This window comes from Sminthopsis crassicaudata, chromosome 1, assembly GCF_048593235.1.
Source record: "Sminthopsis crassicaudata isolate SCR6 chromosome 1, ASM4859323v1, whole genome shotgun sequence".
NCBI lineage: Eukaryota > Metazoa > Chordata > Mammalia > Dasyuromorphia > Dasyuridae > Sminthopsis > Sminthopsis crassicaudata.
In genome coordinates, this window is record NC_133617.1 from 245,830,784 (window position 1) to 245,902,872 (window position 72,089).

Consider the following 72,089-nt stretch of genomic DNA (forward strand, 5'->3'; position numbering starts at 1 on the left):
GCTCCTTGAAGGTAGAAACTGGCTTTGTTTCCCTTAGCACCAGGTAGACTGTCATGAATATTCAATAAATTTTGATTAATGAAATGATCATGATGGTGAAGAAAACTATTTCAGAAGCTGGAAAGCTGTGTGAGACTCACAGACATGGCAAAATTGGATGTAACTTGATTTGGTTTGGCAAAACTGATCAGTACTTACTAAGCAGTGCCAAACACAGACCCCTCCAACTCAGTCTCCACCCATTAAGACGCATCCATACCTGGAGAATGCTCACTAATGGAGCCCAGCAATGTAACAGTAGTGTCAGCCAGAATGGCTTCTGTTCTTAGGTTCTACTTTGTTTTGTTTGGAGAAGATAAGGAGGAATACAATGGAAAAGGGCAAAATACAGACAATTACAACAACTGACTCAGACTGCCCAAAGGTATAGCAAAAGCTAACCATATAATAAGAGGGAAAGAACACAAGCTTTGGAGTCAAGGATCTAGAGTTGACTCCTAGATCACCCATTTATTAGGCATGACATCTAAGTCTGCCTCTTCATCTGAAATAACATTGAATTAGGTAACTTCTAAGGCTCTTCTACCTATAAATATATGATTCTTTATATCAATACAGAAGTTTTAATTTTTTTAAGAAAGGAAATATCATTGAGAATTATTCATATTCATATTGAGGAAAATTCACTCTCTTCTTGGTATAGTAATTTGAGAAATTAGTGAATAGAATCAACTGAGTCTAGGAGTCTAGAGTCTCTGCTGTTAGTGGTTAATATCTATCTTTTAAAAATAATTAATTTTCCAAAGCAATCTCAATAGATTTTGGATAGAAAAAGCCATCTGCATCCAGAATAAAGAACTATGGAGTCTGAATGCAAATCAACAAATGCTATGTTTACTTTATTTTCTGTTGTTTTTTTCTCTTCCATGTTTTTTTTCCCCCTTTGTTCTGATTTGAAGCAATGTATATTAAGAACAAATATAATTTTTTTAAAAGAAATAATTTGAATTTGAAATCTTTCCTACATGATTGAAAAAAATACTAAAAAGATCTCAAAATTTCTCTTATAGCTTAAGAGTCTAGTTCTCTTCAAATTTGAAAAACAAAAATTCACCTTGAGTTACAAAGTTGCAAGATGTTTATACTGAATCTGTTTCAATTTGAAAAACTATTTTTTAAACTTTGGTTATCAAAGACACAGAAATGGGCATGATATATAACATTGTTTGGGTACCAATATTGCTTTTCCTCCAAAAAATTAATAATGCTTAATAAATATATCGAAAGCTACATAAACTTTGCAGACAGAACAAGTCATGAATAGCTTCCAATTTAAACAAGCTGATTAAAATTTGAATTCAATTAATTATTTAACTATAATATTCAGGACACTATAATGAGTTTTGACAAAATGAATGACCTTTTGTAACTACTAAAATCTTTTCACAGTCCAATGATACATCCATTAAATAATACTAAAACCAGATAAAAAAGGGTAATAGCTAATCTTCTCTATCTTATCACAGTCCCTCTAAACATTTCAATACCTTGCAGACTGTTTTTTAAAAAATCATTTTTCCCTCTTCAATTGCTTATACATTATAAATTCATAAAATCCTTAACTCCTGAATCTTTCCTGACAACACAGGTTTTCCCTTTTGAAGATCTGTTCTTTACTAGCAGGGGATTAATTATTCAATTTATTTTTAAAGTGGAAAGTCCATCAGATAGCATCAGAGTATAAGGGGTTCCATGCCCAGGCATTCCATTAATCAGCTGTTATAACTTGGGTATATCAGTTGGATATACTTTTCTAGTTTCAAATGGAAAAAAAAAAATAGTAACACTTATCTCATAGTTCTTGTGAGGAAAATATTTGCACTTAAAAAAATAGAAATGTGAATTATACTATTTTATTTTTAAATGAACTGTAGTACATGAAACTAAAACTCCTTTATCCTTTAAATTTTCAACCTTATGAGAACTCAATACTGTGCCTAAGGGATAGGAAAGACATATAAGAAATGGTCCCTGACTTGACATAGCTTATATACCTGGTAGAGATCAGAAGACTTAGCCATGTGAAAACATATAGAAAATGATTTTTTTCAAAAGTTTATGTATAAATATTATCTGGTTCTAGATGATTATAAGATGACATGATTTAACAGAAATGAAATAAGAAATCACCTAAATGGTAAGTGGCCAAAAAAAGAGGAGGTGGGGGGACAGGGGAATTATTAAGAAAAAAAAAATGAGTACAACTGGAAACATTGTATTTGGTTTCTCAAGTCATATTCTGCAGTGATTTTGATTCAATATCCAGTGCCATTCCTGTCAGATTTAATAAGAAGCTTCAGCTATAGTTTATAGAGGGCTTTTCTTTGTCCAAGGACCTATATTCTCTCCTTCTCTCCTAAAGTCTGTATAATACATATCTTTCCCTATTGGCCATTATACCATATACTTATCTGGAATTCTACTAAGATCAAATCAATTCATTTTCTACCTTTAAAACTGTTCAACATACCTTTTCATCCTCAACACATATTTGTCATTAATAAATTAGCCTATCTTGTTTGCCCATTTGATGGTAAGCTTAAGGGAAAAACTATCTGCAGTATAATTCACTAAACAAAAGGCACAAAAAAAAGAAAGTCCTTTTATTAGTATATAGTATTTTTTTTATTTTCCCAGTCCATTTACAATTCTATAAAGTTGTAGTTAATATAACAATGAATAATTTTAATTTTAGTAACTAAAGGCCTTTTGTTAACATAGACTTCTCAGAAAATAATTGGATGTACAATTAACATTTTAAGTGTATACATTTCCATAAAGCCAAGAAAATTATTCTGTACATTTGTATAAAAAGTAGAGTCATTTTTCAAAAAAGTTTTTGAGGTTTTCCTTTTAAATATCCATACTGTGGTCAAAATAGCACACATTTTAGGATTGTATAGTATAAAGATAATGCCAATTGACAGAAAGATTATTAACTGTTTTAAAATATAAAAAGATATGATATATTTTCTATAAGTCTAAATTTTTAATAGACATTTCAATAGCAAACTAATTAAAAGTACAAAATACATATCCAATGTGAAATACTGTATCAACATAAATATTTTCTATAAAAAGCTACCACTAAGCACATATAAAATTCCCACACCTTTGGGATGTACATAGCTAAGTGTTGACCCATCCTTTCACCAACCTCACTCAAGCTCCCCCACCAAGCTTACATAAACCCCTTCCCTTTTAAATTTATTGAAGTTTCAAAGAAGAAGAAAGTAGGGATATAGGGAGAAAGGAAAGGGCTGAGGTTGTATCAAGAGACTAACATAAATGTTGGTTGTTTAGTTGCTTCAATTATGTCTAATTCTTCATGATTCCATTTAGGGTTTTCTTGGCAAAAATATTGAAGTGTTTTGCCATTTTCTTCTTCAGCTTACTCCTCTAATGAGGAAACTGAGGAGAAAAGGGTTAATTGATTTTGCTCAGGATCACAGAGTTAATAAATGTCTGAGACTAGATTTGAACTCAGGAAAATGAATTGGCCTGATCTCAGACCTGGTATTCTATTCATTACTCCATCAAGTTATATTTCAACAATTCTTGGCTACAAAAAAGAGTAGAATGTCCTATATAATATACGAGTAAGCAAAAATAGTTTTTGGCCTCCTATTCTCTGCTTTTCATTTCTTCTGCTTTTCTTTCACTCCTGAAACCCCTTCTGTTCCAAAATCTCAGGTTCCTTATCCTAGTTTTCCTATGCTCAAAAATTCTCTTTGGATTCTTATATTTCAAAATCCCTCTCCCTTTATTCTGCAATACTAATCTGACTACATTAATTTATATTAGGTGGAGAACAAACTTAGAGTGTGACTAAATCTTTAAAAGGCTACTTCTTTGCAATTAAATCTCAAATTAATGGTATTTGAGGGGGAGGGGGTAGTCCTAGGAAATAATGAAGTATAAGAAGACCATGACTTCGTTTAAATCATACAGATTCTTGAAGAAAGAGAAAAATAAAAGAGCATTTATTGAAGAACAGCTTGTATGGGAAAAAAGGTAGAAGTATAGAGGGAAAACAGAAAGGAACAATATATAGGACAAGAATGAAGGTGTCCTGAAGTCCATTTATATATCTTATAATTCATAAACTTAGGGGGGAACGAAGTAGCTTGACCTCTATACTTCTGAGCAAGATTTGGGAACATCCAGTCCCCAGGCCATAAGAGAGCCAAGAAATCATTTCCTTAGACTACTACAGGAGATGAGCTGAAATCTAGATACAATAACCTTCTGTTGTTTGAGTTCTATAAATTTATGATTTTGGATGGCCTGTAAATGATGCCATGAACATTCAAATGGCCCTTGGCAGGAAAAATGTTTCTCATCCCTGGTTTACAGAATTTCTATAGTCCAGCTATTTTGGGAATAACCAAAAGCTTAGTTTGGTCATGTAAAAGCATTTCTTTATCCATTATGACTAATAGCCATGAAAATAATAATTATATAAAAAATATCGGTTGTTATTCTGCTCTGATTTTGACAAAACATTCTATATGTACTCAGTCTTCACTGCTTATGGCTTACAAAGTTCAGGTGTAAAATCACAACTCTAAAAAAAGTACTAGCCACCTTATGAAAGTTTCAAGGGAATTATAGAAAATTAAATACTATTAAAACTTACTTTCATTGTTCATAAGTAGTAAAAGGTTAACACTGCAATACTATACATTATTAGAGGTAAGGTTCATGTTGAAAAGAGAATGCCCAATCAGAAGCAAATAATGTTACCCTCCTCTTCAAAGAAAAATTTATGTTGTTAATTCTGCAGTTTTAGTACTGAAAATCATTCTTATTTCTGCCAATGACTGGAAAAGAAATTAATAAGGTCTTCTAATTCACAGAGAGAATAAAGAAAAATAAAGGAGTTCTATATATTTAATGTAAGATTATAGTTAAGATGCTGGGCCCCTGATTTTTCAGATGAGGAAAATGAGGCAGATGAATATTAAGAAACTTACTGAAGGTCACCCAAATAATAAGCATCAAAGGCAGAATTTGAGTCCAGGTTCTCTGACTCGAGTCAGTAAGTATTATATTTAGTTAGTTTACTAAAGAGCTACTTTAAAAAAAATTGTTTTAAGGTAATGAATATAAAATTTTCTCTCCCCCTCTACCTCTTTCCCTCTTTGATCCTCTTTCCCTTCTTCTCTCTCCCTCTCCTTCCTTCCTGCTTGCTTTTCTGTTCACTCTCTCTCATCATGCTACATGATCAAGGCACTAACACTCACCTAACAAAAGTTTCAAATATTGTCTTATATTTAGTTTGAAATTATTACAGTCTATAGGATTGTTGGCATGGAAATCACTTGGTATGCTGTCAATGCACCATCACAAAACTTTTAATAGCAAATATGTATTTTAGGATGAGGGAAAGAGGGAGGAAGAAATATATAAGTGAATACAGAACTTTTAATTCTTATAATGGAGGCTTAGAAATAGTCATGTATCTATTTAGCCCTCCAAATAAAGAAAAGTGATTTGATTTTGCCTTGTATTGCCTCTTGGAAGAGGTAAATAAATTTGAAGGAAAAAAGTTATGTGAGGGTAAATACATCCTGCCTTCAAAATGAAGAAAAATTCACTCTCATCATAATCATCAAATTTAATTTTTCTAATTTCCTCCAAAAAAGGCAAAGAACTATATCAACACATTTATCTCTTCATGCATGTTTGTGCTAATGTAGCAAATTTGGGTTCCAGGTGATCTAAAAATTCAAACCCTTCTTCATCATGGCGCTCACTGCAACACCCTACAGAACCAGCTGTGGAGCCTCTTCCTTCATAGTTATATGATAGAACATAATCTTGAGCATTGGTGTTGTCTTCATTCTGATTGCAGAGATGCAACTTCTACAAAGTAAGAAAACAAATTTTATTATTTTAAAAGAGGCACCTAAATAGATTAATGTAAAAATTATTTTTATTTACCTTTGATTGCTTAATTTTTAACCAGAGTGTGTCCTCTAATGGATTCCTACACACAAAAAATGTACAAGGTTGGCCTGTATAATAAGCATACTATAAAATCAACATTTAGCAGATGTATAGCAATCATGAAGTTAGAAGGTTGTGCACACATATGTTCTTTATAATCATGTTTCCATCAGAAAGTTACAACTAAAAGCAATATTTGTTCATGAAAAGGCAGTAGAACCAGGACTCAGAGCTTCACAATTTGGGTTCAATATAGTTGATAAACAATTTAGAACTATATTTTTGTAAATCAAAATCAAGTTCCTCCAAACAATAACAACAATGGGAAATATTTTTTCCAAATAGTTCAAATGAATCAATAAAATTACATGAGAAAATACAAAACATAGTTCATTTCAAAGTTAGACATTTCAAAAAGAAATCAAGGTTTTATCTCTGTGTCAATCATCCTGTTCTTTGTCTACCAAATTTCTTTGTCTCTAATTGGTACTGGTTTGCACACATTTTATTGTAAAGTGCCATTCTTCCTAGCCAGTCAGAAGAAGCTTTCCCAAAGAATAAGCTTTCAAGTACAATACGTTGAACAGAGGAACAACTTAAGGAGTGTGTGAAATTGAAGTATGTTTTTTCTTAATTTTATGTTATTAAGTGAATTTTTACAGTGAAGCACTCAAATGATCTAAAAGGGTTTTAATGGGTGCATTAGATATGCTAATGGTAGTGAAAAGATATAAATTAAGTGAAATCTAATGGATAAAATAAAATCTGTTCCTAATACATAATCAAATAAGTATAGATTGAAAATATTCAATAATTGTCTCTAAAAATTAAAAATTTTATTTAGTCTATTACAAATCTACTATTCAATACATATTTGCATATATAGTTACATATATATATGTGTGTATACCCACATAATACAAATACTATGTGTATATATAGATATTGGTAGATATCTATATATACATATCAGGAAGGAGAGGAATACACAGATACATGCACAAATATATGTGTAGGCAAATATAAATATAGATGTAAATCTGTATCTATATATACATAAAATATATATTCTCAAAAATTCTAATACAAATAACTATAACCTAGAGACTGCCTAGAAAACTTACTTCACCAAGATGTGGTTGAGTATAATTGTGCCACTCAGAGTATGTATATCTGCAAGTATCAACTTCAACATGTGCTCCATTCCTGCATGAATCTACAATGTGATGTCCTCCTCGACAGGATTCCAGAGTTTGATGTCCTCCTCGATATGATTCCAGACTTTGATGTCCTCCTCGACAGGATTCCAGAGTTTGATGTCCTCCTCGACAGGATTCCAGAGTTTGATGTCCTCCTCGACAGGATTCCAAGGTCTGATGTCCTCCTTTCACCATTTCAAAGCATTCGTTTCCCCCATTTTTAATTCCTGATCCTAATGTGCCACAAACACTTTGGCCATTTCCATTCAACATCTGTGTTGCAAATCCATTTGTGGAACACTGAAAGAAAAAAGAACCATTTATGTGATGTGATCAAGTGATGCAAAGCATGAAGAAGAGTGCAAAGGGCAAAAAATATATTCATTTTCAATAATATTTAGGCAATTTAATTTTGCTGTTTGTACACTAATATGTGTTATGGAATGAAATTCATTGTAAAGGAGGTCTGTCCTTAGTATAATTCCAATAAATATTAATGACATATCATAGTAAAAACTAAATATACAATAAAAATAATCTGTTCTAACAAGAAGTTTGTATTCTGTATAGGAAGTGGGGGTGTATATATTACACAACATGTATACAGATAAGTAGAATACAAGTTAGGAAATGACAGGATCAAAGAAGCAATCTAGCCAAAATACTTCACAAAAATTAGAAAGGGAAGTCATGAAAAAAAATCTTCATATACTACAAAATATTTATAACAGCATCTTTAGTGATAACTAAGAATTGGGATCAAAGTACACATATATCATTTAGGGAATGGTTAAACTATGGTACATAAATTAATGGAATATTATTGTTTTATAGGAAATGATATATATGATGAAGACTGAAAAGCATGGAAAGAACTACCAAACTGATAGAGAGTGAAGTAAGCAAAGCCAAGAAAGCAATATACACAGTAATTACAATAACGCCAAGAAGAATGATCAGTATGCTTAGCTGAGCTTAGAAGAAGGGCAGGGTTTTTAACCAAAGGTTAATAATAGATATAAAACAGGTGAAGCCAAGATGGTAGAGAAAAGGCAGGGACTTACCTAAGCTCTCCTGCCATCCCCCTCCCCCTTATACCTTTAAAAAATAATTCAGAACAAATTCTAGAGTAGCTGAACACACAAAGGATGGAGAAAAAGAAATTTTCAACCTAAGATAATTTTAAAAGTCAGCAGGAAGAGCTGTTGCACCACAGTGAGAGAGGAATACAGATCAGTACATAACAGGCTCCAGCATTCTAAAAGCAGGCCTTGGGGGTGACCAACAGTGGTGGTTTCCAGAACTCTCAGGTCACAAATGCTAAGACACTCAAACAATTGGTGGAAAGAAGATTACTTTGTTATCACTAAGGACAGGATTTTGTTGCATAACTCATAGTCCTGGGTCACAGTCCTGGGTCACAGTCCCAAGCAAAAAGGAGCACTAGTACGCCAGAGCTTGTGGTCACAAGAGAGCTGGGACTCTGATCACAGTTCCAAAATAAAAAGAGTTCTGTGGTTGCTAATAAACTAGTGCACAGTACAGGAGAATAATAACTTAGATCATACCATCTTGAAAGAATTGAAAACTTATAGGTTCCCAGAATTACCTCTAAAAATAGCTGCACAAAAAATTCAAATTTTTGAACAGTGCTTCATCCAGTCCAGAAGCAGAGTCTCAGTTTTGCATAGAGTTAAAAGTCAAGAAATAGGCCAAAAAAGGAGAAAAAAAGCAGAAAAAGATTCTTACTATAAAAAGTTACTGTGGTGACAGACTCAGAAGAAGACAACAAAGTACAAACTCCTACATCCAAAGTCTCAAAGAAAAATATAAAATGACCCTAAGCTATGGAAAAGCTCAAAAAAGTATTTTAAAAATTAAGTAAGGGAAGTAAATGAAAAAATGGGAGGAGTAATGAGAGTGATGCAAGAAAATAAAAATAAGTCAACATCTTGGTAAAGGAAGCACAAAAAATACTGAAGAAAGCAACACTTGAAAAAACAATAGGTCAAAAGGTAAAAGAGACACAAAAATCAATGAAGAAAAGAATGGTTTGGAAAGCAGAATTGGTTAAATGGAAAAGGAGGTACAAAAACTCATTGAAGAAAATAATGCCCTAAAAATTAGAATTGAGCAAGTGGAAGCTAATGACTTTTTGAGACATCAAGAAACAATTAAGCAAAATCAAAAGAATAGGGGGAAAATAGAAGCAAATGTGAAAATATCTCATGGGAAAAAGTGACCTGTAAAATATATTCAAGAGAGATAATTTTAAAATTCTTGGACTACTTGAAAGCCATGATCAAAAAAAGTCTTGATATTATCTTTCAAGAAATAACCAAGGAAAATTATCCTGATATCCTAGAACCAGAGGGAAAAATAGAAAATGAAGCAATCTACCAATCATCTCCCAAAAGAGATCTCAAAATGAAAACTCTCAGGAATATTATAGCCAAATTTAAGAGCTGCCAGGCTGAGGAGAAAAATACTGCAAGCTGCCAAAAAGAAACAATTCAGATATCATAGAACCACAGTCAGGATGACATAAGCTTTAGCAGTTTCTACATTAAAGGATCAGAGAGTTTGGAATATAATATTCCAGACAGCAAAAGAGCTAGGATTACAACCAAGAATCACCTATCCAACAAAAGTGAATGTAATGCTTCAGGGGGGAAAGCGGATATTCACTGAAACATAGGACTTTTAAGTTTTCCTAATGAAAAGACTGAACTGAATAGAAAATTTGACTTTCAAATACAAAATTCAAAAGAAACTTTAAAAGGTAAATGGAAAAGAGAAATCATAAGGGATTCAAGCATGTTAAACTTTATATTCCTATATGGGAAAATGACACTTGTAACTCCTAAAAACTTTCTCATTATTAGGAAGTTAAGATTATACATAGACAGCAGAGGAAGGAGTTAAATGTGATGGTATGATTATCTTTAAAAATAATAATAAATTAAATTAAGGGGTAAGAAAGAAGAATGTATTAGGCAAAGGGGATTGAATTATCTGGCATAAAAGAAGCCTAAAAGAGATTTTACAGTAGAGGGGAAGATAGAAGAAGGGAGGAGGGAAGCTTGGGAATAATACTCTCATCTGAAATGACTCAGAGGCAATAACACATACACTTAGGTGAGTGAAGACTATCTTACCATATAGGAAAGTAGGAGGGGAAGGGAATAAGAAAAAAGTGGGGGTGGAAGCGGGCCACTAACAGAAAGGAGGACAGATTGAAGTAGGTAAAAGTCAGAAGCAAAATACTTTTTGCAGGGTGAAAAGAGAGAGAGTAGGATAAATAGGGAGGAATAGGATGGAAGGAAATACACAGTAATCCTTGCTGTGAAAACAATTACAGCAAATTTCTCTAATAAAGATATCATATTTAAATTTATAGAAAACTGATTTAAATTTATAGAAATAAGAGTATCCCTCAAATGATAAATGGTCAAAGGATATGAACAAGCAGTTTTCAGATAAAGTAACCAAAGCTATCTATAGCCATATGAAAAAAATCTTCTAAATCACTACTGATTAGAGAAATGTAAGTTAAAACAACTCTGAATTACCACCAAATGCTTAACCAATTGGATAATATAACAGAAAAGGAAAATGGCAAATGTTGGAAATATTGTGAGAAATATAAAACACTAATGCATTATATGCTATTGGTAAAAGTAAACACTAATTCAATCATTCTGGAAAGCAATTCCCAAAGGGCTATAAAACAACAAATACCCTTTGACCAAAACAATACCACTACTAGACATGTAGGCCAAAGAAATAAAAAACAATATTGTTTTCTTCTATTTTTTAAAGCCTCTAATCTATTTCATTCATTCTATAGCAGATTTTCAGGGAAAATTGAGCTCTTGCTTTATATACCTATATATCAATATGCTGGTTTCCCTAGTTACATGGTAAGTTCCTCAAAAGCAAAAACTATTTTCATATTTTTCTTTGTATCTGAGAACCTAGCCCATAGAATATACTTTAAAAATGTATATTGATTTATTGTAGTAGAAAACTAACTGATAATATTCCTAAAATATTGCAATTATGTCAAAATTTAATGCTGTCATCAACAAATGCCTTCTGAATATTCAAATGTTATCTGACAAGGCACCTGATGCTATTAATTTTTTTAATGACATCAAAAGAAGCAAAGCTTCACATAATAAAAAATAAATAAATAAAAGGATAGTTCATTCATGTTTAAGGATTTGTTCTTAAAAGCACATTACTTACCACTCTGTCATCTCCAGGAGCTTCTGTGTTTGATATAATTAAATTTTGCTGAGCCATATCATCAGGAAATGGTTTTTTTACTTTTGAGGGACTCCAAATTCCACATACTAATGTGAATAAAACACCTACATGAGGAAGAGAACCATTTGAGTTTAATATGCAGAACAAGAAAAACATGGTATGTAAAATGATTACTTGCTCAGCTGATTATTTTAGATCTTTGAATCAATATTCTTTTCTACTCATGAATTAACTAGAAACAATTGAAGAATATCATCATGTGCTTTAAGTGGTTTATTTTGGCCACTCCAATTGACCAAATCCAAGGAAACTTAGGTTTCAAAATCAGTAGTCCAATGTGTCTTTACATGAATTTAACTGTCTTCTAATAGAACTAGAATCTAATAGAAACTCCATAAGAAAAAAAGATATAATCTCTATGCAGCATTCATGGAATTCACAATATATATTTAGAGAAGAAATTTTTTCCTCACAAATATCTTGCTGAATACAGTGTGAATAAATTGTTCCTATTAATACAAGACAAAGAAAGACAATTCTGTCATGAACAAATGTTCTTGATCAGTATCTTGATTAAAAACACTATATAAGCAGGCTGATTTCAGAAAAGCTTGGAAAGGCTTTATGCTGATTGAAGTGAGTAGAACGAAGAGAACATTATAAAAAATAACAAAATTATGTGATGATCAATTGTGATGGACTTGGCTCTTTTCAACAATACATTTATTCAAGGCAATTCCAATAAAGCTGGGATGGAAAATGCCATCTGCATTCAGAGAGAGAACAAAAGAAACTGAATGTGGATTGAAGCATAGTACTTATGTATTTTTGTTGTTGTTGTTTGTTTGCTGGGTGTTTTTTTTTTTTCCTTTCTTATGTTTTTTTTTCTTTCCTTTTTATCTGATTTTTCTTACACAACATGAAAAGTATGGAAATACGTTTAAAGAAAGAATACATATCTAATTTATGTCCGATTGCTTGCTATCTTGGGAAAGAGGAAAGAAAAAGAGGGAGGGAGAAAAATTTGGAACACGAAGTTTTACAAAAATAAATGTTGAAAACTATCTTTACATATATTTGGTAAAATAAAATATTATTTTTAAAAGATTGCATCATTCCTCCACTGTTAAAGATTTAAATTCTATGTTAAATTTTTATATAGCTTTACAATACAGAGGGATATACTACACCTTTATATTAATACATGGTATCTAAAGTTTAATGCATTTTTAAGCTTTAATAGCATAAAAATGCACTAAGACTTTAGGCATACTCTGTGTGTGTATGTGTGCATGTATGTATACTCACATATTAAGAGGAATCTATAATTACTTTATCATGTAGTCTCCTTACTCTGATGTTTTTCTGTAGTACAAGGTAAGACTAGGTTCTCAAAGAATAGGAGAATTGATAACTACACTCTGAAAGATTCTACTTTTCTGAAGAGTCTTCAAGTAGAGACCGGACAATGGTCTGAGTTCTGTGTTCTGAAGACCAACTTAGCTAAGTAGGAAGCATCCTATCATTAAGAGTAAGCTGACTACTTATTGATAAATTTTTGGGCTAAAGCAGTCAATGAAACAAAGAAAATATGCAAATTATATTTAAGCATATGTGTGTGTATTCATATGTATGCAACTCAACATAATCTAAAGGGATATTTTTAAGGGCTTTAAATACAATAGTGATTTTTATACTGGTTCCTAAATATTAATTTTAAAAAAGATATTTACTTAAAAGTAGTAGAGTGGAAAGAGAAGCCTTATAATTAGAAACCCTGGATTCCATCCTTGGTTCCACCTGAACCTCAAGAACAGCCTGACCTTTAGAAAATCGTCATTTATTACTGATAAAAGTGATAGCGACAGCACTTATGATATGCTTTCTCCTTCACAAGATTGCTTTTGAGGAAGGTAATTTATAAAAGGAAAAGTCTTATATTCAAATAGTATAGCATTATCACAAGATCTCTGGGTTGGTAGGAACCTCAGAGACCATCTAGTCTAACAGCTTCATTACTATATTCAACAAAACAAAAAGACTTACAAAATAGTAATGCTATGCCCAATAGTATTGCAAGGATGGCCCATGTGCCCAGTCTTGTGTCTCCATATGCTGATCTTGCAGATTCACATTGTTCTGGATGAACACAATCACAGAGATTAACACGCATCATCTTTGTTGAAGACATTCCATGTCTGTCACTCACAGTAATAGGTATGGCATATTTTCCAAATTGAGCATTATTCTGATATGAAAGATATGCAGATGTATCTGAAAGAAAATAAAAAAAGTATTATCAACTCTTAAGTTAAATTCACTATTGCTCATCAATTTATCTCTATGGTTTTCATCACACTTGGCTAAATCCCCTGAAAGGAGAAATGAAACAAAATCAAAAATAAAAACAATGCAAAATAAAGTATGTTAAATACATATGAAAAGTTCAAATAAACTTTAGGAGAAATTCAAGGCACTTCTGACCAGAACTAGATCACAAAAAAAATTCTATGAAGGAAATAAGAAAATGGTAATTGAACTAGGCCACTAAAGATATGTAGTTTTTCAATATGTTGCATAAAGGATGGGGAAGTGGAATTAGAGAAGTGTATGTGAGGCATAGAGAAATTTGGTGAACATTTTATATAGAGATAGATAGATATAGACATATATATATATCAACAAACTTAAGTGGCTTTGAATTTTTTCTGGGATCAAATATAAATTCTTGTTTGACTTTTAAAGCCTTTCACAACCAAGGGCTTTTCTACCTTTCCATTCTTCTTACACTTTATTCCTCCCTACCTATTCGAAGATCCAGCTATATAAGCCCATTTGCTGTTTTGGATATATGATATTCTATCTTTGGTTCCCTTGTCTTCATACCACCTGTTGCTTATACCCAGAACACTGTTTCCTATCAGTCCTCCAGTATTAACTTTCTTGGATTCCCAAAAGACAACTTAAACCCCACTTTCTGTAGGAAGTCCTTCCCAATCACGCTAAACCCAGAGCTATTGCCCTCCTTCTATATGTTCTGTGAGAGCAAAGTCTGTGATGTACTCATCTTTCTAACCACAGTTTCTTATCACATATTAGACTTCTAGTAAGTGTGAAATTGAGTTGTAGAGCATATACCATTCAATCTGGTCACTGTCCATATTTTCTGGATATCAGGAGAACCATGTCCTAATTTAAAGTCAAATGGAGGTCCATTCATTGGATCATCAGGATCAACAGCAACAATTGTCATTTGTTCCATCTTTGGTTTGCAAAGTACTGTATTCTCTTGAAGGATCACTGGGGCATTGTCATTCACATCTTCAAGGATAATTCCAAGGGTGCCAGTACATGTTTTACTATCTAGGAAAATTGAATAAAAATTCAAAGTAGTTTTTATTCTTTTGTTCCTAATGGTAATCAGTTAGATTTCATTTTAAACCTTTATTACCTAGAATCTTAAACTTTTTACTCCATGTGGGAGCTTGTATCCCTCCCCAATTCCCACACTCAATTTTATATTACACAGTTTTTTATATCTCTACAAAACAAAGACTTAGGTAATAATATAATAAATACACTACTTACATAAACTTAAAAATATATCATTTGAGTTGACCATTACCCTAAACCATTTTAATTTTTATCCTTGGAGTAGTTACTTTCTGTTAAAAGTGGTGAAGGAAATTGCTATAGCAATAAGAAAAGAAAAAGAAGCAATAATGAAACAAACCCAAAAATAATATATACATAACTATAAAACACTTTTTGTATAAAAAAAAATAAGAAAATTTATCTGGAAGGACAAAAGTTCAAGAATATTAAGGGAATTAGTGGAGGGAAAATGTGAAGAAAAGTGGCCTAATAATAATACCAGATCCCAAACTGTATTATAAAATGGTAATTATCAAAGCACACTAAAACTAGCTAAGAGAGTGATGGATCAGTGGAATAGATTAGATACACAATACACAATATAAATGACCATAGTAATTTAATGTTTGATAAGCTCAAAGAGCGAAAACTGCTGAGGAAACTGGAAAACAACATGACAGAAACCCATCTCATATCACATATCAATAGAAAGTCAAAATGGGTAGATGATTTAAACACAGTGATACAATAAGCAAATTAAGAGAGCATAGTAGAACACTTTTCCTATGAGAACAGGATAAGGGAAGAATTTGGGAACAAACAAGATATAAAGAGAAATTACAAAATGTAAAATGGATCATTTTGATGATGTAAAATTTAAAAGTTTTAGCACAAGCATAACCAATGCAACCAAAATTAGAAAGAATGAAGAAAACCAGGGAAAATTTTTTATGTTAAGTATTTCTAATAAAACTATTTTTCAAGTAGGTAGAGAAAATGAGTCAAATTTATAAGAATACAAGTTACTGTCCAATTGATAGTCAAAAGATATGAACAAGCAATTTTTAGACAAAGAAATCAAAACTACCTATAGTCATACAAAAAATATTCTAAGCCAGAATTAATTAGAGAAACACAAATTAAACACCTCTGAGGTACCACCTCACATCTTTCAAATTAGCTTTCAGTTTAGACAGAAAAGAAAAAAAGATAAATGTTGAAGATGATATGGGAAAACTGGGATACCAATGCATTGACAGCAGTAATGAACTGATCCAATCATTCTGGAAACCAATTTGGCCTATAAACCAAAGGCCTATAAAACTGTGTATACCCCTTGATCTAGCAATACCACTGCTAGGTTTGTATCCCAAAGAGACATTTTAAAAGGAGAGGGAAGGACTTATTTGTACAAAAATATTTATTGCAGTTCTTTCTGTGGTAGCTAAGAATTAAAATTTGAAGAGATGCCCATCAGCTGGGGAAAGGCTAAACAAGTTGTGGTTTATTATTATATATTATTGTAAGAGAATATTATTGTGCTCTCAGAAATGACAAGCAGGATGATTTCAAAAGTATCTGTAAAGATATGCATGAACTAATACAAAATGAAGTAATCAAAACCAGGAAAGCAATGTACACACTAGCAGCATTATTATATGAAAAACTGAATCATTTGGCTCTTTTCAGCACTATAATGATCCAAGACAATCTCAAAGGATTAATGATTAAAAATGTTATTCAGCTGCAGAAAAAGAACTGATGTTGTATGAATATAAAGCATATTTCTCTCTCTCCCTCTCCCTCTCTCTTCCTTCCTTCCTTGCCTCTCCCATCACCTGCCCTACTTTTTTCTCTCCCTCCTTTCTTTCCTTCCTTCCTTTCTGAGTTTTCTTGGCCAAAACAAGTAATATGGAATTGTTTCAAATGATTGTTCATGTATAAGCTACATCAGACTGCTTACCATCTCTGGGAAGAGAAAGGAGAAGAGAAATGTTCAAAGTAACAACTTTTTCTGAAAATAATGTTAAAATTTGTTTTTTTATGTGTAATTGGGAGAAAATATCTTGAAAAAAGTTTTGAAAGAATACAAGCACACTGGGGAATTAGAGGAAATGCCCTTATAATTCAAAGTTCTTGTTTGAACCTGCTCATATTTCCATCTCCCCCCCCCAAAAAAAAAGCCTTTTTTGTCAGAACTTACTAATTAAAGGCAATACTGAAGTTTCTTATTTTGAAAATTTTCTTGTTTTTTTCTTCATTTCTACAAGCCCTGTTACTAGGAACTTAAATGATCTACAGGAAACCCTATGGTAGAAAAACTAATGATTTTGAAGGATAGTCTACAAATGACTATCACCCAAAATAGATCAAACCTTAGTAAAAATAATAACAACCTAAAAAGGTCTGCAAAGCTGTATGCATACTCTATTCTCTCTTCATCTTGCTACTCTACAGAGATTAAAAAAAAAAAAAACACTTCCAGATACAATATAAAAAAGTATTACACAAATATGTATTACTAATTCATTACACAAGAATAGAGAAATACAGCACAAAAATCCAGGATAAGTTTTAAATAATGTCAGGGATTGTAATAGGGGAGGAGAAAAAGAGAAAATGGCATAGCTTCTATACTGAAGTCATAGCTTTGGAAATAATAAATCATTTAGAGTTATGTCTCCTTATTTCCTTTTATCTCTTTTAATAAGATACATGTAAAATGATTTACAAAATGTAAAATATTATGGGATGGTTAACTGTAAAACATGACATGATACACATTATTATCAACACTTTTAAATGTGGGAAAATATATACTTAAACTGTGATGTTCTTTTATTTTCTCTAGGTAAGAAGTTTGTAAAGGGTGTTTCCCCACCCTCAAGTTTATTATATGGATGAAGTCATAGGACTGGTCCTTACCCACTTGCTATACTTATTCAACAAATTAGTGGAATATCTAGTAAGAAATATTAGCAGTTTCTCATTTTCAGTCTATAGTTAATTATATCTTTCATCCATAATCATGAGAAGAAACATTTTAATGAAGTGTTTCTTAATCAGGGGCTATAGAACTACAGGTGTATTTCAAGGTATAGGGAAGAAGCTTAGACTTGGATCAGAGAAAATTACATCATTTTTTCACTAACCATTGATTTTGTTTGTAATCCTTTGTATTTTATTTTGTGCCTTTAAAAACACTATTTTAGAAGGAATCCATAAGCTTCCTTATACTAGGAAAGGGAATTTGAGACACAAAAAAGTTAAGAATTTGTTATGATGAAACCAGCCATTAAAGAATTAAGTGAAAAGCATTACATAGAACAGTAGATCACAATCTTTTCACTATCTTTTTATCTGGAAAACATATGCTATATCAAAAAGGAAATATCATTAGCAACTTTGTTGGGCAAAGTATAGGGAGAAAAAGAATACATGTTTTTAAAAATATAGCCAATTAAAGAGAAGAAAACTTTTTTAAGCTAAAAATATTCCTATTTTCATTTTAAAAAGAAGTGACTTATTAAGCATCTACTACATACAAGGCATTGTGCTAAACAATGGGGATACAAAAAGAGGCAAAAGACAGCCCCTACTCTCAGAGAATGTATTCTCTAATAAGGGAGACAATATGGAAATAAATATATGCAAAGCAAGATATATGCAGGATAAATAGCAAAAGATTAACAGAAGGAATATATCATAATTAAAAAGGGATTGGGAAAGGCTTCTTGAACTTAAAGAAAACCAGAGAAGTCAGTTAGGCAGACTGGAATAAAAAGACAGAGAAAATGACCAAATTGAAAGACTGTCATATTTGTATAACAACAAGAAGTTCAATGTCACTGGATCAAAGAATATGTGACTGAGAGCAAAGTATAAAAATATTAGAAAGGCAAAAGGGGGTTTAATTTGTGAAGGACTTTTAACATTTAAGCAAAACATTTTGTATTTGATTCTGAGAGTGATAGGCAAGAGTTTGTGGGATAGAGGGTAATAGGGTTGGACCCGTGCTTTAGGAAAATCACTTTAGTGACTAAATGGAAGATGAATTAGAGTGGGTAGAGAAGTAAGTAGGCAGAACCACCTGTATACTGTTGACTTTTCAAAGAGTTTAACTACAAAAAGCAAAAGATTGTTTTTTAAATTATTCTTTAAAACTATTAATTGAGAAGGTAGTGTAGCATAAATAATGTGAGGTCCTAAACCTGGCACTTATCTCACAGAAGTAATCTCATCTTAAGTATTCTTGTCTATAAAATGAGGAAGTTGAACCAGATCACTTCTAAAGTGCCTCTTCAAGTCATAATTTCACACATATTTAAGCACATATACATTTGAAATTTTTTCCTGTATGTGGTATCACTAGTGTGTGCCAGAGTAATAAGGCAAGGCAATGACAATTGAATCAGATATCTTAATCCATGAAATATCTGTCAGTGCAAAAAAAAAAAATTTAAAAAAAATCACAAAATCAATTATGATGAGGAATGCATTTCTTTGGGGGGGTATATATCAGATAGTTGAAACCGCTGTTGCCATAACCTTCTCTTACCTGCCTAGTAGAAATAGCCTAGGATCACCTTGAGCCCAAAACCCTGAGAATATCAGAGCCCCTATAAACTATCAATCTTATTTCCAGTCTCAATTCTGCAGCTGTGATAGGAACAACCTTTGAGGATAAGCAACTAGGCTTTGTAGGAGTGACCTTTCTCCTCAGCCATTATAGTCCCTAAAGACTTAAAATTGAACGTTTTTACTACCAAGTCCTTAGCCTTTGCAAATGGTTTATTATTAGAAAGAGCCACAGTTTTATCAGTGGAGATGACAATAGAGAAGATGCATTACCATTTGCTTTGATACTGCACCTTAATAAGCATGTGGCTTTTTTCATCTGACTTGGAACTATATGTGCTATCACTCTGGTATAATGTGACTACTTTGAGAGTATAAAATGTCTTCTTCAATTTGGTTCATTGATTTATTCATTCAGGGGACAGCTACGTGGCGCAGTGGATAGATCACCAGCCTTGAATTCAGGAGGACCCGTGTTCAAATCTGGTCTCAGACACTTAATACTTCCTAGCTGTGTGACCCTGGGCAAGTCACTTAACCCTAGCCTCAAGGAAAAAAAAAAGATTTATTCATTCAAGTAGCTTATATATACATCCAAGTCCATAGATTTTCTGAGCTTATTAAAGTATTCCCTGAGCTATATACCACTGCACAATTTAACTTCTCCTGTCCTTCTATTTACTGGTACAAGGAACACTAAAATCTAAAATTTTAATATAATCATATTTTGATTCTTTATCTTTATAAAATATAAGTATTCATCTAGTCTTTGTTTTTCAAACCTCATTTGTCTAGAATTTGTTTTCAAATAATCTTACTATCAACAGATAAAATGTTTTACTTGGGAGGAAGGTGATAATTTTTAGAAAGAAAAATAAGTATTATATATTTATATTGAAAAACAAAAGCTAGAGTGAAATGAACAGAACCAGAAGATCACTGTACACTTCAATGATGTATGAAGAGGTATTCTGATGGAAGTGGATATCTTCAACATAAAGAAGATCCAACTCACTTCCAGTTGATCAATGATGGACAGAAATAACTACACCCAGAGAAGGAACACTGGGAAGTGAATGTAAATTGTTAGCACTACTGTCTATCTACCCAGGTTACTTATACCTTCAGAATCTAATACTTAATGTGCAACAAGAAAATGGTATTTACATACATATATTGTATCTAGGTTATATTGTAACACATGTAAAATGTATGGGATTACCTGTCATGGGGGGAGGGAGTGGAGGGAGGGGGGGATAATTTGGAAAAATGAATACAAGGGATAATATTATAAATAAATAAAAAAAGAAAAGAAAAGAAAAACAAAAGCTAAAAAAAAAAAAGGAAAGAAGTGCTGGTTTGCTTTTCCAAATCATGCAATGTTTTCACTGTGTTAATGAAAATGAATCAATTCCACTGATATTTGATGTTGAACTAATTCATCATTTTCAGAATTCTTGCTTTCCATTCAAACGAATCCTTCCTCCATACAAACACCAATTCTCCTCCCTCACATGCAAGTACCACATAGATTTTCAGATTACAGAATTCAAAATTATGAATCATTGAATGTCCAGGCCTCTGGGCCTCAATTTCAATAATAAAATGTAGGAGCTTGGCTATGACTCTGAATGAGAAAAAATTTCATATTTTAAAAAATCTATCTTAGATTAATGATAACATATGCATTCTCTCAACACTTGCCAGCAGAAGAGAGAAACTAACCTTAAAATACAATAGCTACTGAGTAATATTAGACATCTATGTGCATTTAAGTGTATGTGCACATGTATATGTATATATGTATATACACATTGTAATATTATAATTAATTATATATTATGTGTATGCAAATATGTATATATGTTTATTTTGGTATATAATATATATGTATATACATATATATATACCTACTATAGATACATAATACATATTGAAATTCAATATACATTTTGAATCTTATATATTTCCCTGAGCTAATTCAAAAGAACAGCTAGATGACACAGTAGCTAGAGAACCAAGATTCATCTTCCTAAATTCAAATGTGACCTCAAACCCCTACTAGCTGTGTGATTCTGGGCAAGTTACTTGTTTGCCTCAGTTTCCTCATTTGTAAAATGATCTAGAGAAGGAAATGACAAGCCATTCCAGTATCTTTACCAAGAATATTCTAAATGGAGCCATGAAGAGTCAGACTTGACTGAAAATGACAGAACTACAATCTAGAAAGCAAACAATTTACACACAGATCATAATGATATAAATCTTAGATGGAATATTTAATAGAGATAAAATTCAGCATATACATTGGAAATAAGGAATAAAAGATTCTTAAATTATCAATAAATAAGGCTGATACATTAAGTAATGTAACAGTAATGAATAGTAAAAGACATCAAACCCAACTGGAAATTAATAATCAAACGAAGCAAATACTAAGACTCAAATACTTTGAATGCCTGAATTATGGTATCACTTTCTGGGGATTCCTTTTCAGTATTATGAATGTCTTACCTTTGTCTGTTGCAAGCACTGTAATGCTATATACACCATTTTTAATGCCCTCTGCCTCTCTATCCAGTTTTTTGGAAGTTATTATTGACCCTGAAGTTTCATCAATGGTGACCCATCCTTTAGGATCATTTAATTTCTTATACCTGTTAACAAGAAATCAAAAACATTTTGTTAAACTCAAAAAGTGAAGCATTCCAAAATATAAGTTGTTATTAAATTGTTTTCCTATTAAATTTTACAAATATATTGAAAATAGAAGCTAAGAAGAGAAGGTATGATGAACATGGACTTGGGAAGTACTCCAATGTATCAGCAAGAACAGGGATAGAGAATAAAGAGGCCATCATAAAAGAGATACATTTTGGGGGACCATGTGACAAACTAAGAGATCAGTTCTTCTATATTTCATCTCATCCAAAACTGATTTTGAAACTCCACTCTCTGTCCCTACAATTAATTAGTTTCACACCCACAACATCTGGGATTTGAGGTCTCTGGACAAATCTTGGTAGGAGCCAAGTTTGGTCTTTTCTTTTAAACTTGCTTAACTCTATGTGGAAGAGTTTCTACTCTGGAGAAGTATTGTCCTTCTACCCAAATTCTTTCTTAATCCTTTGCACATGACAGCCAGCCTTCCTCAGGTTGAAATAACACCACTTTATCTGACTCAGTACCTGAAACCATCAATGGCTGTGCTACTTGCTTAGTCTCCTATTTGGGAGACTCCAGAGCTGTGATGAAATTTGGCCCAAACATCAGAAAAATTCCCTACTTTATAAGGTACATTTACTACTGGTTCAGGAAGAGAGAAGTAAAATTTTAGTTTAGACAGGGTAGGGTCAGAGAGTCTTAGACTTATATAACACCTATAATTCCCTTACATTCTTCCATTAAATGGATAGATTTCCTAAGGCTTCTAAACCAATAAAAAAAAGTGCTCATGGCACCCTACTCCTAAAGAGTCCAAAGAAAATGAGCCAAGATTAACTTTATGGGTATCCTGACTAGCAGAGTAGATTTTCAACTGAATTACTCCCTATCTAACCACACACTGTACAAGTATTGAGATTCCTTTAGAAATTCAAAGGAAATAGTGTACCCTTCACTATCACAGAATTAAAAGTACCAACCAGCAGACTGATTGATTAACTTCAGTAGGGACAACAAGCTTCCAAGTCCTTAAGTGTCTGCTGGCTAGAAAAGAGATTACTGCAAGGAGATAGTCATGGTCTATCTTGACTGCTACTCTTAATAGCTAACATTTACATAATACTGTGTGACAGCACTGTACTAAGCACTTTATAAATTATCACATTTAATCCTTACCAAGAGCCTTGGAAGGTACACATTATTGCCACAATTTTGCAGATGAAGAAGCTAACTTATTAAGTTTAATGAGTTGTTCAGGATCACATGGATAAGATGTATTTGAAGAAGGATGTGAACTCAAGTTTTTCTTACTCTAAGACTAGTATCCTATCTTCACTGTGCAATGACAACCCAAAGCAATTTCAGACCTCCTGACAGCTCCATCAGCGCCAGATCAATTGGGCATTTCTATTAGGAAAATTCATCTTCACTCTGACTCTATATTCCTGGACCATGAAGATAGACATTCTATCTTGAAAAGATGAATCTCAACTAGAGTCTTATATGGGATACAACCACTAAACCTTAACAAATCACTTAGAGTTCATCTGCCAGAAGGAAGTGAAAAATGCTTGGAATCAGACTTAGTTATCCCACTTCTGGGTGGACATGAAGAAGCCATACCTTAAAGGATGTCTATTTTTCAATATCCAAAGTCCTGACTAGTGAAACTTTATGTGTAAAGTTTTATATTCTCCATCACAGTTTAGCATCAGGCCACAGATATCATTCAAAACATTCTACTTGGTTGTCTAAGATTTTAGGGAATTGAAACTATAACAAAAACTAGGTAATTACAACTGTGGCATGTTAGCCAGAATGTCAAATCATTACATGCCCAGACCAAGGAGCTAGGGATACAGGGATAAGGAAGCAACCCTGCTGCAATCCCTATCAATTCCCTCCAATCCTAGATGAGGGTAGCTTCAAATTATATCATGGATAAACCTTTAGTCCCAGATATAAGACATTATCTTGAGTTTTAACAAGATGCCTCATTTCCTCCCTTATGCTGGACTCCAGTTAAACCAAAGCTACCTGCCTTTTCTTGAAGAGTATTTTTTATTTTTTCTCCATGTTGTTCCATTTTCACATCTCCTCAGACAATTCATTATAGTATCTCTCACATTCATTTTACATGCCTTCATGACCCACTTGAAGAGAATTAATTTCTTCAATATACTTTCCCTAATTTAATTAATACTTTAATTCCCTGATTAAGAGGAGCATGAATTGAATCCTGGAAAAATTTCTGGTACCACTTTTACTGTCTCTTAAAATGACTGTTCTACCTCAGTACCTACTCTGGAATCTTGTTAACACCACTTATTCAGAACACAGATTTCCATAAAAACTATGATTACCACCATCATTGTTCATCCCACCCACCCTATACACTGTAGTTCCTAGAGAAGTTGAAAGTCAAATTAACTTATAGGAAAAAGAAATGGTATATAAATGAGAAGGTGAATATTATCATTCTATGGAAATACTTCCCACAAACCCCACATATTAGATCATCCCAAAAACTGATATAAAAGGCTCCTTCCTTATCAATCAAGTTCCTATTAGCTTCAATTACTCTCCTCTTTCCATCACCCTTTGATCTAGAACAATTTCTCTAGCACACCTCATTAGTAAAATAGTTCTTTGAGAGTAATAATTTTCTGATACCCTTTTGACCCTTAGTAGCTAACACTGTGGCTTAAACATAGCAGGTGTGTAATAAATATTTGTTCATTTGAATTGAATTCATGTTCTTGATTGCTATAATTAGTGGTTTAAAGGTGAATAAAATACATTAATCAGATGATCATTATCTCACATGGGATATGGGACATCCTTCAGGATTTTATGGACTGGTAATTGTACACAGCTAAAGAAAGGACATGAGAACTGACCCACAAAATGTATAAGACATGGAAAAGGTAAAGATTTTTTTTTACCCAAGGCTATCCCAAACCACAGCATGCTGGCTGACTGATAGAATGATGTCTGAGCTCATAGCATTCTTTCAGAGGATGAGCAAAGAGAAAACAAAGCTGACCCTGTGCCTGTGACCCTGCTTTCTTATCAGCAATGGATAGGGGTGGAGAAAGCACACAATTCTATAAAAGGCTTGAATCAGGGAGGTAGCTGTCTGTTAGACAAAGGGTCAGTTCTAATGACATGTCCTATATGTTGCTTACTGATCTCCCAACCAAAAGCTTCATTCCTAAAACCAGTTTTTCAACTTATCACAGTGCCTAGAAATTCAATGGTCTGAAAAAACCCTAACAAGGACATGGACTTATTTTTTATTTTACACTTTCTTGGCTCTTAACCCAGATCCTGCCTCTCTCCTCACAAAGAATTGCCCTCCCCTAGTCTCAATGTTTGCCTAAGTCCTGGCCTTCACTCGGGCGACAGAACACTGTTCATGTACATAAGCAGTTATTTGTACCTTATACCACTGCCGCTTCTGGTTTCTGTGTCTTGTGCTTTATACCCATTAACTCTTGTCCCCACAGATACATCTTCCTTAATGCGAACACTTTGTGATGCGGGCCTGCAATCCGGACCTTCATTCTGATCTATTACATTTACAGTTACCACAGCTGTGCTTATGCTCCGTATATCGCTAGAGAATGGGGCTTCATTGGTTACACCAATTTCCAGTATCACCTTCTTATTTTCCTCATAATCCAGTGGCTATAAAAAAAAAAAAAAAAAAAAAAAAAAAATTTACATCACTTTAAATGTTCATGTGACACATGACCAAGTTAATAATAACTAGCCAATTTTGATAACAAATGTAATCCCATCAGAATAAATAAGACATGAAAATTTATCATAATCATCTATATACCCCAAATCTGAAAACTAATAGATGATCCTTAAGATGCCTTCAGTTTGGGACAGCTAGGTGGCACAGTGGATAGAGCATCAGCCCTGAATTCAGGAGGACCCGAGTTCAAATCTGACTCAGGCACTTAACACTTCCTAGCTGTGTGACCCTGGGCAAGTCACTTAACCCCAGCCTCAGGGGAAAAAAAAAAAAAGATACCTTCAGTTCTACCTCCATAAAAAGCCTATGAAACCTATAATTCTCAAATATCTTTATAGCACATTCTCCCCCACAAAGAAAGAAAAAGAAAAAAAAAAAAAAAAAGTTCAGTTGCTCCAAAAGGAATAACCAGAAATAGGTAGCTCTCATTTGTTTTGTTAAGTCTTAGAAGGTTCTCTATTATGTCATGAATGTGTGTCTCAAAAAGACAGTACTCTAATGTTGTTATAACGTTGACAAATACCTTGGTTACCCCTGAATAGGGAAATCATTAATTACTCCTCCTCCTCCTCCTCCCAATCTTTCCTAGTTAAAGGAAGCTATAGCATCACATGCACACCCTAGACTAAAACTTTTGGAATGTGCTCTCATTTTTTCCAATCAGTTGGTAATTAATAATCACTTGGGAGAAAAGCATGTAAATGCTGAAAAGTCTAACTTTTAGGTAGAAATAATGTGACATTATGAGAGACTGCTACCTCAATGCAAACAGGGTTAACTATGGCTAATCAATATTAAGAATATGTTGTTATTGCTGTTGTTTGTTTTAGAAAATTAAAGAAAACTTCCAAGGAACCATACTTTCAAAGTACTCTATACATTTACCCAAGTGAATTTTGAGTTCATGCTATGAATGCTTTTTTTTCTTCATCTTCTGGCTTCTTTAACTTCTTTCAAAATTCAGTACTAATCCACCTTCTTTAAAACATCTTTTCCCAGAACTCCCTCCTAATCCTACCCTCCTTTCATCCCTTGCCACTGAGATTACCTCGCATATATACTATCTGTATTTTGTATGAATATAATTGCTTGCATGTTTTCTCCTCCATTAGAACAAAAGCTTTGAAGGAAAAAATGATTTGGTATTTTTCTTTGAATTTGTTTTGGGGGGAATGAGGAGAACAGTCATATTTTTGCCTTTCTTGGCAACACTATATAGAGTGCCAGGGAATGTGTTAACTTTTTCCCAAGATACTTAAATATTCCAGGAAAAGTAGGAATTGGAGATTCACTGACATACTAGAGCCAAAGGATCAGAAGAAGAGAATAAATAGCATAGTAGTTGGTGGTGATTTCTTGCTTAGTGGTAACTGAGGCAGCTATTTGTCAACCTGACAACAATAGAGAAATCTATTGTCTTCTTGGGGTGTGTGTCCATGACATAACAGACCATTTCACAACCTATAAAAAACAAATGATAATTTTGGATATTCACATGGGCATTAAATATACTTCAAAAAGGAATCTTAAAAAGTATTTTCAGCAATTATGAACTCTTGGATAAGAAAAAAAACATAGAAACATGGATTGCATTTTTCTTACTTCTGTCTATTGAAAGAAAAGGAGGCAGAAGAGAAAAACTAATTTGGAAAGAGAAAAATCATCTAAGAAAGCTTACTTGGGAATGAGATTTTTATTTCTGGACTATGACAGAGATGACATTTACTGACTAGTTACAGAATAAACTTAATAGAATCTAATGGTATTTTCCAGATATCTTCCCAATCAAAAGAGCTTTAAAATAAAATGGATGGAGGATAAAGACTTTGTATGTGCTCCAAGTTAGATGGAAAGAAAAAGTAAAAAGAATAGTAACTGAAACACCCAGAAATTCACAGGAGAAAAATTCCAAGAAAAATCACTAGTTTTAAAACCTAGGATCTCAATGTCTATATGCAAATAACCCAAACTTAAGAAATTTAAAAAGAACTAAAGGTCTTAACAGTGGAAATCAAATTGGCTTCATTTATGAAACTAAGAGGGAGGAAACCCATAAGAGGATTGGCAAAATATAGCCAGTCAGGAAGAATATTGAAGAATTTTAAAATGTCCAGGGAGCAACTAAGATGATGTAAAGCTCTGAGTCTCTGTCACATAAGGATCAGTTAAAGGAAACAGGAATGTTTAGTCTAAAGACTCAGAGAGAAGAGAAGGGAAAGGGATGATAACAGTTTTGAAATATTTACAGAGTAGTCATATGGTGAGGGATTAGGTTGTTCTGCTTGTTCTGAGAGGACAGAAAAAAAGAGGAGAGAATGAAGATTATAAAGAGCCAAATTTATACATGATGTCAGGGGAAAACTTCCTCACCATTAAAGCTGTCCAAAAGGAGGGGCTGCCTCAACAGGTGATGAGTACCCTTCCTCAAAGGTTTTCAAGCAAAGATTGGATATTTTACAGTGGTGATTCCTTTCAAGTTTGGATTGAACTGAATGGCTACCCAATTCCTATGATTCCAGGTTTTAAACTTAAAGTGTTAAATAAATGTTTAGTTCCAAACTTTGTCCACAGATTACATCTATGAAATGTGATCATTTCCTAACATGGTCTTTTCAAGAAGCCAGAAACTCCTCTAAATATTGAATTTCATCAGACATAAATGGGTAAGAAATAGTCAAGTACCAACACTTATTTCTGGGATGTTTTTGAAAATACAAAGAAGTTCAGAAATCCTCACATTGGTGGCTGTTCTGTTTATGTTTTAAGAGCACAAGTTCTTAACAAGAGGTCCTTTGGTTGAAAAAAAGTTACATATTTATTATTTTCTCTAACCTCTAAATGACATTTATAACTTCCTTCAATTATTTAAAAACATTATTCTGAGAAGTCTATAGAAATCATCAGATTGCCAGAGGGGTCTCTCTCTCTCACACACACACACACACACACACACACACACACACACACACACACACACACACACACACATATACACAAAACACCCTTCTGCTTTAGAGAAAGAAGGAGTTTTAGAAATCATCTAATCCAAATGTTTATTTTACAGATGAGGAAATTTAGGCTCTTAGAGGCTAAGTGGTTTGCTTAAATTCACATAGCTAAACAGAGGCCAAACTAGAATCTGAAACCATGTCCATGACTCTAAATTACATAGTTTTTTTCCACTGCTATCATGTTGTCTCTCAGATAATTAAATTAGAAAGGGCCATGACCCTTAATCTAAAGGTTTAGACCCTTAATCTAAAGGTGAACTTGGAAAAGTCTCTGAATATCGTCAATATTGAACTGGAACAGTAAAAATCACACTTCTTGAAACAAGTAAATATAATCTTAGCAGATATTTATGGATCCTACTTTCCTGGTCTACTAGAGTGGATCAGCTGCTAGAACTGGAAAAAGCATGATTCAACTATATCGATTAACGTCATATTGACATGGTGATTCTACCTACAAAGGACTGGAAGTAATTTACTAATTAAAATCTTACAATTTTTTAAAGGTTCCTGAATACAGGAAAGAGTACTTGCATATGAATAAAAGCACAGATTTTTATACTTTAAGTATTTGTTTTATTCCTGTAAATGTCAAAGTTCATTTGGCATGTTTTAGACTTTCCAACCTATGATTTTTTTTTTCCTTTTTTCTCACCTTAATAACAGATAAAACACCTTCATTTGTTTGGGGGTCTGTCACAATCTCAAAATTTTTATTTCCGTTGCCTTTTAAAATGGTATAATTAGCTCTCCAATTAGCAGTGTTAGGCAAATCCTTATCTTGTACAGCTACTCGCAAAATATTCATCTTGATTGTATTTTCTTCAATTGATGTTTCATACTGAAATAAATTAAAGTCTTATTAGCAATTTATTTTACAAAGAAAGAAGGCTATGCTAACGGTAATACAAGTTCTCCCTCCCCTAACTCCCAGAGCACTTGATATCACAGTTTTTACAAATATGATATAAAACAAAGAATTCAAATGGTCCTATCATTCAGGATAATTTTCAAATAATGCATTTTAGAATAAAAATTGGCTTAGCCTATGTGATAAAAAAAATGGAATCATTATGCTAATCAAAGTAATAAAGCAATTTTCTTCTTAGATATTAGCTATCTTTTAATTTTATTTAAATAATATACTACCCACTTTGCTTATTTTTCAGATTACATATGTTTTATTATATTATAATTACATATTAACTCAAATGACATGATTCACAAATGTTACACTTGGTTATAATACATTTTACTTTAAATAAGTATAACTACTTACCACAGACTTTATGAAAGTGGGGGCATGGTCATTTGCATCTTTTACGGAAATGATACAAGTTGATGTATTCATCAAACCAAAAAATTGACCATCCATATCTTGTACTTTCATTGTCAACTTGTATTTGTCTACTACCTGAAACCAATAGTAAAAATTCAATTGTAGTGGGAAAATCCAATGTTTGTTCATATTATTAGACTATTTATCAAGTGGGAAATGGATCTTTTATACATATGAATCCATTTCTTATATATCTTGGATATGAGATCTTTATAAAAGAAACTTACTATACATTTTTCCCTAGTAAATTGTTTCCTTAGCTTTCTAATCTTAGCTTTCTTATTTTTATTTGTGTAAAAACTTTTAAAATTTTAATGTATCAATATTTTATATTTAATCTTTTATGATATTTTCTATTTCTTCTTTGGACATAGGTTTTTCTCCTATACCTAGATTTAATAGGCAATATTTTCCATGTTTCTCAAATTTATTTATGATAGAACCTTTTACATCTAGATCACATGTCCAATGGAAGGTTATTTTTTTATACAGTATAAGGTGTTAATTTAAATCTAAATTCTTCCACATTATTTTACAATTTTCCCAGAAATTTTTGTAAAATAGTGAGTTCTTATCTCAGTAGTTGGGACTTATATTTATCAAATAGTCAGGTATTACACATATCTGTTTCTGTATGTTAAATATCTAATCTGTTCCACTAATGAATCCCTCTTTCTTAACCACTACCAAATTCTTTTTAAAAATAACTATTTTGTAGTATAATTTGAGATATGACACTTATAAAACCTCTTTGTTTCCATTTCTTTTCATTACTTGTTTGAAGTTCCTCACCTTTTTCTTTCTCCATATGAACTTCATTACCATTTTTCACTAAGTTATAGATATATAAAATTTCTCATTTTAAGGAAAAGTCATTTATTCCTATTTTGAAATTTTCTTTCTTAAAGAAATTAACAAAATTGAAACAAAAAAGAATTGACAAATAAAACTAAAAGTTCTTTTTAAAAATAAACTATGAGCTAATTTGATTAAAAAGAAAGTGAAGGGGCAGCTAGTTGATGTAGTGGATAGAGCACCAGCCCTGAAGTCAGAAAGACCTGCAATCAAATCTGAAGGCAGACACTTAACATTTTCTGACTATGTAACCCTGGGCAAGTCACTTAACCCCAATTGCCTCAGGAAAAAAAAGTGAAAAATTAGATCACCAATATGAAAAATAAAAAGAACTCACAAGAAATGACAAAGGAATAAGAATTAAAGTAATAAAATTAAAACCTATGTTGTTTAACCATATGCCAAATAAAGTAAGTGAATATTTACCAACAAACAAATAAATAAATAAAACAAATTAGAAGAAATAGGGAAATTTGAAAAAATCAATTTCCATGAAGGGATTAAGCAAAACAAACTCTAGCTTCAGGACTTGAGGCTTCCACACTTCCTTCTTCACCCCAACTCCTCTCCTCTTTATTTAATTCTAATTCATATTTTTTTCCTTCTAAAGTGTCCAAAATCTCCCAGTACCCAGCAACTCAAAAAGGCCTTTCCTTTCTTTCATTCCATTATCTGACAAAATCCCACAATTTTTCCATGGTTTGCTAGGAAGAATAAAAACAATTTTATTTGTTTTTATGTGACTAAAAATGTTATTCTCATGACTTCTCCAAATTTTCCAGGAGAATATATAAATGACACTTTCAAATTTTAAACCTGCAAAAATGATTATTAAATGCTTTTGAATGGTATTATATGTTCTAAATATTAAAATAGTAAGCTACATACTAGTTAAAGTTACATATTTGCAATACAGTGCTATCCTATAAACACTATAATTTTCCTGTTTTTCAGTTTTCTTCCCATAATCCTTACTCACTTGATATCCTGCTATGTCAGAAAGCATTGAGCACTCTCTTGATCACCAGTCATATACTGTTCTGTTCCTTCTATTTGAAAAATCATGTGAATATTCCTTATAATGACCTATTAAAATTACCTATGGAAAAATTTTACTAGAGTTCCTGACATTCATCATAACATATCTAAAACTAACCTGGTCCTTTGAAAACTATTACCTTCCTCAAAATACCAAAATTCCAAAACCATGGATTTGACTCCTTTTTTTAAACCCTCAACTAATTGCTTGCCAAATGCTATTAATTTATCCTTCATTAAGCATTTTACATCTAATTTTTATTTCCAATCCAATTGTTCAGAACCTGATGAATGCAAGCTTGTTTCTAGTATGTTAGATTTTCAAATACTTTTAATCTAAACTATTCTAATATTCTTCCTGTCTTCACACTCTTCCCTCTTCAATTAATTCTACACAGCAAATTAGTCTTCTGAAAATACCCAATACACATACTGGTAAGGAAGAATGTTTCTATGATCAATAAAATCCAAAATCAATAAAATATAATTCAAACTCTTTAGAGTGGCATTTAAAACTCTCCATTATCTGAACTCAACCTTCATTCTACTCACTGCTATTTATGTTTTACCCTGGATAGATCCCTATATGACTATTATTCTCTAAATATGGAAGATTCATTACTGCTTACTAATATGGTTTGTTGTTCCTCAAACTTGGAATGTTTCTCCCCCCCCTCCCCATCCCATTTCTTCCATACAAACCTTATCTAGAAACTATGCAAGGGCTTATCCTCTCCATGAAAGTTGTCTGAACCCTATCTTACAGTGACTTCTCCAGTTAAAACATAGATTTTATAGATGAGTAAACTGAGACAAACAGGATTAAGTGACTATCTTGAGATCACACAGATAATAAGTGTCCAAGGCCAGATTTGAACTCTGGAAAATGAATCTTCCTGACTCTAGGCCCAATACACTAGCCACTGAGCTACCAAGCTGCTTAGAACTTACTAATCATACAGATATTCAATATATAATAAAATACTACAATAAAATGAAACAAGATGTGTAAAGCTATATAAATGATAGCAAAATGATTGTGGAAAAAATATATTATTTTTTATAAAAATCTAGTGCCTCATCTTCGATTCACTATTATTAACCCCCTTGCAATAAAGCTTTTATGCCTTCTTTTCAAATTTTTCACTTTAAAATCACAAAAGACACAAAACTGAAATACATGCCCATGGATTATGGAATGGCTAAATAAATTATGGAATAGCAATATAATAGGATATTATTGTACTACAATAAATTACAGGGCAGTTGGAAGGCACAGGTTATAACACTAGGCTTGGAGTCAAGAAAATTTAACTTCTTAAAGTCATATCTGGCCTTGGATACTTAGTAGTTGTGTGATCCTGAGCACGTCATTACGTCATTTAACCTATCTGCCTCAGTTACTCATCTATAAAATGAGCTTGAGAAGGAAATGGCAAACTATTCTTGTAACTTTGCTAAAAAAAAAAAAAAAAAAAAAAAACCAAATGGAATCATAAAGAGTCTGACATGACTGAAAAACAATTATCAGCAACATAAAAAATGATGAATATGATCTTTACAGTGAAGCATGGAAAGATTTCCACATTGATGCAGTGAAATAAGCAGAACAAAAAAGCTGTGAAAACAAATTAAAAACAATAGCACAAAACAAAATTATAAAAATTATTAAATTATTAAAAAAACAATCATGGCCTCAAAGAAGTGAGAAGACTTTCCATTCCTACTCTTTTCCAGAGGAAGGAGACTCCACAGATATGTACACTACGTATATTTTCCAAATTTTTTAAAATATATTGATTAGTTTTACTAATTTTTTCTCTTCCTCTTTTTCTATAAAAATATTATTGTTATATATAAGATAGCAGAATAAAAAAGGAGTAATATAGAAAAATTTAGACACAAAAAAGGATTTTATTAAGAAATAAAAGTAAAGGTCACAAAAAGGTATTTTACTAGAACTCAAGCACTTTACCTTTAGCCACCTTCTTGTTCTGTACAATATTCCTCTCTAGAAATTTAGTTGCCATATTGTACCATTATCAAAATTGTAATCAACACAAACCCTGAGATCCTTTTCAAATACCTGTCTAGCTATCTTATGAAGTTGTGATCAAAATACAGAATTTTACATTTATCTTGATTAAATTATATCTTACTATATTTAGCCCAATTCAATGCTATCCATAAGGTTATTTTTTTTTTTGAGAGAGGATCCTAAATTATTTAATGTATTAGCTAGCCCTCCCAATGCTATATTATCCACAAATATGGTGGGTATTGTTCTTTCATATAGGAAAGCCTAATTGGATGAGAGGGGAGAAAAAAACAGATACTTCTCCTCTTCATTCTTCTCCTCCTCATCATCATTATCACCATCTTTTCTTTCTCTAAGGAGATTTTAACTCTTTGAAAAGAGGAAATTATTCTTTCTATCCACTATAATGCCAGAACGGTACAATACAAAGAAGGTTCAATATTTTGTTGACTGAATTATTAGTTTTTACTTTTGATCATTTATAGATTGGAAAAATGTATATTGTGATTTAAGGGTTGAGCAGTAAAAATAATAACAATAACAACAACATTACCCTTACATTAAAATACGCTATATGTATTCTGAATCCTACTTTCAAGATGACCAATCACTATATGCTGGTCTACCATCCACATTTGCCCTTTCAGTCCATTTTGTGACCAAGAACACATTTTTTAAGCCAGATTATGGAGGCTAAGAGTATGGACTGTAGTTATGCATGAGGCAAAGCAAACTGACCTACATAACTTCAGTTTCAACTAAACCCAAGGAAAATAACATATCAATCCATAGGAAAAAAATCAAAATAACAATTTCAAGAATGCTTTTAATGAGCAGTACCACTCTTCTTGGCCTTTATTACTTTTCATTGTTCTTCCATCCTTTGGTAACTATATTATATTCCTTTTTCTTAATAGTATATCACATTCTATTGAAATAAAGTAATAAATAAATAAAATATGAAAATCATAAATGTCATCTTATTACATCATCTTTTATATGATCTGACTCTTTGGCTAGAACTTTTTCCCACATTTCAACTAAAAGGCATTTCTCCAAAATGGAATCATATTTAATAATACTTTTCAGTTAAATGTGACATAGCAAGTAGGTGTTATGCTTAAAAGTTACCTCTCTGTCCAGCTGATGTGATATTGTGGTGATCACACCTGAAACAGGATGCACTGCAAATAATTTAGGAGATGGTGGTTGTTGTTCCATAATGGAGTACTTCAGTCGTGTATGCATTGTATCAGGTTCATCTCTATCTGTGGCAGATACCTTCCCCACTGTAGTACCTACACATTTGGAGGTAGGGGGAAAAAATCCTCTTCAGTCTCCACAAAAATACAGCCTTATACCTCTCATCTATATGGTTTTATCCCAAATAAGGTAACTTCAAATTAATATTATTTTACCTTAATACTGTTCAAATATTTTTATACAACTATACCATAAATTCTGGAAATCATGCTGGAGCACCTTGGACAAATAACTTATTATTTCTATGGAATCCACTGTTCCTTTAATACCACTTGACATAATATTAAGTTTTCATAGAATTAAATCATGCTATTAGGGAGAGCAAATCTATATTCTGAAGATTCATAAGAATATTAGTAAAATTCTGAGAAATAATTCTGAAGGGAAAGAACTTTAGATATTTTAATAGTATTTTCCTAAAAATGGATAGGATCGATTTCTATATTAGGAAAATCACTCCATTTTTGTAAGTTAGTATTTTCCCTTCAATTTATAATATTACAGAATTTATTAAATCACTAACAGCTTAAAAACCAGCATGTGTCTGAGACAAAACTTAAGCTAAGTTGTTATAATCAATTATCTATGCAATGGTGTCAATCACAACTAATTTAAGATAATTTTTTTTAAATACCACCAATTATCAATTAACAACTACGCACTGAACAATGACAGCTCACTCTATTTTATTCACAATTCAAAATATTATTCAATTAATTTCCAAAACCATATCTTATCTACAATTTTATATGTCAAGGAGCGACTTGATTTGAACTATGTAATAATATTCAAGGAATACATATTTTCTCTTATTAATAAGTTTGGCAGCTCTTTTTATGGGAGGAAAGAATTGGAAATTGAAAAGATGCTCATCCACTGAGGGAAAGATGGACAAGTTGTGGTATATAATTGTAATGCAATATTATTGTTCTATAAGAAATAACAAGCAAGATGGTTTCAGAAAAAGCCTTGGAAATCTTACACAAACTGACACACAGTGAAATGAATAGAACCAAGATGATTACATAACAACAATGCAGTAATGATGATCACCTGTGAAAAACTTAACAACTCTAATTAATATATTGATCCACAATTATAAGGATTCAAGATAAAATATGGAGGTTTATGGAGGTATCTCCAGATAGACAACTAATGAATTGTGAATACCGATTGAAGTATATTTTTCACTTTTCTTATTTTTTTAAATAGTGCTAATATAGAAATATAATTTTCATTACTTCAGGTGAATATGAATATCTTATCACTTGTTTTCTCAAGGAGTGGAGAAAGGACTAGAGGTTAGAAAGAATTTGAAACTTAAAATGTAAAATGAATGTTAGAAATTTTTTTCTTTATTTTTTTCTTTGTTTTCTTTATTTTCTTAATTTCTTTATTCTTTAGATAGTAAAAAGGATAGAGAAGATGTGCTAATAAGCAGGAAGGGTAAATTCTATTTAAAGCCATCTCTTGCTAAACTGTCAAGATAGTTAAGTTAGCAGATAGAAAACACAACATAAACAAAATTTAAATATTGATATTTGGGACTTTTGTTTAATTACTGATTTATATCAACCTGACTTAGCCTGATCTTCTCATTTTTTTATTGTAGGGGCTAAAAGACACCAGCAACAACATGAAGAAATGAAAGAAGCAAAGGATCTGTTTAAAAAATAAGTTGTATATACTTTAACATATTTAATATGTATTGAATTACCTGCCATCTAGGGAAGGAGATGGGGGAAGAAGGGGGAAAAGTTGGAACAGAAGGTTTTGTAAGGGTCAGTGTTGAAAAATTACCTATGCATATGTTTTGTAAATAAAAAGCTATAATATATATATATATAAAATATATATATATATATATAATTTAAAAAAAGATATATAGGAGTTTAAGGAAAATGTAAAAAAAAAATAAATGAGGAAGTTATATGGTCAAGATTAAAACTCATGGCTGTTGCCTTAAAAGGAATTCTTTTAGGAGGCTTCCACCAAATGCCAAGTGAAAAAGCATAATTTAATGCTGCTAAATTTGATCACTCAAAATAACATTTAAACAATAAATTTGTTTATTATTAGTAAAAATAAATTTAAACAAAGAGGCAGCTAGGTATTGCAGTGGATAGAGCACCAGCCTTGAAGTCAGGAGGACCTGAATTCAAATCTTGCTTGTTATTTCTTATAGCACAATAATATTGCATTACAATTTGCATTGCAAAAAAAATTACATATACATCTAGAATCAGACCCTTAACACTTCCTAGCTGTGTGACCCTAGGCAAGTCACTTAACCCCAATTGCCTTAGAAAATAATAATAAAATAAAAATTAAACAATATTCAAACAGAGCAAATTTACTGTTAATTATTATTAATGATGTGCTTACCAACTCTACAGCCTTCAAGAACCTCAAAATTATAAACTGTTTCTGTGAACATTGGGTAGTTGTCATTTTCATCTTCAATTTTGATAGTAAGTGGTAAAGGAGAGTCTGAATAATATCCATCTGGAGTGGAAGCATAGGCTACTATCTATAAAAGAGAAAAAGGTGAGCACTTTATTAACATAAGATAACAATGAACCAAATTTGGAGATGTTTGTCTCCAGTTTCTTTATTAAATCCTTTTCATCACAACAAAACACAACTAACAGAACACAAAATTTAAAGTGGCATTATATCAACCACAATAAGAGATATCAGGCTATAATTAGAAAGTGTTGCACTTCAAATATAAACTGGAAATTTAGAGGGGTGAGCCCGGGCTAGTACAGTAGGATGAGGAATGACATTTGAGTTAGGGAATTCTACTGCTATTTTAAGTTCTGCCCATACTTAGCTGTGTTGTATTAGCTAAGTCAGTTGAACAATATTTCCTATTAGTTCCTTTATATAATGTACCTTGAAATCTTTGTGATATAAACAAATTTCAAATTTCTCTTTAAAATTGAGAAGAAAGTAGAAATAATATAAAGAGAATGAACACAAAACTCAGAAAACAGTTTTCGGTATTTTAGAGTTACTAACGTGGACATTGGCCCTATTTTATCTCATAATAGTCTTGGCAAAACCAAGGTGAAAGAGAGATAGATATTTATCCAAATTGACAGTCATGTTCAGATAGTGCAACAAAAAATATTTGACAATAATATTAGCAAGGAAACTTCTCAACTGATCAGAAATTCCTATACCTAAAGCAGTAGGAGCAACTCAGTTTATTAGCTGGGGATGACAGGAGAGAAAGACTATATATGAAGGCATAGATCAACTAGTTTCTAAATTAAGAACAAGAAATATAAGACTTTGTTTAACATATTGCAAAAAAATTACACATACATCTAGAATGAGACCAAGAAGGGGAAAGAAAGGAAAAAGGAATAAAAAAAGGCAATACCATGTAAGGTTTCCCACTTAAAGATTCCTATATTCCCTTATAGATTCCCAGTCTCTGCAATCCTACTCCATATAGATTTCTAAGTATTTCTTTTAGTTCTGGTAAATTTTCCTGGGTAGGTCAATTCTTTTGATTTGACTTGCATAACCCTCCCCAACTACCAAAACTTCCCCCACAAACATTCAAAACTCAAACCCTCATCATTTATAGGCTTGCTCTGTTAAAACAAATTTCCAAATTTCTCATAATAGACCTCCACATGACTTTCCTAATATCATTGGTACTCTTTAAGAATGAAGGATAAATAACAATCCGAGTATTAACTGCCCCACCTAGCCTTAATCACTTACTGGGTGTTGCCTCAGTCAAACCTGTTAAAGACCTTAGCTCAATAATGCCAGGATCTCCAGTCATCCCTATCTACATCTTGCCACTGGACCCAGATGGCTTGGGAGGAGAATTAGTTTGGTGACTGCCCAGCAGCCACTTCACTTAAATACAATTCACTTGCAAGTTAAAACATCACCTTCCTGATCTCATTGGTATTCCTCCTTTGAGAACAAGGGACAAACCTTAGCTCAACCTTTGAGACTACCTTTTGCAAAGAAATTAAGAAATTAACCCAACTGATTCTCTAAATATTTTCTCCCTTTAATATATTCAAAGAAATTCTGCTCTATTTTTGAAGGAGAGAGAAAATATTTACAATTGATCTTCAATTCTAATATGTACCTGACTTGACACACAACTTGTAGACTGCCTTTTAAATATCATTTCGCTTTGAGCAGGATGCTCAGTGAAAACTAAAAAGGCTTAAAGAAGCAGATACAAAGTGAAAAGTTCTATGTACAAAATAACAACAATATTGTAAGATGATCAACAATTCTCAGTAAAGGTGCATACCTCAGATGAAAAATGTTGTCCATCCCCATAGAAAGATTGATCGTGTCTTAATACAGATTGAAGCATATTTTTTTAACATTATTTTTCTTGAGGGTTTTTTTTAAAAACTATAGACTATTATGGAAATGTTTTGCATGACTACACATGTATAATCTATATCAAATTATTTGCTTTCTCAATGATTGGGGGGAGGAAAAGAAAGGAGAGAGTTTGAAATTCAAATTTTAAAAATGAATGTTAAAAATTGTTTATATGTAACTGGGGGAAAATAAAATACCAAGTAAATTTTATTTTAAAAAGAAATTGACTATAATGACTGATCTCTAAATAATGATGTAAAAAGGAAAAAAGTCCATTCTAATTTGATTATTACTATAACAGAAAATAGTTGCTTTTCTTGGTAGGGGAGGGGAGAAAGGGAAAGAGAAAATCTGGGACTCAGAATTTAAAGAGAAAAATAAATATATAATATATAAGTATATACACACACATATAATAACGAAAATAATAAATAACAATTAAAAAAAAAAAAAAAAAAACAAACTTTCAAAGGACCAACTAAAAGCCAAACTTCTTAACCTCATATTTAAGGGCCTGCACAATATGGACTCCAAGCTTTTATGTTCTAGTCAAACTAGATGACAAATTATCAAACTATATATTTGCCAAACTTGGATTAATCTCCAACTTCTACCATGACAGTTTTCCATCTTTGTTGAAATTCCTTCCATGGTTAAAGGCTAAAATCAAAAAACTTGCATGAACCCTTCCTAATCTTTTCTTATCCTTACCCCAACACTCATTTTTTTTCTACTCTGCATTTTGCTCTGTATTATATTTATTTATATTCCTTCTGTTATAAAAACAATGTCTAATTTTATACTTCTTATTAAATTTCTGTTGTTACCAAATATCTTTTTCCATGCAATAACTTCTTTAACTTTTCCAAAACTATTTTATTTTGCTTGAAGAATATAGTCTTTTTGATTCTCATGATATGTTAAGATCTATTAGAGTATATTTTATAATTATCATTTTCCTTATTTTCCTATAACCATTTTTAATAACCTCCATTTTAAATACTTAACTTTTCCCCTAATACTCACTCCCCAGGAAAACAACCATTGAAGACTATTTTATTAAGGAGTTAATTCCTGCCAACTCAGAAACTTTGAAATAAATTAATTTGGTAATAGGAGAGTAAGGATATTAAATAAATAATTAATTTTATTTCTAAAGCTATCAAATATTAAATTAAATGAATTCTTAGTCTTTGTATTGAAACAAATGGCATAATTACTCAAATCTTAACATTTCTTTGGTCATAATTTAGTCCATTCATCAAGACCTCATAACAACTCGTGATAAATATTTAATAGCCTAACAAAGCTGAAATACCTTTGATTTTAGTTTTATAAACAAATTTTATCATGTAAAGTTTAAAGTTCTATCATCTCACAAGTTGAACAGTGAACTAAATTGTTATCTCAGTCAAAAGCCTTTCTTTCAAATTAGCATAAATACAATTTTCTTTAGCTTCCCTCTTTGTTTTGTTTTTAAAGTTCTACATAGACTTTTTTTCCCCAATTCTTTAATCACTATTATTGCCTTTCTCAGGCCTTTTTCCAAATATTATTCAGATTGGTAATTTCAGATCTCTACTTGTTCTATAGAAAATAAGAGAAAATGTAGTCCTAGACACAACTCTTTTTAATCACATACAAATTAATTTCTCAATTTAAATATGTTCAGATAATAGCTTCAAAGCTATAAAAGAAGTCTAACATTTTCCTTTTACAATTGAAGAAATTAAGACCTAGGATAGTGTTATGTTTTTTTTTTCTAAATTACATGAAAATTGAATTAGAGAAATAGGAATTAAACTCAAGTCTTTTGATTCTAATCATATTTTTTTGACTATGCAATTTGACCTTCCTAAAGGTGAAGCAATTGGCAGTAGGTACAAATTTCCTATGAGAAATACTTTATTTGAATATTAAGACCCATTCAGAGCATAACATATCAAAAAGATAGCCACAGTGAGAGCAAACATCATAAAGATTCAGTCTGTATGCTGAGCAACCAACAAAATGATCCAAAAAATATTATCATTAATAATTTAAACTCATACCTCAAAAGCCTCATATGTTTCACGATCTACAGGACCAGTACAAAATAAATTCCCAGTATCTTTCTCTATATAAAATAAATTGAGAGGTTTTTGATCAACTCCAGGACCACTGATGGAGTAGTAAACAGTATATTTCTGGGCGGAATCAGATTGGATCTATAAAGAAAGTAAATAAATTTTTAGAGAAGGTCAAAATTTATAACAAATTAGTTTTTTCAATAAGTTTTAAATTACATGTTTATATGCTTATGCAATAAGAAAGAGATAATTTCTAAAATATAATAAAATATATATTGGTACTTTCAATGTATAAAACATAGTAACAGAAAGGAGAAAGTTAAGAAATTAGCCCGTGATTAAAAAAAAAAAAAAAAAAGCAGAAGACATGAAATATAATTCCCAAAGTTGTAAAACATTGTTAAAAAATGATAAATGTGGGGCAACTAGGTGGCACAGTGGGTAGAGCATCAGCCCTGAAGTCAGGAGGGCCTGAGTTTAAATCTGATCTCAGACACGTAGCCCTTTCTATCTGTGTGAACCTGGGCAAGTCTCTGCCTCAGCAAAAAAAAAAAAAGAAAAAGAAAAAGAAAAGGAAAAGATAAATGTATCCAGATTCATTTTTAAATATCTGAATTGAACAGCTACTAAAAATGGAAGCTTTGTAAATCAAAGGGCAAGAGTTTTTATGTATGTATGTGTGTATATATATATAATTGAACTCTACCTGTTGAAGAAATAAAGGGAAAGGGCCCAAGGAATTCTCTTGCATAGAACATGGAATAGGAGCCCATCTTCTCTTGGCACGTCTGAGAATTGTTTCTTTTAGTTGTCTTTTGTTCAGTTTCTAGTTTTAAAAGAAAAGGGAAAAAACAGTGACATTTGGTTTCCTAAGCATCCAAAATCCATAAATCCAAATTCTCAAATAATTAGGACTGAAATAGAAATTAAATAGTGAGGTACTAAAAGAGTTAAAATCAGTCTTTTAAAAAATTTGACTAATGTTTTCACCAAAAAAAGGCTTACAAATATCCATCATCTTAACCTTTATCATAGCAATCATCTTCTTGTAATTATATCATCTTCTCTGGTACTATAATCTCTAATTGCAATCATCTTCTCTCATTATAAAATAGCCTTCACCAAAATGTGAAAGTGCTAAGCATAGAACTAGGCAACTGAAAAGGTCCTCTTAGTGAGACTGTCATTGTTACAATTCAGAAAAATCCTAATTTAAATTTCCCAGGTGAAATACATTTTAAGGACTACTTGAAGTTGAGAAGAAATAAATTGTACTTCCTCTCAAGATTAATTACCTTTACTTCTACAGAATGAGAAGCCTGTATGTAACTCAGAATGTTCACAACTTACACCTGAAATATTTTTTAATCCTTTTTTTTTTTTCTGAATTGGAATCTGACTGAATTTATAAAGAAAACCACCTTTTATCCATAGATCTCAAATAGAGTCAGTGTCTTTTTCTCTTTTTTTTTCAAAGGAACAAGCTTTCCCTGAATAGGTTAAAGAACATACTCTTGGCAAAGATAAGATTTAGACTCTAAATGTTATTTCTTTCATTATAAAATAGGAATATAATCATTTTAATCCTATCAGTTTATCTTGTATAGATAAAGAAGCTGTTCACATTATGCCTTTTAATACAATTATTTTTATAGATGAGTTATTACCCTATCTGAATAACTTGCTTGAGAACAGGTTTGGCAGGACAATGGATGTAAGGTGAGACATGGGATATCTTTAGTAAGGATGCAAAGCTAATGATTGCCTGTCATTAGCAGTTCAAGACCAAAGTAGTCCTAAAAGACAATGATGACACTCTGAGGCACAATCTATTTCTGTGACTCTTTGTGCCTTGTATTTTAAAGGCTTCTTCACAAGGAACTGGTCTCCCTAAATGATAAGCCATATTATAAACAAAAGTTATGAGATTAAAAATTCAGGGCAACCAAGAACAATACTAGATCAAGCAAAAAGTATTTATTAAGCACCTACTGTATGCAAAGAACCAAGATAAGTTCAAGGAATACAAAGAAAGGGGAGGGGAATAAAAAGGCCCTGTTCTCAAGAAGCATACATTCTAACAGGAGAGACAACATGCAAACTATTGTGAACAAACAAGATACAGGAAAACTTGGAGGTAATCTCAGAGGGAACGCTAGCATTAAAGGGTACTACGAAAGGTTCCCTGTAGAAAGTAGAATTTTAATGAAGATTAAAAGAAAGCCAAAGAAATCAGTAGGCATTGCATTTGAGGAAGAGCAAAAAAAAAACAGTGCCGTTGAATCATAGAGTAGGTAAGAGAATAAAACATAAAAAGGCTGTAAAAGAAAAAAGAGGCAGATTTTGAAGGTCTTAAAAGGCAAAAAAAAAAAAAGGTTTTTTTTTTTTTTTTTTTTTTTTTTTTTATCATGGAGGCTACAGGGAGCCATTAGAAATCATTGAGAGGAGAATAAGTGTAAGAAATAACATGACCAGATGGGCCTTTAGGAAGAACACTTTGATAGTTGAGTAGAAAATGTGTTGGAGTATGAAGAAACAAGGCAGGGAAAACAACCAGAGGCTATTTCAATAAATAATGAAAGCCTAAACCTAGGTATTAGTGTCATTAAAAAGCAGGGAGTAGATACTAGAGAAATTATGAAGGTAGAATCTCCAAAAGGATGCTTAGATCTTATTATCATGCTAAAAATATATATGATGACAACAAAGTTAAAAATGAAGCAATAACAGGATGTTTTAATTATCCTTCAGTTTTGGGGAGAGGTATAGTTTTAAAAGATACTAGGATTTTTTTTGATAAAATGTTTTTATGCTTCTTAAATACCTTCTTTTGATGTTCCAATGTAACATTTATTTCCTTTTGTTTCCAATTCTGAGTATTTATAAGGTATATGATAAAAGACCTCTTCCCTGAAGACAACAAAATTGTCCTTGTTGGATATATTGAACCATCTTCTACAATTCCAAAGTCAGTATCACCTGACTGAATAAGGTTTGCAGACTTGAAGCATTCTTCCAGATTAACTGTATGGAAAAAAAAAAAATTCATGATAATATGAAATTAGAAAAAAAAAATTCTATAGAAATCCAAGGACTTTTCAATGAATAATAAACAGGGAGGGAAGAATCTAGTCACATTAAAATCATAAAATGTTCCTACTAACTTTAAAAAGACATTTACAAGTAATTTTTAAAAGAGATGCACTTTTTTAAAGGATCCAAAATACACTGCTTTGAACAGACACTGATTAGCCTTTTACATATATAAAATGCCCTTTTAAAATGTTTTTGTAAAGGTGAATCCTCATCTGTCTGAGAACAAATACTTAAACTATGAATTGGCATATGACTTGAAAATATGATTTCCTTGAAAAATACATTTCTTAAAAAGTAATAGAAAGGTATCTCTTACAGATTATGTGCTTTTTTAAAAGTAGCACATAATCTGTAAGAGATACCTTTCTATTACCAGGACTTAAACTAATAAAATGGGGCAGCTAGGTTACACATTAAATAGGGTACTAATCCTGAAGTCAGAAGAACCCGAATTCAAATCCAGCCTTGAAACCCCATATGCAGACACAAAGAATAGAACGTGACTAATTGACTATACAAGAAAAAGAGCTATACTCACTTTTACAGAGACAAAACAAAATATACAAAACTCAATCAAAAACCCAACAATGCCTAAACTAGGAAAAATTGTCAAATAAGAGGGAGTACCAAGTAGAATGTTAAACCATTTTAATAAAATTCTGATGAATTCTCCAAACTAGCATGGAGGCCCAAAAAATTTACGAACCTTCATACTACTATGATGTTTTACACCTCTAGATCTACAAAATTTCCCTCCTTTTCCCTGAGTTATGTATAGTCAGTCCACTTGCTGTAACTGTATCATTGAAATTCACTTTTTAATTGGAAACATTAACAAATAGTTATGGAAATACAAATATTACAAGAATTTAAAAGGAAAAATGAAAAAAAAATCACAACCAGAAGCAAAACCACAGACCAAGATTTAAAAATATAAAGATCAACAAAATTATGAAGAGTAAATGCATTTTCAAGATTATTTTGACTTCTGTTTACATCTAAATGGTATTGAAAACAGTCAAGGTAAATAATTTTGTGGTTGTTTCCATTTTCCAATAAGGGGTTTAAAGAATGGAATCTAAAATACAATTTACAAAATATTCTGCCATATCTTACCTCTGCCAATAATTGCCTTAGCTTCTAAATCAATAGGCACATAGAAAGTAACATCCTTACAGGCTTCACAAGGAAAATTCAGGACCTAGAAAGAAAACCAAAACTTATTTGAGAAAGTATTCTTTTTGTAAAATTGTTATTTTAAATTGTTCACAAGAAAAGTTTTCAATTTAACATATAATATTAAATGCCTTTAGTAAAACATAATGAAAATATAATATACTTGAATAACAAATCTGAACAATATTTAATCTAATTAATTTAAATTAATTAAATTAAATTAATTTATAGTGTCAGTTTGGGCTTTTAAACTGTACTAAGACTTTTGATACAATTTATTACATACACACACACATAAAACTACACACAAACACATATACAAGCACCCATTTTGTGTGGAGAGAGAGAGAGAAAAAAAAAAAAGAGAGAGAGAAGAAGAAGGGGATATATCAGAGTGGTCACCATGTGAGAAGTTGATGGACATGAGAAATGTTACAGAGGTTTATTTAACAAGTGTTAACAAATAGAAGTATATAGAATGGAGAGTAAAAAAAATTACTACAAAGTTCCAAAGATAGATGACTGAAAGAATGCTGGGGCTCTTTACAGAAACAGAGGAATTCAAAAAGGAATGGGTTTTGTAGAAAAGATGATTCATCATTTACTGGATTCATTAGACATGAATCCAAATAACTATTTTAAAACATTCAGATTCATCAATAGAACTACTAGAAAAAACATTCTGCCATCAACTTTCTGCAAAATGTCAAATAAGTTGATTAATGACTCTAATCCTCTCTTACTTTACATGTAAAAATGATCCCTTCCATCTCTAAAATTCTACGAGCCAAAAATGTAAGTGTCTGAAGGCAATTTAAAAGATTTGTTGCCCCTCTCCCAAAAAAAAAAAAAAGCAAAAGAATCTTTTAAGTAAAGGTATAATTCAAAGTATAACCATAGGGCAGCAAGGTAGCATAGTGAATAGAGTGTATGACTTGAAGTCAGGGGATTCATTTTCCTGAATTTACATCTAACCTCAAACAAGTCACTTAGCCCTATTTGCCTCAGTTTCTTCATTGTAAAATTAACTGGAAAAAGAAATGGCAAACCACTCTAGTATCTTTGCCAACCACAACAATATAATCCAAAACAACCACTGTAGGGAGGATTCTAAAATCTGGCCACTAAATTATGTGTTTTGTCTGTGTGTGTGTGTGTTTTTCCTTCAAAGATCAGAGTTCCTTATTGCTCTGTTATCTCTCTCTCCCATCCCTACAAATACACATCCACAAAATTTTGAGTGTACTGATGCTTTTTAATAGTCTCAAAATAGGAAAAAAGAAAGGAATCACTCGTGTGAAAACAGATTATTTTTACAAAAACCAAAATTTATAAAATTGAATGATAGTGACTATATTACAAAAATGTTGTGTTAAACAGTTATCACCTTTATTCCATTTAAAATATGATTTGATTTATATACAATTTTAAAAATCATATTAAATGAAATGAATAAGCTCTAATATATATGTTTTATATATGTAAGTATTTACATACACACACAAGTTGCATCAAATTCTCTGAATAATAACTGGCTAGATTTCATTCTATTACATTTCTTGTATTAATTCAACTCTTTCCATAATTTATAATGCATTATTGGGAATAGTCTGTTGAGCTGTTATAAATTTTGAAAATTTATACAATTTAAAGATAAAGTTAAAACTCTCTAAAGAGAATCAGTGGGCATTTTCTAAAATAAATACTATTTTTAATGGAAGGCTTGGAGTATAAAATGGAGACTATTTTGCATTATTAAACCAAAGTTGAATTGAGTCACACATGAAAACATGCAAACCTAGGTTTTCCTTGCTCCAATGCCAATGACCTATCTCTTATAATGGGAAGTATCAAACACAACACTCCCAATTAAATAAGCCAGATGAATGTGTCATTGGGAAATATTTAACAAAATAAATAAAAATACAATAGAATACAAATAATGTTACTATGTGGTTTTCTAAGTCAACATGCAGCCCAGGTAGTATGCTTTATTTTTGAGTTTGATTCCACTGCCCTATACCACAAAATTTACAAAGGATGATCATTATTAATGGAACAAAAGTAAGGTCAGGATACTTAAAGCCTCATACACTGTTGGCTTATGAAAATGCTAAAGACACTAAAAATGACCTTTTAGCTTTGTTAAAAACAAGATGAAGATCTAAAAAGGATTATGTCTCATACTTGCCCTGAATTAGAAGGTAATAACAGATGAAAGTAAATTTAAGCAAATCCCATTTTGTTCCTGATTTTTTCTACCAAAGAGAATAATCTTCGAATAGCAAAAATGGAATAAAATCAAGACCAAGGATAAATAAGAAAATAATTTAAAAGAGAAGAAGGGTACACCCACTAACTGAAGGTGTGTTCCAATGTTGTCTTGGGTCTTTATATACTTTATATACTTAGCTTTATATACTTTAACTTGATAATCTCATTGGCTCCCATGAGTTTGTTATCATCTCTCTGTAGATAACTCTCAAATCTACATAAGGGTCTCCTGAACTCCAGACCCATTCACAACACAAACTACCCACTGGACATTTCACATCAAACAACCCACCTGCTCATCAATGTATGTGAGAAAATTTACCATCTTCTGAACTTCTAAGAGAACCATCTTCATCCCAGGTAAAGAGATTTATGAACTCAATGACATCTTTAACTCCTCACTCATCCCATATATCCAGTACACTGCCAAATTTTCTATTTCTGTCTCCACGTTCCATTTTCTATATTCAATGCCCTAGTTTGCGTGATTATGATCTGACAAATGCTCTACTATAACAGCCTTCTATCTGGTCTTTCAAAAGTTCCTTCCTACTCTAGTCTATTCATGACACAATTGCCAAAGTGATTTTCCTAAAGTATTCACTTTATACACACAAACACTCAAATGCCAGTGGGACTACATTATCTCTGGGATCAAAAATAGACTTTCATATTTAAATTTTTTCAAAACCTGGTTCTTTCCTATTCTTATTACCTTACCTTACTTCCTGTCGTATACTCAGTCATCCAATCATCCTGGCATACTTGTTCTACTTCACATAGGACATTCCATCTCACAATTCTTTACTTTTGTACAATTTGTCTCTCATGCCTAGAAAACTTTCCCTTTTCATCTTTGCTGCTAAGAATCTCTAACTTCCTTTCAAATCTAAGCTCATAACTGCCACTTCTTGCAGAAATCTTTCCCTATGCCCTTAGCTACTACTGTCTTCCTCTCTAAGGTTATCTTATATTTATTTTCTATGTATCTAATGAGAAGAGGAAAAGTTAGACTTTGATTCCTTCCCCCTAATTAATATATACAAAAGAAAGAAGAATATAACAGAGATAATTATGTATTGATGTGTTAATGAAACACAAATTTCCATTTATACCTTAATATCCATTGTAGTTGAGAAAATTATTTTTAAAAAATTTCCTTTAATTGAACTGAAAAGGACAATGCTATTGACTGGACAGGGACTGGTCATACTCCTAAAAGCTGATGAAAGGCTAAGCTTATCAGCTCTATTCAATCACTCAACAAGCATTTTTTAAACCTCTTAGATCATTAAATCTATTATGACTGGGAATACAAAGAACAAAAACAGTTATAGTTCTCAAGAAGCTTATAGTCTATGGGGGAAACAACATATAAATAAAACTTTAAATACAAGATATATACAAGCTAGATGGAAAATAACCTTAGAAGGAATAACTCTAGCAGCTGGGAGTAGGGGAAAGGGAATGACAAATGCCTGATTTGATTTGAGTCTAAAAGGAAGCCAGGAATTCTAAGAGGCAGGAGTGATATGGGAGAGCATGGTGGGCAAGTACAAAAATGAGATCTGGAATGTCATATGTAAAGAACAGCAAATAGGACAATATAACTGGACCATAATCTATATGGGAGTAAAATTTAAAAATAATACAAAGGTAAAAAAGAGCCAGATAGTGAGGAGTTTTAAGTGTCAGATGCAAGAGTTTTTTCTTTCACCCTGAAGGTAACAGGACTGAACTGAAGTTTATTTGTTAAGGTATAGGCAACAATATAGACCTATACTTTTCAAAAATCATTTCTGTGTGAAACTTGAGTTAGAGGGGCAGCTAGGGACACAGTGATAAAGCACCAGCCCTGAAGTCAGGAGGACTTGAGTTCAATTCTAGTCTGAGAAACTTCACACTTCTTATCTGTGGGACCCTGGACAAGTCACTTAACCCCAATTGCCTCAGCAAAAAAAGAAAAAAGAAACGAGTTAGAATAGGGAGAGAGTGAGACAAGAATAACAACTGGCTACAAAAGTCCAAGTGATGAAGGCCTTAACAAAGGAATTACTTGTGTGAATGAAGAGGTGTATACACCACAGATGCTGTGAAAGCAGGAATAAGATTTAGCAGCTGACTATACGTATGATAAAAATAAGCTATCAAGGTTGCATATCTAGGAGATGAGGAAAATTGGTCTTATCCTATATAACCTTAGAGAAGATTGGAAATGAATTCTAAGATATGGAGAGTTTAAAATGTCTTTGGGATATCTGATTACAAATAGTCAAAAGACAGTTGCTGATGGGTAATAGTGACTCAGGAGAGAAACTAAGATTAAATATATAGACCTAAGAATTATCTGCACAGAAATGATAATGGAATCCATGGGAAGTGATGAACTCAACAAATGAAATACTATGATGGAAAATAGAATAGGGTCCATGTAGAGGGCTGGAACTCTGGAGAAGTATACTGAAACAATGTGTTAACTCAGTGGAATTGAGGAGATAATGGTTCTCTAGTTCACATAGATCTAGTATGATATAACGCTTTAGTTTGATATAACGCTTTAGTTTGATATAATGCTTTAGTTTGATATAATGATATAATTGCTCAAGATTGGCTTATACTCAGTAATACTGTAATGATGTAATTGTAATAGGATATTTAAGAGTTGAGAGAACTGGGGACAAAGACTCAGACTGAGACTGCTTGAGACTGTCAGACTGTCAAACTGCTGGAGGAGACTGGGTCAGACAATAATAGACACAGACTGTGAAGGAGGCAATAAAGACTTTGGACTCTATTCTTGTCCATCCTCATGGTGACTATCCTGCTGAGACCAAGGCCCTTCTGGAAGACCTCCATAAAGCTAGCCTGAATATTACAGGTCCAAGACAAAGTCTTAATAAATAAACAATATACAGATGAAGATCTGGAAAAGGAGATTGAAAGAAGGAATGTCAGGCACACAGAACAGAGAGAAATCAGCATCATGAAAATCTCAGGAGAAGATAATATACAAGAGGTGATCAACAATGTCAAATGCACAGAGAAGTCAAGGCTCAGGATTGAGAAAGGATCATTAAATTTGGCAATTAAGAGACTATTGGTAACTTTGGAGGAACAGTTTCAGTTGAATGATTAAGTTAAAAACCACATTTCAGGGAATTTAGAAGAAAGTAAGTAGAAAGGAAGAAAAGATACTGTGGTCAGGAGTCCACAGCCAAAAAATAGTATGGCTCTTAAGAAGATATAACTGGGTGGACAAAAGAATTTCTCTATCCTCTTCCTCCCATCACTGTAGTGTGCTGCCTGGTAGGAGACAGCAAATCTAGTAGGGATCACTTCCTACAGACAGATATGTACATAGACATGCAGCACAGAAATGACTTCAAGAAACGTGTCCATAGCCAGTAGAAGAAAGAGATGACCATGGAGAAGAGTAGACTCTGTAAACCCAGCTGAATAATCTATCCAGAAGAAATGCTATATCCAAGGCAAAGCAAGACATCAAAGGAGTTAAACTGCCTTGGCTACATGCATTGAATATATGTGCCTCAGTGGTGTTATTTTTGCCCATTCTTCCCATGGCTATATATATTTGTAGGAGAATATAGCTCAGATTTATGGAAAGGGGAGTGTTTTACAATTCTACAATTTTATAGCTACTGTTCTTATTATGCCATCTTAGAAAGTGCTTTTACTTTGAGGTAATCGTGTCTACTGGCTGACACAATTAAGCTATTTAAAGGGGAGCTGATTGTGACTCATGAATTAGCAATAGTAAATAAGACTCACAAACTTTATCCTTAAATCTGAGAGTATGAAAAGTAACTTCAAAAGATGTTATGCTTTTATATACCTGTATATGTGCAAATTGTTTTCCCCTTTTGAATGCTCAGAGAAGGCAGAGACCATTTTCTGCCTTTTAAAAATAATTAACACTTGTGCCTCTCACACAGAAAGTTCTTAACAAATAATGCTTGCTGATTGATCAATTAATGCCCTTGCAGACAAGATAGAGAAATGATTAGGTGATATTAGTTATGTAGGTTTAGAATTGCTGACTTTATGAATTTTATCTGGTAGACATTCTCTAGTGGAGTATTTCAGTGTTCTCAACTTAGTTCTGTCTTGTGTTGCTGCCTTCTTGATTGAGAGTTCAAAGTATATGAGTCCTTTGATCTTGGAGGTGAGATGATTGAGGCAGAAAACTCATAGAGTATGAAAAGAGTTTCAGTTTATTATGCCTTGTTGACATACATTTTTGCAAGTGGGATCAGCACTCACTCAGTAGGCAATCCCCAATCACCATTCAGAGTGGGCTTTGCCTATGTATGGTATCTGCCAATGGAGGAAAGCCAATCCAGCAATGTCAACAACCCAATTACAGGCAAGAGGCCTTGTCAAGGCATCCCTGCTTAAGAGCAACTGCACTGTGACCCTAAGACCAAACTTTTCCTAGTTGCTCATCAGTGCCTCTTGCTCCACAAGGGTGTTTCTCCAATATGACAGAAAAATCATTGTGCACCAAAGGTTAAGGTGGCTTCTGTACTCCCTCTTGGCAGTGTCTCATACCCTAGCAGTTTTGTTTTGTTTTGTTTTGTGAGACAATTGAGGTACCTAGTTAGTAAGTGTTAAGTGTCTGAGGCCAGATTTGAAATGGGTCCTGACTCTAGGACTGTTGCTCTATCTAAGGTTAGTTCTGTTTTAGTCAGTATTTTTTAGTGGAAAGATGTAGAGAAAGCCACCAATGACATGCTGAAATCATGAAAAAATGGTTCTTTGACTGATCTGGACCATTCACAAGTGCTGATTGCAAACCAAAAACTGATTATTTTCAGTTTTTATTATGTTAAATTCTTATCAATTTGTAGTGGCTTATCAAATATGTATGACACAAATCTGATAGAAATTATTAATACACTGGATAAAAAAGCCAAAGAAACTTCAATTAGTGGAAGAAACAAGATAGAGCCAGCAAGATGAAACTATTCTTGTGCTCTAGATAAATAAATTAAAAAAAAAAAACACTTGTATAAATACAAAATGGAGAAATTATGACAAGAAAGTAGCCTCTTAAGGGTGTGGGGAGGAAATATCTAGGAGTTCTGGTGGAATCCAGGCTTAACCGGGAGCAAGCAGTGTGATATTATGACCAAAAGTTGTTCAAGGAACCTTACAGGCTGTAATGATAGAAAAGCAGTACCCAGAACAAAAGAGGTAATAGTGTTCTTATATTCTGGCTTTCTAAATCCACATCTTAAGTAATATATCCAATCCTAAATACAATGTTTTAGAAGACATATTGGCAGGAAAGAGTAGATTCCTAATTGAGTAACCAAAATGAGGGTATATTCAATACTGACATGTGAATAGATGAAAGAACAGTAGAAATGTAACAGTAACAGAAAGAACGTGTAGCCTACAGATAAAATGATTCATTGGGGTCATGACAACTGTCCTCAAGTGTTTGATTCTTCATGTGGAAGAAGGAATTAAAGGAATTTACTAGTTATTTAGTCCTTAAGGGAAAAACTAAGAACAGTTGCCAGAAATTATATGGTGAAAGATTTTAGCTCAGCATAAGGAAGAAGCTATATATAGTAGAAGGAATAATGACTCTAACATGAGGATTTTGGTTCAAATCCCTCAGATGATATTTATCTTTGTGACCTTAGTTAGATCACTTAACTTTGGAATTCATTTTCCTCACCTGTAAAATTAGTTGGACTAAATGGCTTCTGAACTTCCATCTAGCTCTATATCCACGATTTTATAGAGGGGGAAAAAATCTCCTAAACATTTGTGTAGTCTGAAAATGAAAAGGGTGCTTTTGGGGAATGGTATGGAAGCACTAGGCCCTGACTCACTAGACATTTTCAAGAAAATTCTAGATAACCATTTTCTGGAGATGTTTCAACTGGGATTCTTGATTTAGGTAGATGGTCAGACTAGATCACCTTTAAGTTTCCACAATTATGAATCTGAGAGTCTTTATTATGAACCATCATTATCTTTGTGTTATGGGTGATAGGAATTACATGAAATACATATTGAAGTTTTGACATACTCTAAAAGCTGTATCTAAAATAATGAATCTTTATTTCTTTTTTATTGTACATAGCTCTTTTATAAATGTGCCATTTATGCTTTCTAATTAATTAAATTCCAGATAGATATCATTCTATTTCCTTTCATTTAAAATCAATTTGATATATCTTAATTAAGCACCTAATTTTTGGAAGCCACTGTACTTCAAAAAGAAAAGTATAATTTACATATTCTTCCCTTAAATCCTAAAATCTCAGAGTTGAAATAGATCTTGGATCCAACCTATATCTGAACAAGAATCCCTTCTATACTATCCCTAAATGATCACCCATCTTCTATTCCAATACTTCCCTCAGGTGAGAACTTGTTTTACCTCCTGAGGCTAACCATTCTACTTTTGGACAGCTACTTAAAAAATAAAAACCAAAAACACTGAACTATTAGTTCAGTTTGTTCTTTGTTCTGATACTTATTAACTTTTTACCTTTTGCAAAACACAATCTCTCAGGGTCTCAGTTTACACATTTGAAAAATGAGAAAGATAAACCAGATCCTCTATAAGCTCTCAACCAGCTTCAACACCGTGACTCATTATCAAAAATCTGGCCACCAAATTTATTTTGACAGTAGCAATTCATAAAACAGGGTGTGGAAGGATCGAAAACTTCTTGGGTTGGAGCAGGTAAGACATGAAAGAATGAATTTCTTGAAGCAAGAAAAGTTAGATATTACAGTATTTCCCCTTTTAAGCAAGAGAGTCACATCATCTTAAAACATAAAAGAGGAAAATATTAAAATGGTTTTATTATAATATTATATCATCATTTATTTGCTTAATAACTCCTTTCACTAATTCAGATAAGTAACAGTAAAATGATTATATAATTACCTAGAATGCTGAATGATTAAATCATTTTGCCAGTCATACAGTTACTATCCTACCATGTCTCACATTTTCATAAACAATAGGTTGTAAATATAATTCATATAAAGGAAAAAAGCAGCTTTCTGTACATATTTTGGAAGTTACTACAAATTTTATAATACATTAACAGATTTTCAGTCCTTTTTAAAGAACTGACAATTTAACTCTTCATATTCAAAAACATGCAGAAGAAAAATGAATAAGCTATTTTTCACATTTCATCATACCTGATTTAAGTTAGAATTACTTGAAAATGGAAGCCAAGTGTGTGCTTTTGTACAATTTTATTAACAGTTGGCTATTCTAATGATATATTTTTTTTCTTTTTTGGAAAAATCTTAAAGAATGAAAAGATATAAGATGACTTTAAATATAGTTTGAGGGGAGAAAAACTACTTAGCCAAATACCCTCATCTCACAAAAGGAGATATAATACAATTTGAAAATGATAAGGGATAACAGATTTAGAGCTAAAAGAAACATTAGAAACCCTTTCCCAATCCATGAGAAAACTGAGACCCACAGATATTAAAGGCCTTCTCAGAGACTAGACAAGTAGCAAGTAGAATAGGTGGGATTTAAATCTGATTTCTAATACAGTATTCTTCCCATTCCACTTTCTAATAATGCATAAGTTTCACTGTAGCTTTAAAAGCCTAAGCCACTATATTAAAAAGCTTCCTTTGGAAGATTTCAAGACAAAAAATTACATTTTCCAGAAACTCACTAGGGTCTATTTAGATAAAATAAGAATGTGTGTGAATAGCTAAATGAAATTAAAGAAAAAATGTCTGTTAATAAAGAACATCCTCAAGTTAAGAACTTTTACCTATTTTTTCCCTTTTAAAAAAAATTAAAGGAAATGTAAAATGGGGAACTTAATTACCTAAGTATACCCCTATATTGTATTATTGTCCTCTATGGGCAGTCCTAAAATTTAACTCCAGCAGAGCTGTTTCCTTAGCCTCCTTACCACCAAAGCACCTACAAAAACCAAAATCTTTACAAACCAGACTTTTATCACCTCCATACTAGTTCATACTTCCTACCAGTTTTATACATCAGTTTTAGAATAGATATAAAAACATTAAGTACCATTAAATGTGTGTTTTTTAATACCTTTCACAAGGTTTATACATAAAAGCTCTTAAAAAAGATTTGCCCACTAGCAAAGAGGTTTTCTTCATATTTGGAAAAGGTTTTTTATTTTAAATGAACATTGTTCCTTCCATAGTTAAGGATAATAAATGATCCATCAACTTAAGTTAAAATGCACGTTATCTATAATTTTATCCTTATGGCTTTATCTTTCATGCTTTAATTTTGTGATTGGGGTGGTCAAAATAATCCCTCACCTAATAGTCAGTAGCTGATGAGCTTCTCAATCTAGCTAGTCCAGTCTATAACATACATTTCAAAGCCTTTGCTGTTTAGTAAAACCTGCCAGAGCTTGCACACCACTAAGACAGACTTCAAGAAAACAGGGCCACCTCCACACCCAAAGGAGGTGTTCAAGCAGGGTTTTATCGAAGAGCCAATTACCAAATATTTATTTATCCGCTTTATACAAAGCACTGTGAACCAAGAAGAATGCTAAAAAAAAAAAAAAAAGTCACAAGCTTGATCCTTGTCCGGAAGTCTTAGTTGGAAAGACAAGATATTTGTGTGTGTGTGTATATATATATATATATATATATATATATATATATATATATATATATATATATATATATATATATATATATATATATATATATATGTATGTATCAAAAGACAAATTTGGCACAGAGGAGGTATTCATTTCATTGGCCTCTACCACCTAGCAAGGTAAACCCAAGCTTATTTCAAGAAATCAGGAAGGTAAAGGACTCCTATAGAAGCCTCTCCCTCAATATCTAAGCGTAACCAGAAAATTCGAAGTTTAAATCAACTTGATTTTTTTTAATCAACTTGATTTTTTTTAAATCAACAAGATTTTCCTATTTAGTATTGTGTGCCCAATCCTTCTATGTAATTTCCTACCACATCTTATCAATTCATGTTATATTAAAGGATTACTCAAACAGCATTCACTACCAAACTCATTTTTAAACCTTGGAACAACGATATAATGTACATAAAAGGTCTTAAAAACTCTCAGGTGCTACATAAATGTAAATTATTCGTTTCATTGCCCAAACTCTTGCAGTCCCAGTTGCCCTTCTTTCCCTCTCTTCCCAGCCCACCCGCTCCTGTGTCCTCTTTGCGGAGATTGAGAGCTTCCCAACAAAATAAGCTCTCTTCTTTCCCAGGTTCTCCCCCACCCCTTGGGCATAATAACTTTTGGGCAAAGCAGAAGGACCGAAAGAAAATTATTCCCGAAGGTTAAACCAAAAGCCGAGATCCACCCGAAACGCTAAAGTGGCTGTGCCCCACCCGGCTTCACACCCATGTCTCTCCGCCCAAGGACCAAAGTTTCTCAAAGGGAAGAAAGGAACCTTCTCACTTTTCCTTCCCACCCCCCCAACCGTTTGCTTTCTCTCTCCCTCCCCTCCAGGTGCCCCCAGCACTTCCCAGGAGCTCTCAAATTCCAGGAAACTCAATCCTTTTACCTTTTTCTTTCACCTCGGGAGTAGATGTGCCCCTTTTATTGGGCACCAAGGCTAGGGCTAGGAGCTCAGCAGTCCCACCCACGAAAAAGAGCCACCGCCTAGGGGTCGTTAGGACCCTAGTGGGAGTGGGGTAGTGAACACTGAGGAAAGAGGCGGTTTCCAAATGGCTGTGTAGGCTTCAGATACTTAGGCACTAGCAGGTATGCACACACCTCATAACCAGAGGCCACAGTTTGGGAAGGCGCCCGTCACCTTTTCAGGTTAAAACTCTATTCCCAGGCTCCGCTCCGCTCCCGGCTAGTTGTTCTTTTGTACCCTTCCCCCAGTCACCTTTTCCCTCCCGAGACTTCTCCAGTTCGCCAAATCGATCTATTCCTTCCACTCCTAACACCCCCTACCTCCATTCCATCTGACCCCAACCCTTACCATAAACTGATCCCCTGCCCCCGAGCTACTAACTCCACGTCCTGGAGGCCTCCCCCAGCAGGCTTGCTAAAGGCAATGGCTCCAATCCCTTCCCAGGAGTTCACTGACTCCGGGCCACACTCACCGAAAGGGTCAGCAGGAATTTCAGGCAGCTGGCTACAGCCCCGGAGCGTCCTGGCCATTCTGTGGCCATTGGAAGCAGGATCGGAGGTCTGAGGAAAGGCACCGAATGTTAAGGCAACTTGAGCGAGCAAAAGAGGCTGCCTGGGGTGGAATCTCCCGCTGAGACCACTGCAGCCACAGCCCACCTAGGAGTGAGGCGTGGAAATGAGAGGTGATTGCAGCTGCGGGAGGAGGAGGAGTAGGAGGAGGAAGAGGAGGAAGAGGAGGAGGAGGAGGAAGAAGAGAAGGGGGAGGAGGGGAAAGAGGAGAAGAAGGAGGAGGAACAGAAACAGTTGCTTCTCTTTTCAATTACTCTCACCTTTCCCAATCCTTCCTACCCCAGCAGCTTCTTTCCCTCTGACGTAAGGCAGGGGCCACTAGAATTCCCAGGAGACACTGTGGGGCCCCTCCTAGCAATTTCTCAAGTCTTATCACGGAGAAAGTAGTGGTAGGAAAGAAGTGTTTCAGCTTGCCATCTTCTCTCTGGCGCTTTTTTTTTTTTTTTTTTTTTTTTTTTAAACTGAACAGGGTAGTAGTTTCTTAGAGGAAGAAGAAACCAATTCTCAACACCCAGTGTATCTTTAGGGCACTATTACCAACCCGCTCTTCATGAAGCAGAGGTATACAAAAGACTTCCTTAGAACTTCCTTATTCCTGGCACTCTGCTACAAAGACCAAAGGAAAAAAAAAAAAAAAAAAAAAAAAAAAAAGGTTTGCCCGAAGGGATCGTTGTCTCAACATATATTTTGATGTCAAGAACAGATCTACTAAAGGAACAGCGGTTCCTCCCAATAAGCTCCAGACCAGTTTTCTAGAATACTGTCTCCGAGTGAGAATTTCCAGATAGTCACGCCTTTTTCAGTAAGAAGTGCAGCCCCCGTAGGGTTCTCAGCATGATTGGTATCATGGTACTTTAAAGATGTGCTACGAAAATACAAAATTAAAAAAAAAAAAAAAAAACGTTCAAAGATTTTTTTTTAAACAATTTGTTATTGAGTCTTCTATGCCTCGTATAAGAAGCAACTCTGTATTTGTCTCTAGATTCCAAAACCGGACCACGAAGGTAGAGAAAAGGGATATTCGAGCCGCCAGAATAAGAATCAAACACGTTCATAATTGATCAAACATGGTGGGCGGAGAAGGGGAGATTTCTCATGTTTTAACCTTTAGACTGCGGAAGTGTGCACATATTCCAGGGTTTGTTTGCCAGCTTTTAAACCTACATCATACTCTTCCAAAAAGTTCCCTTCAAATACCCTCCAAATACTTTTTATTGTTATTTTAGGATATATTTTCATATTTTATTCATCTTGTTAGTTGGTGATTTTATCATCTATCTCTCCTAAAGTACTTAGCAGTGATTGAAAATGGCATAAAATAACTTATTACAGAGAAAACTAAGGAATCATTACACACAAAGAACCTCCTTCACTTAACTGTTCAATTTTTTCCATAGAGTTGAGCTTTAAGTTTAAGTTTAAGCTTTCGATTTAAGTGATACTAATTTAGAAAAATCACTTTATTGTGAGAATATAAGTGCTTTATTTAAACACAACTAGAAAAAAATTTAATTGAAGCTCTTCCTTTACTTTTATGTAACTAATCTTATCTTTCCTCTGACTTGAACATTAGTTGCCTATTGTCTGCAGTCTGACAATGATGAATAGCTCATAAATAAGTCTAGCAATAATATAACAGCAATACTGAGTGACTGTGATATTAAAATGACTGTTGCACTGACTCATGGTAGAAGTTTATCTGAGCTCCAATTTTCTCAGCTAGATCACTTAAATTCTTTTATGTATGTATGTCCATGTTGTCTGTATGTATGTATAGATGATATATATAAGCTATATAAGAAACATTGCTTCAGAAAAATATGCTTCAAAGAAGGTAGTTGTTTGATGTATATGTATTTTTTTTCAATAGTATCTTAGGTCTGAGATTCATGGGAAGTGTTACATACTTTAAAAGAAGATAATTAATCATTCAGAAGTTATTGCAAAATATATACAATGTGAGTGCTTACTAATAATGGGAGGTACTTTTATTAATTCAAGCATTTCCTGTCAGTATTTCTTAAAATTTTCTGAATGTTTCTGAGCCTATTTCCTCATCTGTAAAATAGAGATTGGGTGTTAGAAAGAACCTTATAGATTATATACGCTAACCCTTCCATTTTATACATGAGGAAATTGAGCCCTATACAAACTAAGAGACTTGCCAAAGTCATAAAGGTGATAAGAGGTAAAATCAGGATTAAATATTGGTTCTTGGATTCCAAATCCAGAATTTTTCTATTGTACCATACTGTATGTAACATATTATTGGGCTGTTAGGATGATCAAAAAAGAAAATATATGTGAAACAGCTTTACAAAGGATTAAGTAAAAATAAAGTAGCATTGTCAATATCTCACAGAAATGGTTCTCTCTGACCCAATTAAATTGGGTCTGTGAAAGTTTTTGAGAAAAAACAAGGTTGCTAATCCAGTTGGTTTCTGTTATCATAGTGTAGTTTATTTTCTTCTTTTTTACATTTTTTCTTTCTGTCCCCTTTGTGAGGAATGCAAGGCAGCAATTCACTTCCTTTTAGTTAAATTACTTAAGGAAAAAAAAATGTCACTTTTGTCTGACAGGTGTTAATGGCCCAACTTTAATATTTTCCACATAAACTTTCTAGTAAGTTGTTGGGACACATTGGAAAATTGAATAATTCTGAGAATTGTTACATCTCCAAAAAAAATGTCTTTGAGATAGACTTGGCTCAAGAATAGTTGAATAAAAATCAGATTTAGGGTCAGCTAGATGCCATGATGAATAGAGTACTGGCCTTGGAGTCAGGAGATCCTGACTTCAAATCTAGCTTCAGACACTTAACATTGGGCAAATCACTTAACCCCAATTGCCTAACCAAACCAAAACAAACAAACAAAAGAAAACTTTTTTTTAATTAAACAAAAAATCAAAATTTGCATGAACTGGACTATGTATATACAGTTTCCTCCTTAAGCAATGGTAGCCTCAGATCCCCAAGAAATCAATGCCTTCCCCAAATAGAACATTTTGATAGCTATTTTTTCTTATTACACAATCATATCGACTATTTAGCTGGCATGTTTATCATGTTAACAAATAATACAAAGCTCAGAAGGATAGCTATTGCATAAGATGATAGAAGCAGGATCCAGAAAGATTTTAATGTTCTAGGACATTAAGTTCAAACTAATTAAAAGAAATTTAATAATGATAAAATAATGTCCTACCAATGAATTTTTAAAATATTCACTTCATAAGTAGCTTGATATAAGTTCATCTGAAAAAGATTTGGGATTGTTGATAGACTACGACCTCAATATGGTTCACTAGTATGTTCTGCCAGCCTAGGAAGATAATGTCATAATTTGCATTAAAAGTGCTATATTGTCAAGAACCAGAGAGGTTTAAGACCCATTCTATTTTGTCTGGTCAGATAAAATCTGATGTAATACATTCAAATCTGGTGTCACATTTTAGAAAGGATATAGGAAAAGTGAAAAGTTTCCAGAGAAAGGCAACAAGATGATGAAGGGCCTCCAGTTTATGCTCTATTCATACTGATTAAAGGAAATATTTTTTGCCTCTTTAGAAAAGAGGTGATTTAGGGAGAACATGATAAGTGTCTTCAAGTATTTAAAGGATTATCTTGTGAAAGAGAAAATCTATTTGTTCTTATTGGAATGAAGAACAATGGAGAAAGGTCCTTTTCTGGATCCTATTTTCTCCAATATGTTAATGATTTATTATCCTGTTCCCTTCATTTGGTGTGTATGCTAAACATTTGTTGTACCTTTTAACCTCACTTGGGATATAAAACTTCCAAGGAAAAACTTGTTTTCTTCGCTTTCTGTTAAGTTCCTTGGCTATATTGTTATTTCTGATGGACTTTGTTTAGACTCTTACCATCTTAAAGTTTTCTTCTATTTTGTCAGGTGACTGACCACTAAGCAAGTCTTTTGGGAACTTGTCAAATACTGTGCCTATGGATCCCTGTGTTTTCCTTTATTACTCACTCCTCTGTAACCTACTCAAAAATTGACCAACTGAAGCCTTTTAAATTGACTGAATATTCCTAGGAAGCTTTCCAAACTTTAAAGGCTACCTTCATACATCCCCCTTTCTCCCTCTCCCAAATTACACACTCCCCTTTTTCCTGTTAGATTCTGAAAAAGGAGGTAATGTGTGCAGAATATTAACTCAAAAAACATGGAAGACATTTATGCCTTTTAAAATATTGTGGTAAGTTACTTCCTAGTAACAAAAAGACTTCCTAATTCCCTAAGAATGGTAGTGGCAATGGCAGAACTTGTTGATGTTGTAGCTGATTTAGTTCTGGACTCCTCCTAAACAGTGTTAGTTCTTCATGTAGTAGAGGAATTAATCAAAACCATTATACTCAGCATTTTTCTTCTAGCCATTTGGCTAATTTAAAAGTAGGATTTTTGAGTTTAGACCTCAACTCTGCAACTTTTCTTCCCAGTAAGATGCAGAAGAATGATGGCGATGAACTTAATTGCAAAACCTTTCCCCAGATTGGATTTGAGCAAAATACCCTTAGAAGAAGTAGATTTTGGTTAATATGCATTGATGGTTCCCATCTGAGGAACCCCAAAGGTGAATTAGCTGCAAGATATGGGATAGTGACCTCCACCAAGAAAGAAGAGAAAGGATACTTCCCTAATTCCAAATCTGTTCAACAGACTGAACTGGAAATTGTTGCTGGAGAGAATGAATTGACCCAAAGTAAGAGAGAAAACATCTATACAAATAGCAGATATGCTTTGGGGAGTAGCTCATGACTTTGGAATGCTTTGAAAACACCAGAAGCTTTTTACTTCAAGTGGACAACCCATAAAAAATAAATACTTTTAAATTTTCTACATTTGTCTACAATGGTAGCCATGGTAAAACTCCAAAAGCCTTAGTAAAAAGAGTACTGAACAAGCCAAAGGAAATGCTCAGGCTGATAAAGCTACACAATTTGTGACTCTTGAGGAACCCACAACAGTTCTTGTTACAGCTGAACTTAAGGAGGAAACCAAACCCCTTATTCTCAAAGGCATTAGGGAAGCTCAATTGACCATAATTAAGCCAGTAATAGACAAATTACTATCTGAAGGAGGGACTTTATGCCCTAACACTTATTTATGGAGAGGATCTAATGGACTGATAGACCTCCCTGATGTTCTTACTTTTCCAATAATGAAGTTTTTCCATCAATTTAATCACTAACATCCTGAAAAACTGAAGTACCTAGCATAAATATTGGTGGGGGAGATTTGGAAAGGCTGTACAGTAAATTATGCATCTTTGTTCAGTCTGCCAATACAAATCCTTCCAAACCTATTTGTCTATCTCTAGGAAAGTTCCCTCTCCCTAAAGGACTCATTGAAAACTGGCAAACTAGTTTTATTCAGCTTCCTGCTTCCAAAAGTTCTAGATTTGCTCTGATTACGGTTTGTGTATTCCCTCAGTAAATAGAACTTTTCCATATTTGGAAGGATATACACACTACAATGGCTAAGATCTTGATTAATATATGTGAGATATGTATATATTATATGTATATATATGGGAATTCATATAGAAATATATAGTTTACTTATAATACAAATGTCCATACAAATGTACTCATTTTACCAATCAGTCTTTCACTGGCCTGTTTGCCTTTTGCCCAGTATTGCAACATCTCCACTGTGCTTGCCACCCACAGTCTTCTGAATTGGTGGAGCAAGCCAATGGAATAATTAAATCCTATTTGGGGAAACTGACAAAGCAGTTTACTTTGCTATAGTTAAGAGTTCTTTTCCTAGTTCTAATGAACCTTAGACCTAAACCTTTTTTGTGAGATATAAGATCTTGTGTTTCCACAGAAATATGTAAGAGCAACATCCTATAAAAGCAACATCTTGTTGCAGTTACTGTATCTTAAATTTGAGGTTAAAGCCAAACCAGACTTGCTGAGTTGTGAGGAAAAGAAAGTAGGGTAAAGTTTGTAGCTTAGCTGTAGTATGTATGCTTAATTGCTTTATGAATATTAACTTCTCCCCAGGAAGAGCTTAAGCTCATTTTAATGATCATGCAACATATGTGATGGAAGGGGAAACATGAGCTAATGTGTAAGAGGTAGAGTGGGAAAATGTGCAGCTTGGAATACCCAGCAAATGCAGAAGGGACCTTGTGACTAGGAATAGGGAAATAATACTTGATCTTCCTGTCTCCTCATATGTGTCTGTTCTATAATGGGACACACCCGCTTCTGAAGATGTATAATAAAACAGACTTTTAACTTCCCCGCTTTCTGAGTCCAAGAGGTTTTTTTCTCACATTTTGGATTCCATAAACCCTCATCTTATGAAATAACAATAGGAAGGCCTATGCCACTATTTCCATGTTCTCAAAGAATTAGGGTTCAGATTATCCTCTTCTCTTACAATAGGGGGATTAATCAAACTTTATCTGATTTACTAAAACTATTTCTCCACAGATTTATCCCTGAGGGAAAAACCTAAGTTTTGCCAATGAAAAGGCCTATTTCTGATTCTCTTGACTCCCTGACAGCAGCCATGATCCAAAATGTAGATTCCCGGTTCTTTTGCCTCATCTGAAGAAGGTCCTCATACCATCAGGGGAACCTGAATCAATTGAAAAAGTGACCTTGAAAATTCACAGGGTCCAGAAGCAGCCAACATCTCATGTAGTCAAATACTCAAGATTTCCAGATTAGGGCTGAGTATGAATTTGATTACTATAGGACTAATAATTTTGTTTTTGTTTGCCTTCCTGTATTCTGTGAAATTTTTGGAGCACCAGATCAATTTTTTAAATTCTCTTATACTTTATTTCCTTTTGATTATACTATCAAAGTTTTGTTTTTCTCTTTTATATTTATTTGAGTCCTTCACATATAACTGGATCTAGGAAGCCTTGTTTGACTTTCCTCCAGGCTTATATTCTTTTTCATGGGAACAGCACATTGTCATTATCAGTACATACAGAAAGTAACTTTGTGGGATCCATCATAATAATTACAAGTGTCCCACTTATATTAATTTATGTATCCTTTTTTTCATATTCTCCTTACATTATTGCCTTTAGTCCCACCTCTTCAACATTTTAATATTGGAAATTTATCACATTGTTGGTTATGTGTAATAATAATCATACTACTTCCTTAGAATCTGTTGCTTTTCCTGAATCAGTCTTTATCAGTCTAGCCTATAATAATTTTAGTATTTTATGAATATTAAATTCATAAATTTTTTTTACCTTCCCAGACTCTAATACAGCCCATTTTCCACCAGACAAGATGGAATTATGTTTTTCTTAATCCTCTTAAATTAAATAGCAGTTGATGGGCTCTTTTTAGAGTCAATATTCCTTGGGGTGAAATAGTTTCTCTTGGAAGTGGGTATGTCTCAAGTCAGTGTAAGTCACTCTCTCTTTTAATGTGATAGTTAAATCTCTCCTCATCTGCAAAAAGAATTTGATTTCCTGCCTGGGTTGGGTCTCCAAAACTGTCAAGTTCAGAATACTCCCATGGCTGCCTAAGGAAGGCTCCCATATGCCTATGGCTCCCATAGGGTTGGCCTGAACCCTCTAGTCTTCTTCTCTTGGGGAAAGAGGGATACAGGTCCCATAGAGTTCCTACCTCAGTTTATATTAGAGATCATTCACATGTTACAGGATAGTCCCATCTAATTGCCCACACTTAAAGACAAAAATCTATGTCTAATAGAGTCAGATGATTAAACTCTGAATCTTCTAAGTGAAGTGAAACAAATTATTTCTCTGAGAAGTGACACTCCTTCATTGAACCTTTCTCAAGTACCCTTTTATTCTCTTTGAACTTCTTCTTATGCCTTTATTTTCTAACCACCCTCACACTTCTCAATTTGGGGCAATTTGACTTTCATCTCTTCCATTACACTGAAACCACTCTTTAAAAGAGTCACCAATGACCTCCTAATTACTAAATAGAATTACAAAAATCAGTCTTATCTTCATATCTCACCATTTTTCAAAATTATTTATCTTAATTTATAGGATAAAACAAGCATTTCTATGACATAGTATAATTTTTACAAAAAAGATAATTGCACGTGAAATTGTAAATCTGTTATGTACAACTTGCTATTCCTTTTAGATATATAATAAAGTTATCATGTAAATTTTTTCTCCCTTTTTTCCCCTCACTCCCTGTGCCAGAAATGGCTAGCATTAAAAACAAATAGGTATAGATAAGTGAAATTATTATATAAATACTTCTTTTTATCAGTTTTATATTTGAATGCAGATAAGAGAACTGAGGGACTCAGGGTAGATAGACACGCATTTTTTCCCTTTGTTTTCTTGCCTTTTCCAAAAAAAAAAAAAAACTTGACTTATGTCAAATTTTGCTTTGTATGACTATACATATTTATACTGAGTTTTGCTTTTCTTGTCTTCTCAATGGGTAGAGCAGGGGAAGGGGAAGGGAAGACAATTTGAAACTGAAAATGAAAAAAAAAACTTTTAAAGAAGAGACACGGAGCAGGGCAGGTATGAGGAGGAAGGAGAAGGAGAGGGAAAGGGAGAAAGAGGGGAACTAATTCTAGATTGGGAGGGACAATGAGTAGATATGAAGAGGTTCCTGGATTGATGTTGTGTCACTGAATTCTGCTCCCATTTCACACTGCAGAACCCCAAATCTTCTCTATATTTCTCTTGGGATTTCTTTCCCATTGTTGGTAGGAAGTTTGTTTCTTTTAAATTTGTTTACTTTTCTGTTTTAAATATCCATCTTGTCTCTTAAACTGAAAGTTCTGATAAACTCTTCACCATAAGTATATAGATATATTAATTGAGAATATTGATGAGAAGGTAATAATTGAAGTACTTGATGGGAAAAGAAGAAAGACAGATTTAAAACTGCAATATTTTGCCAATAATCGACTTACTGGGTCCTCAAATGTAAAAAAAGAAAATTGTTGACTCCTTTTTACAACTTTCCAAAGGAGAAAGAGAACAATTAGAATCTAGGTCTATAATATGTTAATCATGCAGGTGCAGACACTTAGCATTCTATTGTTTGCAGGCATCATGAATTATATGTGAAAACTTCTGAATTATTTATTAAAAAGTTCTATGAAAAAGAAACCCAATGAAAGAGGAAGAAACTGTTAAAGTATGTGGATATAACCAACATTTGGAGAACATGTGGAAAGATGCTGATGTTTATGATTGCACAAAGGTATCTTAAATTGATTGCCCAATATTGAACTCATCTTTCCCCTTAAACTGCCTCCTTTTCAACTTCTCTCTTTCTGTTGAAGGCCCCATCACACTTCCAGTCTCCCAGTTTTATATCCTCATATTAACTTGGACAAATTGCCAAATTTTCCTCTTGATAAGCATCTCTTGCATAAAATCTCCTCTCTCAGTATTATCACAATATTTTAAGTTTTAATTCAGGTTCTTCACTTTCCTTAGCTAGATTATTGCAACTGCTTTATTAGTCATCTTTCTTATTCCAGTGGATTAAATCAATCAAATTGTTCTACTGTATTTAAAGTAAATAATAAAATTCATGACCTATCATCTTAATCTTAATGGGCTTTAGTCTCAAACAAATAATAGGTTTTTGACTAAATGTGGGAAAAGTCATTGATAAATACACAGAAATTATGTTAATATTGACTGAGAAAATTTGGATAAACTCTAAAGATTTTAGTTCTAAAGGAACTAAATTCAGTCTAAAGATTCCAGAGATTTAGTGTTGAGTATTTGGTTATAAGTAGAGAAAGAGCTGCCTCTGAAAAAGAAACTTTGGGATAATGGAAGACCTCACACCCCTCAATTAGAGGAAGATCTCAGAAATTTCTAAGAGTTGGAGGACTTCTTATCTTATTGAAAATAAGAGAAATTTATAAGAAAATAAGAAAAGAGGACAAAAATGAAGCAGTAAGAGCAAATCAAAAGGTATTATTACAGTAGATGGTAGATAATGAAAACTAGGACTATAGCTTTGTATATGAATGGGACACAGAAATGAGATGCTATAAAGGTAATTTGATATGGGAGAAGTAGTGAGAATTATCAGAAAAAAGCATTATATAGTACCCAGTTTAATATTTAAGACCCTTCATAATCTGACTCCAGCTAAGATTTCTAGATTTTTTTTATATTATTACAACATCCCTTGTTATACATTGTATATCCCAGCCAAAGTAGTCTATTTATCATATCTCTACATGTCTTTCCATATCATACTTGTATTCTTTTGATTAGGTTATTCCCTACGTCTAGAATCACTTCCACTTCTTGAAATCCTCACTCAACTTCAACATTTAGCTCATATGCTACCCCCAAAAAAAGGTCTTTTCTAGCTCACTTCCCCATTTGTTAGTATTCTCCCCTTCCGTCCCCAAATTAATATTTTACTTATTTTGATTTTGCCCAACTATATGCCAATGAAAATAGTATGCCTAAACTAACAGAGAAAGAAATAGATAACTTCAGTAACCTAACTAAAGACATTTAAGAAGCAATAAGTGAATTTTCATGCATTTTGTGAAATACTTAAAGAAAAATTCATTTCAATTGATCTTTAAAGCATTGAACTTAAATACCCAGATGCATCCACAGCTGAGCCACCTTTCATCTTTGACCTATTAGCATATTTACTTCCCCAGAAGTATATTTATACTTCCCTGATAGTATATTGGGCATCTTCTGACCTGTCATCTCTTTTATCATTTTGATAATGTTCATAGGGTTTCCCTGGCAAAGATACTGGTGTGCCATTTCCTCCTCCAGTGGAAAAAGTGATTTTAATTCAAATGATCACTACATATACTTTTATAGACAAGAATCCCTTAGAAGAAACAGAATAGCGCTTGCAGTCAATAAAAAGCTGGGAAAAGTTGTATTGTAGTATCATCTCAAAAATAATTAAATTATATCTGATTGAATGCAAGGCAAACTGTTCAACATCATAATAATACAAGTTTATGCTCCAACCACTGATGTTAAAGACCAAAATTGATCAGTTATATGAAAACTTAAAACATCATCTAGAAACAATACCCTCCCCCAAAAGATGTCACATTTATCAAAGGGAATTAAAATGATAAAGGAGAAAATCAAAAGATAATTGAAATAATAGTCAAGTCTGACCTTTGAGTACAAAATGAAGCAGGGCAGAGACTAGAAGATGTTTTGTCAAGATAACTTGCTGGTTATAAAAAGCAGTCTTTTTAAATCAAAAAAAAAAAAATGACTCTATACATAGACATCATCAGATAATATAGAAATCAGATTGATTGCAGCCAGACCTCTAACCAGTCTGCTGAAAGAAGACCTGAAGATGACTGGCTCAGATCATGAATTTCTTTTTGAAAATTGAGATTTAAATTGAAGAAAATAAGGAAAGCCATAATACCACACAGGTATGATTAAAAATTAATTTTAAAAATTAAAAAACATACTATCTGAAGTGAAGCTTATGAATAAAACTTTTGACTATGTGAATCATAACAAAATATGGTGAGTTGTCTAAGATGTGTCTAAGACATGGGAGTGTCAGAATCATCTTATTTGTCTCCTAAAGAATCTCTATATAGCTCAAGAAGCAAATGTTAGAACTAAATATGGAACAACTGATTAGTTTAACATTAGAAAAAGAGCTGTACAAAACTTTATGACATCTAACATCATCTTATTTATTTAACTCACATACAAAGTATATCATGTGAAATGACAGGCTAGATAAATAAAAAGTTGGGATTAAAGCTGCTGGGAGAAATATCAGCAATTTCAGACATGCAGATAATGCCATTCTGACATCAGAAAATAAAGAGAAATTTAGAAGCCTCTTGATGAGGATGAAATAGGATATTGTAAAAGCTGACTTGAAATTTAATATAAAAAATTAAGATATTAGCTATTGATCCCATATTTCTTGGTAAGCAGTGAGAGAAAAAATGGAATCAGAATCAGTTTTTATATTTTGGGGCTCAAAGATCACTGCAGACAGTGACTACAACCATAAACTTAAAAGACATTTGTTCCTTGGAAGGAAACCTGGACATACTGAACAGCAGAGACATCACTTTGATGACAAAAGTCCACATAGTAAGTTATGGCCATGATAGTTGAACTATAAGGAAAGCTGAGCATCACAGAATCAATATTTTTGAATTGTGATACTGGAAATTTTTTTTTATTAATTTTATAATCATATTTTTGACAGTACATATGCATGAGTAATTTTTTTACAACATTATCCCTTGTATTCATTTTTCTAAATTTCCAAATTTCCAAATTTTCCCTTCCCTCCTTCCACTCCCTCCCTTAGATGACAGGCAATTTCATACATATTGAATGTGTTAGAGTTTAACCTAGGTACAATATATGTGTGTAAATACAATTTTCTTGTTGCACGGTAAGAATTAGATTCCAAAGGTATAAGTAACCTGGGTAGAAAGACAGTAGTGCAAACAGTTTACATTCAATTCCCAGTATTCCTTCTCTGGGTGAAGTTGTCTCTGTCCATCATTGATCAACTGGAAGTGAGTTGGATCTTCTTTATGTTGAAGATTTCCACTTCAATCAGAATATGTCTTCATACAGTATTGTTATTGAAGTGTATAGTGATCTCCTGGTCCTGCTCATTTCACTCAGCATCAGTTCATGTAAGTCTCTCCAAGCCTCTCTGAAATCATCCTGTTGGTCATTTCTTACAGAGCAATAATATTCCATAACATTCATATACCACAATTTACCCAACCATTCTCCAATTGATGGGCATCCATTCATTTTCCAGTTTCTAGCCACTACAAAAAGAGCTGCCACAAACATTTTGGCACATACAGGTCCCTTTCCCTTCTTTAGTATTTCTTTGGAATATAAGCACTGGAAACTATTTTTTAAGAGTCCTTTGGACATCAAGGACATTGTCAGTACTTAAAGAAATTAAAGAAAGCAACCTTATTTAAAAACACTCTCTTCCCCAGTCTCAAACTTTATTCCTCTGTGTTTCTCATCCCTTTTTCTAGTTTTCTTTAATTTAATTCCTTTTTTGTTCTTTTATCTAATTATGTTATTTTCCCTATCCTTTTTATCTCAGTTAAATAAAGTAAAATATTATTCTTCAACTCTTTAATTTATTTTGTATATAAAGTTTTTTTTTTCATTTTTTCTATGCCTATTTCTTTTTTTTTTAAAGGGGGAGGGGACTTCTTTGCTTCATGCTCTTTCAAGTTTTTATTCTTTGAACCATAATATTTACACATATTTATTCTATTCTTAAATCTTTGTATTCTTCACAGAATAAAAGCTTGTAGGCTACTTATCTTGAATTCTTTCTCCTAAACAACTTCTATGTTATTGCTTTATAGACCTTGCCCTATCCCTTCCACTTCCTTTTTTTTTTCTGTTGTGCCTCACTTAGAAATATCAGTTCTAGAGGAGATAGAAATAATAGAAGTATTACCTTATTGGAGAAATTTTCCATATGCCTAT

The 72,089-nt window shown here is 32.8% G+C and overlaps 1 protein-coding gene across 2 annotated transcripts; it reads right to left on the reverse strand.

The window, feature by feature from the left end:
- Nucleotides 1-3,029: 3,029 nt before the first annotated feature.
- On the reverse strand, nt 3,030-59,217 carry LOC141548304 (desmocollin-2-like). 2 transcript variants are annotated; one of them, XM_074277090.1, is made up of 17 exons: nt 58,511-59,217; nt 46,066-46,150; nt 44,678-44,877; nt 42,560-42,679; nt 41,836-41,991; nt 37,796-37,940; nt 35,279-35,445; nt 30,157-30,291; nt 29,533-29,718; nt 25,543-25,790; nt 21,951-22,093; nt 14,622-14,846; nt 13,530-13,757; nt 11,463-11,587; nt 7,137-7,511; nt 6,007-6,052; nt 5,261-5,928 (listed from the first exon to the last, which is right to left on the reverse strand). In XM_074277090.1, exons 1-16 carry the CDS (start codon nt 58,577-58,579, stop codon nt 6,017-6,019), a joined length of 2,643 nt encoding a protein of 880 aa, XP_074133191.1. In that variant the 5' UTR covers nt 58,580-59,217; the 3' UTR covers nt 5,261-5,928; nt 6,007-6,016. The 2 variants fall into 2 exon arrangements, with proteins under 2 accessions (XP_074133185.1, XP_074133191.1); XM_074277084.1 differs by lacking the exon at nt 6,007-6,052 and having other exon boundaries at nt 3,030-5,928.
- Between the last annotated feature and the right edge of the window lie 12,872 nt (nt 59,218-72,089).

Coding starts and splice junctions, on each gene's coding strand:
- LOC141548304 (XM_074277084.1), bottom strand. CDS start 58,579: ATGGCCACAGAATGGCCAGGACGCTCCGGGGCTGTAGCCAGCTGCCTG. Junction 44,878..46,065: donor TAAGGCAATTATTGGCAGAG/GTAAGATATGGC, acceptor TTTTCCATACAG/TTAATCTGGAAGAATGCTTC. Junction 25,791..29,532: donor GTGTTTTATCTGTTATTAAG/GTGAGAAAAAAG, acceptor TTTTTTTTATAG/CCACTGGATTATGAGGAAAA.